General features: G+C 39.7%; 2 protein-coding genes and 1 non-coding gene across 9 annotated transcripts; all 3 read right to left on the bottom strand.

Annotated features, from left to right (window-relative positions):
• Nucleotides 1–1,897: 1,897 nt before the first annotated feature.
• On the bottom strand, nucleotides 1,898–4,916 carry LOC105936512 (leucine-rich repeat-containing protein 3). The gene is made up of 2 exons (XM_012877400.3): nucleotides 4,781–4,916; nucleotides 1,898–3,266 (listed from the first exon to the last, which is right to left on the bottom strand). The coding sequence occupies exon 2, from the start codon at nucleotides 3,043–3,045 to the stop codon at nucleotides 2,257–2,259; it is 789 nt and encodes a 262-aa protein (XP_012732854.1). The 5' UTR covers nucleotides 3,046–3,266; nucleotides 4,781–4,916; the 3' UTR covers nucleotides 1,898–2,256.
• Nucleotides 4,917–18,676: 13,760 nt separating this feature from the next.
• LOC105936524 (poly(rC)-binding protein 3) lies at nucleotides 18,677–44,107 on the bottom strand. 7 transcript variants are annotated; one of them, XM_021323982.2, is made up of 13 exons: nucleotides 43,847–44,097; nucleotides 35,774–35,924; nucleotides 35,659–35,682; nucleotides 35,541–35,573; nucleotides 35,337–35,453; nucleotides 31,549–31,680; nucleotides 31,202–31,330; nucleotides 29,781–29,924; nucleotides 27,394–27,435; nucleotides 22,760–22,835; nucleotides 22,221–22,276; nucleotides 21,282–21,451; nucleotides 18,677–21,195 (listed from the first exon to the last, which is right to left on the bottom strand). In XM_021323982.2, exons 2-13 carry the CDS (start codon nucleotides 35,846–35,848, stop codon nucleotides 21,141–21,143), a joined length of 1,053 nt encoding a protein of 350 aa, XP_021179657.1. In that variant the 5' UTR covers nucleotides 35,849–35,924; nucleotides 43,847–44,097; the 3' UTR covers nucleotides 18,677–21,140. The 7 variants fall into 7 exon arrangements, with proteins under 7 accessions (XP_021179657.1, XP_021179656.1, XP_021179654.1 ...); XM_021323981.2 differs by having other exon boundaries at nucleotides 22,760–22,838; nucleotides 43,847–44,096; XM_021323979.2 differs by having other exon boundaries at nucleotides 22,221–22,279; nucleotides 22,760–22,838; nucleotides 43,847–44,095.
• A 12,565-nt stretch (nucleotides 44,108–56,672) lies between these two features.
• trnat-ugu lies at nucleotides 56,673–56,746 on the bottom strand. The gene has a single exon. It is a non-coding gene; the product is annotated as a tRNA-Thr (tRNA).
• Nucleotides 56,747–72,089: the final 15,343 nt, after the last annotated feature.

The raw sequence follows: 72,089 nt of genomic DNA, 5'->3' as shown, positions 1-72,089 counted from the left end.
TATTATTATTTTTTTGGAATGTCGGCGAGGCGGTAGCGTGAGGGAAACCCTACAATGTTACTTACAATCGCATCAGCAGAAACGCGAGGTCCGCGTCAGCCTTGCAGCCTTCTTTTTCTTTTAGCTCTCGCCATTCAGAAAAAGCTTGCCCGATCTTCACCCGTGTACGACTCCTCTCTCTGTCCAGAGCCCTTTTCCTCTTTCTTGTCTGCTCCGACATGGGCTTTCGCTGTTTTCTCGCTGGTTCCGCCATGATAACTGCACAAATATCGCCACTGCGCTACCAACGAGCACACCTTTCACTGGGGGCGTGTAGCAGTTCTCGCCGTAAAGCAAGACCGACTCTCGCGATGCACACGAGACTACTGAGCCTGTGGGTGCGGGCCGAGGGCTCCTGCAATTGCAAGTGCGGTATTTCCCCCACAGACCACCAGGGCGGCCGAGAAAACCTTAGTTCAACCTGAAATGACTCATTTAATCATCCAAAACGGTATGGAACATATTAATTAACTGAAAAATGTTGCATAGTATGCCTTTAATATTGATCAATATGATTTCTATTTTACCTTTATGCTTTTTATCTATATACCGTCTAGCCCTAATATGGACATAATTGTATTGCAGTAGGCATAACAAAAGACATAAATCCAAACATATCCATTCAAGTGGTTTGTTGTGTAATTCCAAGCCAGGAAAAAAAGTTCAAATAAATAATTGTATGCCCAAAATTACAATGGCAGTAATGCCTGTGATGAGTGGATGTAAAGATGAGTGGAGCTATAGGTCCACTTTGCTAAAATCAACCACAGAAACATGCTTGTGTTTTCTGGTTGCTGTGGCGTCCTGACAGTTGCCATCTTTAAAACACGTTGAAGGGAATTTGAAACCAAACCAAGCCTTTTTGGGGACAGTACTGGATGTTTTTTATTCCCAAAAGTGACTCAAGTTTCTAAAGCAAAACATTCAGCATTCAAGTGTAAAATGTAATTTAAAAGTAGCACTTCCATGTTAAATGTGACGGGGTTTCTTCTCTGGTATTACATCTGTCAAAATATCTCCTTCACAGTTCATTCAAGTCTGCAAACTCTTTACAATATCTATGTACGCATTAACGGAAAAATACATTTACATGTACATTTCATTCCCAGCTTCACAAAAAGCTCCTTCTGGATATACAGTTCTTGATGACAACTCGTTCTTCCTCGCATATTCATGGCTTTCCTAAATTACACATTTTAATATCAAGTATACCTGAACAAATACAAAAAAGCAGTTTTCAAATGAGGATTACATTTATTAAGAGAAAGTTGCTGTCCAAACCAACGTGGCCCTGTGTTGAAAAATAAACTGGCCCCTGAACTTAAGATCTGGTTCTGTTATCAAAGAATTTCCTCACTCATGATTGCAGACCTGTTTTAATTCAGTCACATGGGAGAGCCTTCCACGATGAATGGCTTGCTTGAGGTCATGCAACAGCATCCCGATTGGATTTAGATCTGGACTTTGACTAGGCAGGAAGTTCTTGGGTTCTAACCCTGGCCCAAACCTGCATGGAGTTTACAGGTTCTCCCCATGCATGAGTGGGTTCTCTCTTGGTTCTCTGGCTTCCTTGCAGCATCCGACATATGCATGTTAGGTAAATTAGTCTCTCTTAATTGCCCTTAGAATGAGAGTGTGTGTGTCTCTATGTTGGGCTGGCAAATGGATAGATGGATTCCAAACCTTGATTTGTGTTTTAGCCATTCAAAGGGGTTCTTGCTGCTGTGATTCAGATCCTTATCCTCCTTCACAACCCAAGAGTGCATGAGTTAAAGGCATTCTCTTTCAGGAGTTTCTGCTGGAGAGCAGAACTTCTGGTTCCATCAATTAAGACAAGTCATCCAGATCCTGAAGCAGCTCCAGGCCTTGTCTGCATTCAATGTTCTGAGTGTTGAGTCGTTGATGTGCTCTTGCAATAATTTTAGTGGGCTTGCGACTCCTATGAATGTTAACCACTATTCCATGTTTTGCCCATTTGTGAATAAAGTCTCTCACTGTGGTTCACTGGAGAATCAGAAATAACTTTTAGTCTTCATGAACACTGCTTTTTGTTTATACTCATGTTATTTCCTACTAGAGCTATAAAATAGTTTGTTCTTAAAAAGCGAAATAGGTAAAAATCTGCAATGGAGGAAATGCTTCACAGCGATCTAAAGAACTCTTTGCAGAAATGCCATTTTCTGTGTGCTCACTACAATTTTCTCTTTCTGCCAGAAGCTAAAACACACTGCTGGCTGTGTCGTAGTCCTTGCTGATGTGGGACGTACTGGGCAGGGACTTTAGGTATTCCATGTGCCTCCTTGCATCCTCCTGGTTGTGTCTGATGTAATAAACGATGTAAGCCGTTACCATAAAGAACCAGCAGAACATTGCTACAAACATGGGCATGTCTGTCGTCTTGTGGTGGAAGTTACAAAAGTTGATCCCAGAGTCCAAGACTTGGATGACCGGCTTTCCCACGTACTCTTCCCGCACGGACGTGTGGCAGCTGACCTCGTTGACTGTCTCTGGGTCCAGTCTCAGTTCCCTTAAAACTTCCTGCAGGGAGCACTCACAGTGCCATGGATTGTTGGAGAGACGGATTCGGGCGTGCAGCTTGGTGAAGGTGTCCTTTGGGAGACCACTGAGTTGGTTGTTTGAAAGATCCAAGGTCTGCAGGCTGTCAAACACTCCCTGGAAGGAGCCGACTTCCACGCTCTCGAGCAGGTTGTGGGATAAATCCAGCTCCCTGAGACGTCGGAGGTCTGCGAAGGCCTCCTTTGGGATGTGTCTAATCCGGTTTGAGGACAGCAAGAGAACAACTGTGTCCTTTGGTAAGTTGGCCGGGATGTTCTCCAGATTGCGCGAGGTGCACAGCACCACCATGCCGTTCCTGTCTGAACAGTGGCAGATCTTCGGGCAAGCCTTCACCGCAACAAAGGAAAGTAGCAGCAACGTTCCAGCAAGGAAATAAGAACCGCAGGAGGGATGTTGTATGCAGGATCTGCACCTTTGAGAAGCCCCCATTAAGCTGGAAAGTCAAAGATCCAAAGAGTCCTTTCGACATTCCCCCAGACATTCTTTCCCATCATGTACCAAAGCTTGCCTACTCTCTAAATTCGAAGTCAAAGAGCTACCTTGGCCAAGCGCTGTCCCAGAGAAAGGAGCGGAAGATGTGTTTACAGGATGAGCCATGGTTGTAATTTCAGGGTTGAAGGGCGTAACTTCCCCACCGACCCAAAGACAACCTGTAAATTAAACAGACACAAAGGATGATGATAAACTTGTGATTTCGCTTGCCTCTGTTGTCGAGCACAATTCCCACCATACCGTCTCTGGTAAAGTTCAGCATTATCATGATAATACCATGTTACTGTAGCATGGCCCCTTGGACTCCAATTTCATGGGGGGGAGATGACATCCCATTAAATAAGGCTTGGGCTCATCAATATGCAGCCGATGAACTTTGAAAACAATGATTTGTGTTGGAATAAAAAGCTGTGAGTAATGTGTGAGATTAACGGGGCGTTTGTGAACCAGTGAAGGTCAGGGAGCCAATGAAATCACTACAGGACACGCTTCAATGGTGAGTGTAGAAAGCAGGTCTGATGGAGATGATGGAAGTCAAACTAAATGATTTCATGGCAGGAATGACAAGAATATAAATGAGGTAAATGGCTGAAATGTCTCACAAAGTATTCACATCCCCTCGACTATGATCTGGGTCATATGGGCAGTAGCCCTGGGCAGCATTGGAAAAGAGGGAGGATAATCGCTAGATAAAAATACAACTATATCTGTAAGATGCACCTTGATCAACTTTTTAATGCTGGTTTAATGCAGACAAAGGGAAGTTTTTCAGAATTTTCAGTGGCTGGGGAGCATCAGAAGGAGGCGCTCGTCAAGAGGGCTTTTCATGCAAGAACTGCCAATATATTCAGTTTTGTTTTGTAATTTGTTGCATCAAACTGTGTAATTGTGAAGGGTAAAGAAAATTATAAATTTTTAACTTTTTGTTTTGACAAATAAATCTGAAGAGGTGTATTCTTTTTCATCCTGTACCCTGTACTCTAATAACGTCTAAATATTGCTTTCAAAAGGAATCTAATTGGTTAACAGATTTAGGAGTTAATATGTAAGAAGGTGCTCTGGTCACTGTGGAAACACTATCAGCACACTAAAACAGGGTGGAGGCACCATCATCTAGAGATGCTTTTCTTCAGGAGCAACAAGGAAGCTGCTGGCAACAGCTGTTGGGAAGATGGATCGAGTTTTTTGAAGACACTTTTTAAAAAGGCTGTAAAGGCTACAAAAGGCTTGAGAGTGGCAAGCAGGACCACTACCCTCCCCATACAGGCTGAAACCTCAATAAAATACAGTAGCCACCAACAAAATACTTAAAAGGGGTGTAAGTACTTTTGCAAGCCACTGTAAATATGTTCTGATATTATGTAGATAAGTAGGTAAAATGCCCATTAAGGGTAAAAGTTGAAAAAAAAAGCAATTTTAGCTGAAAAAGACAATGTATACAATGTTTGCTTTTCAGAATACAAAAAGCTCAGCCTTTAAATTGCTTTATGTAAATATTTAAATACAATTATAAATTTAAAGTATTTTTTCTTTCAGAGAACACACAAATAATAATAGTTTAAAATACTTTTAAAGGAACAAAATAAGACTGATATAAAGAAGGCTGATTAGGTTAAGCAGAGTATAAATGTGCATAAAATGCTGCAGTTCTATAAAGTGGTCAGGAGCCTACCTGACAGCTCTGGATCTGTGTGCATTCCCCGAGGTCTTTGTTAGCGGACAGGCAGCCTCCTCTCTGAGCTCTCCGCCGGTCACCATCCTCCGCAGGAGCTGCAGCCTCTCCGGGAGGCGGCGTCCAGCTGTTTGACCTCCCGTTGGGCAGCAGCTTTGCAGCAGCAGTGCGTCTTGGGGAGGGTACATAATAGGAGCGCGCGTGTGAGTGTGTGAGTGTGTTTTCACACAGATTGGGTTTATACTCTGCCTTTCTGCAGGTTAAAACGCTGCATTTATTATCCTTTGGCTTTGACAGGAGGGCAGAGTGACAACAGAGGCAAACTTTTCTGGAAACATATGTATTCTTCTCATTTGTGGGTGGATGTTGTCATTCTAAACTCTAGGTAATAAAGTTTATTATATGGCTTGCTTTTATTGCACTTTAAGTTGACAACATTTATTTATGGGGGCTAACACCCTTGTACGACTGAAACACAGATTTTTTTTATTACTGTAAAAGGTCGTAATGACTTAATGTGTGGACACATGCACATTTAACAACAGTTCCAGAAAAAAACTGCATTGGGTTTAGTCAACTGCTGCTGTTAAGCGGTCTAGAGCTCTACACATTTGGTGGTTTTAATATGAGCAATTTGAAAATTGAAAAACTAATTTATTTGTCCGTTTCCCTTTGAACAAGTTTTCTATTGCTTTCTTGCATGTGCAGTGTGTGTGTGTGCGTGCGTGCGTGCTTGTGTGTGTGTGTGTGTGAAGGGCTCGTTAATGCTAATTTATTTATTGGGATTGCTACTAAACTCCATATATTGTATAAGCAACAATAAGACCATTCGTGTCACAGACTGAACTGGAAATGATTGTTCCTGCTTTTATTTCTTCCCATTTAGACTGTTGCAATAGTCCTTTTAACTGTTTAAATAAATCCTCCTTGGCCCGTCTTCACTGTGTGCAAAATGCTGCAGCAAGTGCTGCTGACTAAAACAAACAGGAGGGCACATATTACTCGGGTACCTCGGACCCGTTTTAAAAATCAAGACGATCATGCTTTTCACTTCACAGTCCTTGTCAAGAAACATCTAAAGACATTTCAATCTGAAAAACTCACACAGAAAGAAAAGGCAATTAGAAGAATTTTGTTGATACAATATTTTAAGAGTTTGGCGCTCAGACCTCGGCAGGAAAAATTCACGCTGAATTATACTTCAATATGCATTAGCAGGCGTATGAGAATAGGGATATTTCCCCCCCGGGCCTGAAACTGGTGGTGGAGTGGAGATAAATAAAGTTTGTTCAGTCCATATGATGATCTGTTTGAGCTAGATGTCCAACTTGATAAACACAGGTTTGCCTGAACTGTCTATGATGAGCAAGCATGAAGCGACTGTGGAGAGGAAAAACTCCCCTTTGGGAAGAAACCTCTGGCAGAACCAGGCTCAACATGGCGGTCTTCTGCCGGATCCATTGAGATGTGACAGGGAATTCCATAAGAGTCCAGGAGGAATTACACTCTGATAGGGACGAGGTTGAAGGAGGACCATAGGAAAGCCAGGCGGAGCTTGGTACGATGGTGGAGAAGGGGATGGAGGTGGGTTGAATCCGGTCATCAGAGTCCAAACCGGACACGCGCAGTCACCGCTTGCTCGCTGAGGAGAAGGCCGAGACGAGGATGTGGAGTTCTTTTTAAGATGAACCCAGGATGCTGATTGGCTTCGAGGAGGAGCAGTTCAAAGCTGATTGGCTTGCGTCGGAGGCGGATGATTCTCTGATTGATGGAGGTAGGCAATAGAGTTTCTTCAGTTTGAATTTTCGCTTAGGCTCCATTTTTATTTAGACAAGCATTTGCTTAAGCATGTTTTGTGTTTTTCAATTGTTTTTGCTCTCGTGAAGCACTTTGTGATATCAATGTCTGTGAAAGGTGCTATGGAAATACAATTCTACTTACTGAAATTATTAAATGTTTCACTATATGGTCCACAAGATGGACTGGAGGATATTTTGTTATAGTTAAAATGTATGATGTTTACATTTGGATGGTTTCTATTTTGCCAATTTCCCCAGGTTATATTTTGATTTGGTTTTTCATCACATGTGTTTCCCTGGATAATAGTTTGACACCAGGAACCACCAGAGAGAGGACATTGACATAGTGAACTCCTGTGAGTACCTCAGCATTCACCACAGAAATAAATAGGGTTGGATCCACAAATCACTCATTATCCTGTTCATAATTGAATTAAAATATCCTAAATTGTTTGTACATTTATTTTTGTTAATCATGGTGGTAAAGAACAAGTCACCCGGCATCCATCCATCCATCCATCCATCCAACCATCCATTTTCCATCACACTTATCCCTTGTGGGTTCATGAGGGGTGCCGGTGCATATCTCCAGCATTCAAAGGGCGAGAGGCGGGGTACACCCTGGACAGGTCGCTAGTCTACCCAGCATTCAATATATAAAAAAAATGTATATGATCAATAAATAATTTGTGTAATGATTAACAGTAACCCAGGAGTTTACAACGAATAAAATTTGTCAAAATGAATTGAGTCTATGAGGGAACAACTTTCCGATTCCTTTTTTCCCCTCTTAGTTAATTTACTTGTCTCTTCATGTTTCAAGAAATAAAAAGGCCACATGGTACATCATTACTCAGCAATAATCAATTATATGTAGCAGTGACTTTTTCTTTCTCGGTGTCTGAGCCAAATGAATGACAGATTGGTCATTTTAATTTAACTTCAAGCAACATTTTAGAGTCAAATCACATCTTGTTAGAAAACTAACTGCATATGGACGTATAGTGGCTGGGTTGAGTGGTTCACCGTGTCCTTAGAGTGATTCTTTGACAGGTACAATCCTGGAGTTCAATTAAAACCCAATAAGTGAAACATGAAAAGTGAGACCTTAAGCTGCTTCCATTCATGGCCCCTGTTTCATACAACCCCTGCACACCTATAAAAAGTGCACATTATTAGACCTTATTGGAATGGAATGCCAACTCCCCTGCTTATCAGCGTAAATATACTAGTCAGAACAGGAGCAGCAATTAAACATACCCACATGCTAGCTGAATTTAAAGTCTGTTAGCGCATTTAAATCCCTGGGTAGGGTAACAACTTGAAGGGTCTCCAAGGTATTCCTTGTCTGACAAAAGTTTTCTGGACTTGATGCTCCTCATTGAACAAGTCAACATAAAGATCTTTCACATTGGAGCTGGAGACTTTGTCATCCCTGTTTCCTTCTCTTGCAGAATTTGTGGCTTTGACGCCTGAGTTCAGTGTTTCAGTCGTAACAGACGTAACTTCTACAACATCCGGACACATTCTCGTTCTCTTTTTCTCTAGGTTTTTTTTTTCAAATTCAAAATAAAAGGAAAGTTATGATATATGTCGCTTTAACTTCATCTGACCTTTTTGTTTTCTTCTATAGTTCCAACTTGAGTGGTTATTGAGAAAGAGGTGATTGACAGAGTTCTTGAAATCGTGGCATGTCTTTTTGCCTAAACTATCGCCCTCATCCTCTGCAATTTTATTTGTTAGACTTAAATTCAATGCTCGCTTGTTCTGCTGAAAGACACCTGCACCTTTGTCCTTCCTTACATTTCACGGCTTCTCTGCCGTTTTTGCTGCATTTGCACATTTGATTTAATGTAGCTTTTCCTCTCTGTCTGTATTGTTATGTGATGCACTGACAGATATGTAAAGTGTTAAAAATAAGAAAACAATGAGCACTTTGTGAGATTGGAAGATAGAATGCATATCCCAGTGGCTGGTTTTCTTTATGTTCTGTTAGAGTAAATCAATAGCTGTCTTGTTCTCCGCGTGCGTCTGTCCATGACGGATTGTTCTCCCTGCCTGACACCCTCTGTCATTCTTCATAAACATTTATTACGGCTGCCTTGCTCAGACGGAGAGGCTTCAATACCGTGTTACAAAAGACCTTCGAAGGCATACCTGGTTGTGTGGTGACCATCTGAAAGCAGCCAGCGCTTTGCAAAGCATCTGTTTGATTAAATGTCCCCCTGGTGCAGAGATCAGCCCTGTCAATTTTTCTGAAAGCCAGAGTCATTGATTGTATTGACCAGTGAGGTGTTTTACAGCGGTTGTGTCTAAAATGAAACTCAGAGGCGTTTCGGTGGCTCGACACCAGCAATTTCCTTTTGCCACTGCTCAGTTTGGTTTGAGCTTCCATGAAACGGGTCAATAGATTAGTTTAACTCATCTTGTGGCAAAGTTCCAGCTTTATATTCTATCCCACATAAATTCATACTCCACCCGCCTGATTGCAGGGATATGGAGCAGAGCCAATCCAGGCCAGTCTTTTTCAGCAGAGTAATCTCGGTAATACAGGTAATTCATGAGATGTGTTTGCTACATGAGCAATGAATCATGGCAGATCGCCTTATTTCCTCTGGACGACAAGGCTATTTTCATTCTATCCTCTCTGTTGACTTTCTGCAGTCACTTTGTGAAAGCGGCTCGCCTACAGTCAATGTTGACCTCTCTAGAAGTCTCTTATAGCGCGGCTGCTGCAGAGCTTAACTGACATTGGGTTTGGCCCGAGAGGGAGGACACCAAACCTTTCATCGCTGTGACACCCCCCCCCCCACCCCCCACCCCCTTTCAAAGTCCGGATGGGCATAATGACTGAAGGAGCCACCGAGTATCCAGCACCTCACAAAAGTATTCACAGTCCTTGAACATTTTCATATTTTACCTTGTCACAGCCAGAGTTGGGCAAGTGACTTAGTTATAGTTACTTCTCCCAAAAAGTCTCTGAGTTACTGACTCAGTTATTGCTCTAAAAAAGTAACTAGTTACTTGGCAAATAACTATTCAGTTACCTCATTACGATCTAAAATGTCAATGAATTTGGCTGCCTTTATTAACTGGACTAAATATCTGAAAACATTGCTCACTCATCTATACCAAGTGAGCCAAAACACCTATCGATAGCTATATATCCATGTCAATATGATTATTATATGTTCACGGTTTCCAATAAAAGAACAATAAAAAAACTAGATGTTTTAGAACTTCATAATTCTTATACATAAACAGGCACCGACTAGCTAAAATTGGCCTTTTCAAGCAGTATGACAAAATGAAACACTTTATGCTGGAGCTGTTCAATAATACAGAATTAATCAATTAGAAAATAATGACACAACCTAAATGGCACCACTCAGAAATACACAAGACAGTAAGGAAGCTAAAAAACTTAACAGTGAACTGTATGGCAAACCGAATGGCCAAAACTAGCAGCGCAGTATGGAAAGAACTATTAAATATAACAATCAGGGGAAAAAGGAAAAATAAGAGCAGAATGAAAAACAAGAACAAAATCTTAAGGATCATGACAACTTTAAGCATTTCAATGCTTCCATGGTAACAGCATACCACGGAAGAGGTAAAGTGCAAAAGTAAGGCACCCAATAATGAACCTTAAAACATCCTGCACTGTTTAGCCTTTGTGTCCTGGCCTCGCTAAGCACTGTGACTTTGGTGAACATAAAATAGTGCCTAAACTTCCAGCTTCCAAATGCTCACCTTAGCTTCCAAATGCTCACCTTAACCACCTTAACCACCTTAAAGGTATATAGCCACATTATGTGCTTATGAAAAAGATCAAAAACCGTTTCATAAAATAAAACTAATAATAAAATAAAGTTATATACAACATCCTAATAATATTTTGATGGTCCTTTTTGTGGATAAATATGGCCCTAGTACCGGCCGCACTGACCAGCTATAAACAGACATGCTGCCATCTACCAGTAGTATTGCAGAACTATCATAATGCCGGGTTGCTTAATTAATAAAACACTATTAATTAATGCCGTACCGAGCCTGACCCTCTGTAGTGCCTCGCAGTAAAGCGGCAGCTCGTCGTGATTGAAGACCAACCACCTACAGCAACTGTAAGCGCCTCATATCAGAAAATTGACTCACGTCAATCAACTGTATGTTCACATCTGAGCAGGTTTAGCGTCCGCTTCAGTGAACACCAACGTCATACTGTATTCCCAGCAACATTCCAGTCTTCTCCCTCTTGAAATCATGTATTTTTTTGTGTTTTGTTTCACTGGATCTTGGACTTTTCTACATTGTTTCACTGGGAGATACTAATAGCTGTTAGCTGCTTTCTTGTTTTAACCCCTGCTGCACATGCGCAGTACGTACTTCCACTGCAATTAAGAATAAACATGAAAGGCTATATTTACTTACCAATTGAGCAAAATCAAAGCACAAAACGACAAAATAATAACTAACACACCAGCAGGATGTGATAATCTTTCATAAAAACTTTGTCTGAAACCAGAATGAGCTACTGATGTGTAAATAAAAAAAGATTAAATAACGTGGATATGCACATTTAAACTTCCTCGGAAAATCGGAAATCTAACGTATTCCTCTATCTTCCCACTGTCCGCAGGGTCCGCTTTCCCCAAACACTAAGAAAAGAAAAGTACCACAGCAGAGTGTTTGCTCTTGAGGAAAGTTGCTTTAATTGATCGAGTTGTAGCAATAGACTGTGTTATATTATTAACAATGTAATGGTGTTACCGTACTGAGAAAAGTAATTATTTAGATTACTCCGTTACTAGAAAAAAAAAAAAACAGCAGTTACTAGCGCTGCTATTTTCTAACACCATTACTCCCTGCACTGCTCACAACCACCAAGCTCAATGTGTTCTACCGGACGTTCCTGTGATTCTCCTTTTATTTAAAACATATAAGTCTGACAGTGTGTGGCACATTTGTATTCATTTTCAGTAAAGAAACAGGAGTGACAGAATCATGATTTGGTGATGTCAGGGGATAATGCAAAGGCGGCAGTCCAAAATGTCACTTTTTGTCCAATGTGCAAACACCATGCGTGATAGAAAGCATCTAATGCATTTATAAGGCTGAAAATGGTGGTGGCAGTATCATGCTGCGGGCATGTCCAAGGAAAAAGCAAACATGGGGGAAGACGTGACTAAAACCAATCAAGCAGATGTGTGTTGTAAGGTTTAGGTGCTTGCATATCCTGCCCAGAGGTGTCAAGTAACTGAGGACAAATACTTTGTTACCTTAAGTAGATATTTTGCTTATTTATACTTAAGTGAAGTAATTATTTTTTAGCCCACTTTTTACTTCTACTCCTTACCTTTTCATACAATTATCTGTTCTTTCTATTCCACCACACCCTCATTGAGGGTGTGGTGGCCTCATTATTTTCCCTCAATGAGGGAAAATGTAAGGAATAGAAAGAACAGATAATTGTATGAAAAGGTAAGGAGTAGAAGTAAAAAGTGGGCTAAAAAATAATTACTTCACCACCCTCATTGAGGGTGTGGTGGCCTAGTGGTTAGAGCACAGAGCTTCGGTCCCAGAGGTTCTGAGTTCAACTCCCACAAGCTGCCATGCTGGGTCCCTGAGCAAGACCCTTAACCCCCCAATTGCTCCCCAGGCGCCGCACAGTGGCAGCCCACTGCTCCTCAAGGGGATGGGTTAAAATGCAGAAGTGAATTTCTCCATTATGACATCAATAAAGTTAAATTATTATTACTTCTATTTTATTTCAGCTTGTTTTTGTTCTGTGTTGTCAATAAAAAAAAAAGAAACAAAAAATATTCAGATAAATAGCACTACCCGAAAAGAGTGATTTTGATTGCTGTTGGAGGCAGAACTGCACCAAGTTGTTTGCCAAACACCCCAACAAAACTTAAGTAGAAGAACAAAATGTAGAAAAAGAACCTTGCATTTTTAGGAATATTTGTGATTTACCCTTTTTTTAATTAGCCGCTAGGATTAATCATTCATTTTGACAACACTGTCTACTATATACAGACAACCATACAAAGGTAATTCTTATAAGAGGTAAATTTTATTGTCCAGTCTTGATATCTTACATCTGTTGCCCTCATCAATTCCTGTAGCTATGCGTGGATGTTCATTTACATTCCAATAATAACAAGTAAATGGTTATTCATATGTTTCTGAAGTTTGACTTTTTGCACCAACACTTATAGGCAACCACACATCAGATGTTCTGCTCCATGAAACCCTTGTTGATTCTCAGTATTATTGCAGCTACGGACCTTTAATATCTTTACATTCTACTAAATGGCTGGTTTTCAATGGACTTATATGTACAATTTGGCAGTATTATATTTAATACTGTATATGATATACCGCCTCTCGCCCATTGACAGCTGAAGATAAGCACCAGCACCCCTCATGACCCCACAAGGGATAAGTGTGTTAGAGAACGGATGGATGGATATATGTGGGTGAAACAGCCAATAACAATTTTTTTCAATATTAACATCATAGTGTACAACTATAGTAATGGGATGGGGGTGGGATTACTTCTACTTTAATACTACAAAGTAGTTTTATATCCGGTACTTTTATACTTTTACTTAAGTGAAAGTATTGAGTTGATACTCCTATTTCTACCAAAGTGTTTTTAAACCCTAGTCTCTATACTTCTACTTGAGTAATAGACGTGAATACGTTTGACACCTCTCATCCTGCCAGAATATAATGTGACATTGCTGTGAATCACAAGTTAAGTTGTAAAACACCAAACACCACAGACGTTGCATGGATTCCCATATAAACCGTAGATTCAACTTTCCCCTTAAGACGGTGGGACCATTGTGCCAGGTCTAACATACCTGGATGTTTGAATTTTTGGCAGCGTCATACAGTGGGGATGCTTCAGCAGGGAGAGGATAGCTGGTGGGGGTTTAGTTAATAACCATGTTCCTTCTGCTTCACAATTATGGCCAACTTTGCTTAGATTTGCCGCGTTAAACCTAAATACCACAGATTGACGTTGGAGGAGTGTGAATACTTTTACGCGGTTCAGTAAAGCTTTCACTCCATAGGCTTTATCATCTTCAACATTTAGATGTTTCTTCTCTTCATTGCTTTGACATCGATCCTTTGCCTGACAACAAAGGTTGTCAGTAAGTAGCTTCTGGCACCGATGAGAGAAAGCATGGAGCTGCTCCAAATCCTTCTCAGAGCCAACACAATAGCAACCTTCAAGGGATGACTCAAAGAAAGACGGGCTTTTCACACAAGTGGATACATGGCTGCAATGACGATGTTGTGAAAGTTGTTGTAGAGAATCGGTTGATAAAGGATGTACGGTAGCATCTGGGGTGCTGCCAAAGCCTTAATGGACCTTCAGCTGCGGAAAAAATGATACATGCCCCTCTCAGAAATTGAGAATCCTAAAGTTTGTGCCAAAAAGGAGACAACACAAAACATACCTGTATCTCCTCATTTCAGCATATAGTTTTTGTTTTTAAAAAAGCATTTTATCCTGGTGGTGGTATGTTTGTGTAAAAGTTACAACTGAAAATCATGGCTGTCAAGAACAAGTGTTTCTTTAAAAAATGGGTCCATGTGTTCACGATTTACAAATTCCATGTATTTGTCAAATATTTCAGACTTTCAGAGGCTTAATTTAATGAATCTTCTTTGAATTTGGAAAAGGGTAAAGGAAATCCATCCAAAATAGAAGACAGTGAACTGTCTTTCACTTGTGTGACATTAAGTGGAATTTCTACAGCTGCCTCTTTTTTAAAGGGAAACATGTCAGTAAAAGTGTTTGTCATTGATTGCTTTTGCTGTTAATCCTTCTTGAAGAACATTTTCTTCTCTTGAGAATGTTTTCTAGAGTGCTTCAGACTTTACCGCCTCCTCCTCTCGCGGCTGCTGCAGCATTTTCAGTCTCCTTCACAGCGTTTGCGCCCCTCTTGACATCAGTTTGCAGGGAAAATGAGAAACTTTGGCCTCAATTTGTGACACATCACTACCTGTGCACCAGCAGGTTATATTACTGAACCTCTAACCTGAATGCTTAACAAAAAAAAGGTTGTTTTTTGTCTTTCCTCCGAGGAGAATGTGTTGGCAAAATCATTAGGGAACCAAATTGCAGAAAGGATTTTCCTCATCTCATTTAAATAAAATGAAAGGAAATTATTCCTCATGGGACAAGGTCATTATGCTTTGCAGATTATTGCCCTTTTTTATTATAAAAACATAAAGAGAAATATATTGGACGGTGGATATTCAACCAAGTGTAATTGTCATTGTGCCATTGCAGTGTGTTCCATAAAACAATTTTTAATTTTTAATGTACAACACGACTGTTCGCAGGCAGCTTTAATGTGTGACATAAGAGCTTTGGAATCTGAAGCCATTTGGTTCTGACCCAAATAATTCTCTATCCACCTTTGAACACAACCCTTGAATTGCAAAAAATAAATAAATAAAAAAGGTTTATTCTTGCTTTCAGGAAACACATCATGTAATTTTAAGGAGTTTGTTAAACCAAAGCCATTACTGTCATCTGCTTTTGATTGTAGTGACATATGAATTTTTTTTGACTGATTTCCAATTTCATTTTTGGGAAAGCTTTGACCTGCCAATATTAATTTTAGTTGATTAGCCAACTTCAAGATATTGCATTCTAGTCTGCTAGCAAGACATTATGTAGTAAAAAAAGGCAACATTTGTGAAACAGACTGTTATTTGTGTGTGTCGTGCCCCAGCAGGTCAGCGCGAGTCCTGATTACCCCGTCAGATTTAGCTGAGATAAACGCTTCTAAAGGCCTCTTATGGTTTGCTCGGATGTGTGTATTTAATCTTGCATTATTAGCTTTCATTAAAAGGGCTTTGTTTGTTACATCCAACCCGTTTCCACATCAGAAGTAAGGAACCACAAGTACATCCTAGGGAGAGGGGGCAGAATCAACGGCAGCTCGTCTCCTAGTGACTCCTGGCAGACAGACTGCTTTTAGAGTCTTAGCCACAAGTGGTTCTGAGCAAGCAAACAGCAGAGTTACGTATATCTCTGGTGGTTCTGGTCTTAAAAACTGATGAATGAAAGAGGGCTCCAAGACTAAGTTGCTTCCACTATTTTTTGTCTTTCTGTTTAAGATTAACGTTAGTTATTTTTTTATAACTAATATTTTTAGTCTGTAAAGCCACGTTATAGGCTCCTGACTGATATGTTAGCTCTTGATAAACGTTAGAACACTGACTTCCCTAGCTATAAACTCCCTGTCAATTTGTTGTGCTAATAGCTTCTTTCAGTAATATTATTGTTGAAAACTTTGTGTTTCTGTTAGCTCAAATAAATAAATAATAAATAATATAAACTTTGTTTAGTTGAAAGTTAAATAATTTTAGAGTCAATTTTAATCCAGAGAAATGAAATTCCCTTGCTTCATTCTATATTAAGTTTGACAGATTGTGAGACATTGATATTGTCAATAATAGCTGATTTATTACTGCAATATACCTACATAACTCAAATTATGGTAAACAACAAACAGCTTTTGCAATATGAAGATTTATTTTAGAATAATAATAAACCAACCATGTCAGGTGAAATTTTCTTTTTCCACAAGGCCAAATTATGTTTTAATTTATTTCATCAAGCTGATTCAAATAATAATAATTCTGTTAATAATATTTGATCATATATTTCTTTATCTGTCATTGAACTGTAGTCCACATCTTTTTGTGATAAGCTTTATACACAAAAAGCTGGTTAGTAGTATTAGTGTATCTTTCGCTGACGCTAAGCATATACAGTGAAAAAAACAGAACATCAATTCACAGAAAGAAAAAAAATGAAACTTTATTTGATTTTTATACTTACCAACACTTTTAAAGTAAAGCCTATGTAATTACTCACAACTAATATAGATCTGCACATGGCAAATAAATCAATTGAAAATAGTTACAAAGTTCCTTCGCCTTCCCCTGAAACTGCAATACACATGAACAAAACTAACAAAAAAGTCTGATCATTCCTTTTTTCAGGCCGCTGCTGCCTCTTTGAACGTTGATGAAATAAAAACATTTTCAACAAGTTACACAGCTCTTCTGTATCTACCAAGCAAATAAAGAAATAACTGTTTAAATAATTGCACATTGCACCCTATTATTGCATTAGTTGCAGTTTGTTTCAACGTTGTCGCATACTCAGGCATATACACAAATGTAAATACAGTTTTTAAACACTGAGTAACACATGAATATTGATGTTATTGAGCTCACACTGCCATTACTTACAACTTAATAGTCCTGCTTTGCAAACAATTTCAAAATATACAACAAAACCAAGCTGCTGTGCTAGAAACAGCTAGTCAGTACTGATTATTAAAGCAAACATTTCGATCATACACATGCACTGAATACTGCAGTAGAAAAGCCAAATTAACCTGTAGGGCAATCTCTGCCAGTACAATTTACAGGTAATGCAGAAAGAATCCCTTGTCTTGTATTAGCAAACTGTCCTAAAAACATAATTTCTTTTCTTTTTTTCTTATTGTTCTTTTTTGTAGATTTGACAGACATTCCCACCTAAATACAAGCAATTACAAGAAAAAAATGAAAAGAAACACAAATCCATTCAAGGCTACAACGACTATTTGATTATACATCAGAAAATAAGAGTTATTGCAGAATAATCATTGACTTTGTGTCTTTCAGTATATTGAAACAGCATTTGGTCCACTTACATAATGACATTTTTGTTGTCAAAGCGCCAAAGATTGAAAAGAATAGATTTGAAAAAAAAAAATAGTTTGAGTAGAATCAGACTTTTTTTTTAGATATTGAACTATATTTTTTTGTCAAAATTTTTTTGTAAAATTTTCCTGTAAATATTTACTTGTAAAAATTCACCTTGAAATGTGTTGATCAAAGCAATTAGCCTTAGATAGAGTTGAACAGCGTTCAGCCAATCAAGTTATGCTCATTTGATCATGTGACACACCAATGTATTGGGTGTGTTTGGGGCACCAGTATCTTAACAGTTTGCCACTAAACCAGCTAACTGTTAAAGCTACAGTTGGTAATGCTGTTCAGAAACACTTTTTTTTAAAACTGGGTAAAATCATCTTTCCATCTGAAAGTAGTCAATATAGTATGTATTCACAAAAAGGAGGTTAAAAAAATTGTTTTCTATGGGAGCTGTGGGCCAGTAAAAACTAACCAATCCATGCCACTTGGTCTGAAGGCCATGGATTTGACAGTTTTGTTCCTGCTTATATTTTCCTCTGTCCCTCAAGTTCTGGGGGTATCGCCATCTCTGTTGGTTGTCCCACATGCCAATCATTGTGACGTGCTCACATAAAGCCAATGTCCATGCTCGTTCCTTCATAGTTTCTGCATGCGCACTTCTAGTGTTTATGTATCCGGTTAGCTTAGCTGCTAGGTTAGCGGTTAGCCATTCAGTGTAGCTCCACTTCTCTCACTGTATACTTTGAACATGGCTTAGAGTCGCATAAAGCGGTCTGCGTTCATGTTTATGAGAAGAAGAGGAAGGTCTCAGTAGAAAGTAATAAGACCAGAGTGGAATTGGGAGATTTTTAAGACGTGATCCCCTGAAGAGTGGAGGAGCAAATAAGCCGGTCTTGTGTTATTCAAAAAGGGACTTGGAGAAACTTCCGGAAAAAGCGCTGACCCTAGCTTTAAGAGACTCACCTCTGTCTAACACAATGGTGTAGTATGTGATCAAATAAGCATAATTTGACTGGCAAAAAGCCACTGAACTTGATGTACTGACGATTGCCTTGGCAATCAAAAGTCAAACATACTTGCATGTAAATGTCTCCAGGTGAATTTTCGCAGGCAAATTGTATAAAAACGAATGACATACATAATTTCCCATGATAAAAATTCTGTGTAATAACTTCAATGTCTGAGAACGTCTGATTCTAATGACACTATATTGGTTCCATAGAAGAGAGTTTGGATAATTTTCTTGTTTAAAACTGGATATTACCTTTAGCTGCCTGCTAACTAAGCTTAGCTACTGCCAGTGCTAACTAGTATCCCAGCTAACCAACACTGACATATATTTCTATTAAGAACACATGTTACTTTAGAGATGAATTAATATTCTGTCTGATGCTTAGTAAAATATATTCAACAAAATATGAAACTTTTAAACACATAGATTAACTTTTTTGTGTTGAAATGGAGTCTTTTCTGGGTTTAATCTAGTTTAGCCAAAGCCAGTGCTAACTTTCATGCTGGCTAGCCAATAGTTACATCTTACTATCAAGCATTTATTTTACTTTAGAAGCATTAATTTTAAATTTAATGCCAATAGAAAACGAGTAAAACACAAGGAACATTATATCATATACCACTATAATGTTATCTGTCTATTACACAGCCACAGATAATTACCATCCTGGCTATCTAATAGTGGCATATGCCTAACAAGCTTTCATTACTTTGGAAAGTTATTGATATTTTGTCTGATCCTTGCTTTGTCACAAAAACAAATTTAATAGCTTGTAAAATGCAAAGTTACATCTGGCCTCAAGTCTAGGTGTTGTTTAGCCTATCATTAGTTAGCAAAAAAAAGAGTTAACCCAAATAAAACAAAAAAAACACAACCTGTTAAATAATTAGATAGAAATTAGGTGATTTTGGTAGCTTATTGTTGTAACAGAACCAGATAAGCAAATATTTTTTTCATTACTAGTGTTACACTGATTTAGGTGAAAACTAGCAGCTATTGATGTATCCATACGATCCCAAAATGTCAATTTTTTTCTTTAGGGATAAATTTCACTTCTAGAAATAAAACAGGAGTTGTTGTATGTATGTATGAATTTACTGTAAATGCAAAAGGTTTGTGTTTGGTCATAGTTAATGTGATTCAATAATAACATTCAAGAATTGTTCAACATTGAACTGAGCTTAGCTGACACTCAAAAAGAAAATGGCCCAAGCTGTTCAATACCTGTAGAGCATCCCAAACAAGTAGCATATTCCAAAGATAGTTGAATTGCCTAAGTTTACCAAATATCATCCACACCTCCTTCTCATATTAGGTACAATACAGCATAACCAACTTAGCTTAAATATTGTAATTAGTGAACAAAAAGTATTTGCATCACAACACCATAGATAAATACATCCTGGCTTTACAAAAAAAAAACAGCAAAGCAGGAAATGTCATCCAACTTGTCCTTTACAAAAAAACAATGAAGTTGCTGACATGGCTGTGACAATGAAAAGACATTCAAAACTAAAGCGTCAAATCAACCGCGTGACGATGACAAAACATGACGAGATGAACAATCTTGAAAAAGAGACTGAGTGGTCACGTCCGCCCAGGCCCTGTGGGTTCCCCCCACTAATGAACCCCTGAACATTCCTTGGCCCCAAAAGTACCATTGGGCTTTGTCCAAACCTTTAGGCCTCTTCGGACTTAACCGAAAAGGCTGAAAAGTTTGGATGAACACCTGGCTTGAAAGTCCATCTAATCCTCCCACATCGGAGGCAGTCCAGAGTAAAGTGTTGAATAGTCTATTGCATGAGCTCCGCGTAGTCGACTAATGTGTTAAGTCACAATAGTCCTTGTACAAAACAAATACATAATAAAAATAAGTTAGTAAACAATCATTAAAATTTTTCATCAGTGTTTAGGTGACTGATTTTCACTAATTCCCATTCATGCAACTACGGTATATACTATTAATTGGTTTCCAAAGGAGGCTATGCTGGAAAGTCTTTCTGTCTGGGCAGGGAGTAGGACTGGGCGTGAACGGCCAAAAATGCTGAAAAAGTTTGCGGAAAAGAAAGAGGAGCACAAAGATATAAGAGTAACATCTGAAGAAGCGCAAACACGGAGTGTTTTTTTTACTCAAATACACAACGACACGACACTGAACACATGCAATATAAGCAATATTGTAAATAGAGGAAATTAACATGAGAAGGGAGGCTGGATGAGTGATACCATTGGCTTCAAAGGGTCATGTGATGCAGCAAAAGAGTCTTGGGCAGAGATTAGCGAAGGAAAAGTCAATTTTTTTTTTTTACTTTTGAAATTATTTCATCAAAATTGAATCATTTGACTACATCCCACCCCGCACTCTACCGATAGCATCACTGAGCAGCTGTTTTGTAATATACAAATACCTACGTTCTACAAAAATCTTCAGTCTTTTGCTAATACCTTTAAATGTTCTATGACGCAGCACTGACAGATAATTAGAAAAAGCAATAAATGAAGAGAAACTGAATAAAAATAAACACAAGTGTTTTTCTAATAAACATTCAACATGCTTTAACAGTTCTCTAAAAAAAAAACCTAATCAACAGAGAGTTTTTCATATATTTTTTAAAATCATTTAATTAATTTGGCTCTCTGAAATTAAAACAAGCACCAAACCATCCCTGATGTAGGGTCATCCAGGGTGGTGAGGTGGTCAAGGTTTTCGGAGAGCCAGAGCCAGAGTCCGAGGGGCTTCATCAGGGTTGTCTGCGGTAGTCGGTCATTGGAAAGGGCCAAACGAAGGAGCCAGTCAGGGATCTCAGGATGTGGTCATGGATGATGGGTCGTTCCACATGGCCGCCACGTCTCTGAACCTTTGATCAGAAATAAACAATGACGCTGAAACGTTTAATATTCAGTTGTTTTATTTGAAGATGTAACAGCTTCTAAACTCTCCGACCTTGCATTAATGAGGTACTGAGCCAGGCTGATGTTGGCGGGGGTCCCTGTGATGGTGATCTGGCGCTCCGATGACCCTTCCATGGCGTTAGCAATTTTGATCTGCGCCCCAGACATCTGACGGATCTCGTTGATTTTGGTTCCCTGGCGTCCGATTATGCAGCCTATTAGCTGGGAAGAAAATGGGGCAGGACTTAGGATGGATAGAGCGCATAAAAGAAATGTCTTTCTATGGAGAGGAGTCTCATAGCCCAAGTCCAAAAATTGTTCACGGTGCTTTGCAAAACCTTTCATACACCCTAACGCTTTTTCTCATGTTGTAACATTCAATGCATTTCTTTGAGATTTTATGAGGAGTTTGTTGTGGCCATTGTTGAGGTATTGTACACATGTAAGCTGAAATCATACATATTTCTTTTAAAACTGTTGACAAGTTAAACATCTTGAAATCGGGGCATGCATCAGTCCCGCTTTTTTTCCGATACCTCTAAAAAAATCCAGTATAACTAGCTGCCTTTATAAATCACCTAATTGGTAAGATTGATATATGTGCATTTTAATGTAGTACAAAAACTACACTGTGGGGGCTGTACCATCATACTTTGGAGATGCCTTTCTTCAGCAGGGAAAGGAAAGCTGAACAGATCAGAGTAGATTGGCAAATGAATGGAGCTCAATAAAAGATAATTCTGTAGGATATTTCAGCAGAGGGTAAAAACTGGGACTGGTAAAAACTGCTGAATAAGTGTGACAGGTAATACAAAAAAAAAAAACCTGTAGCTTCTGTGACAATGTTATCTTTATAAAAATCCCTGCAACACCAAATAAACAAAAGCTAGTATTATAAACTGTCAGATTTTAAATAAAACCCCATTTTTAAAATAGTCTTTAACAGTACTAAAATGGATGGATTCTTGCACACTAAGAGGAATGTACTCACATCATTGGGAATGGTGAGTTCATGAGTACTGGCCTGGTTACTGGCATCCAGACCTGCTGCTGAACACAGGAAGTAGACAAAGGAGAAGGGGGAGGCAAAAGGACAGAAAATAGTTTGGCACGTTGAGGGAACAAGTCAAGAGCATTGGCAGTAATTGCATCACACAAGTGTGGCTCAGTCCTTTGGAAAGCCTACATCAATCATTGCCTGAGGGCTTGAGTACAATTAGGTCAAAACAACAATCTATATCGGTTTGTATTGATTCAAAAGAGATACTAAGGGAAAACCAGACCACTGAAAGAAACCTCAACATCAACAAGAGCAGACCACCAGCAGGCCATGTCAATTGCAGTGCACCACAAAGACCATTAGGAAAAGAACGACAACAAGAAGAAGAAGAACAATAAAGAGCGAGGACAGATACAGCCAAAGAAGAGAGAGAGAGTGAGAAAAGGAGGAAGAGAAAGTTTTTTTCTCTACAGGTAAAAACGAGAGAAGGATCTTTGGTGAAGAGGGTCATTGTGTAGGTGGGTACGTACCGGGGAAGGCAGGGGTGGTCTGTCCGAGGGGGGTAAAGGGGGTTTGCTGCATAGCCAACTGGTGGAGCTTGCTCAACTGCTGAGGGGGGGAGGAGGAGGACAGCAGAGCTATGAGGTCATCATTAAAAACCCACTCCGGCTCACACACAGACACACACATACAGACATAGATAAATATACAGAGGTCTGCTGGAAACGCTACAAGAGTAAAGAAAGGATATGAGGAGAAGTAAAAACACAGAGAGGTGAAGGACAAAAATCAAGAGAGACAGAGAGCAAGAAAAGTCGGAGAAAAGGAGCATTGGCCTGATTGGAGTACTGTTGGTTACATAAGTCCCTCTCCTTCTAGTTAAGGCTGTCCTGTCAGCATTGTTGCCCATATTCAGATCTACATATTTTCCAGCTACTGTATCAGCTACTATATAAGCTACTATAGCTCTTTTGACTGCAGAGCAGCCAATTTAGTTCTATTCTATTTTGTAGAATAGTGCCACACAAGCTGGCACCTTGTTGCAGTAGTTCTGTTATATTCCTAGCGTTATTGTGTTATTATGGGAAATAAAGCTGATTTATTTTAAAAAAAAATCTTCCTTGTTTTCAGATGAGAAACAAAAATATTTTCACTGTGGTTTTAGATGCTGTGGAGCTTTCTAAGGACTTTTGGTCTTACTCCTTTACTTTTGGCCACTGGTATGATATGTAACATTTACAACGAGGTGGTTGTTTACAAGAGTGAGCAGCTGATCAAGATCTCAGATCTCAAATATTACCCAAATTGCAACCCTGAATCCCTGATAAGGTGAGTAGGAGATATCTTGGATGTAGAACAGGAGCATTAGAGAGAATGAGGAAGTTTAAACCATCTCTTCCATTCATTTTAATGAGGAGGCAGATCTCTCCAAATAAAAAATATGAATTCACATCATTGAACCCACCCAGATTATGATGTATCATGTGTTTCATTGAGATTGTATCTCCAATTTCAACGTCCCTCTGCCTGACTCTCAGACCAAACGAGTAGACAGAGATTTCAAGAGATGCAGCAAAATATCTGGACATTCTAGTGTAATTGACCAACTTCTTTCCTACATGAAATAAAATACTTGATTTGTTTTCTGAGAATTTGATAAATATGTACACTTCCTCTGCAAGACCTGTTTTGGGCAAAGCAAATCATAATCTGGTCTTTCTCTTTTCTTTGTGTAAACCTCTTGTTCAAAGACAACCTGTGATCCAAAGAAGATGGCTAAACTTAGCCCCATGGACATCACATAAGTGCCATGACTGAGTCTAACTTACTATTTAAGTTTCTGTATGGACAACACCATCCCTAGAACAACATTAAGAAGTTTCTCCATTAACAAACCTGGATCGCCAGGGACTTAAAGGAGGTACTGAACCTAATCGAGGGACAGTTGAAGACAGTAAGGAAGTAGACAAGAAGATGCTGGAGAGCAAACTCTAGCAGAATCATACTGGAGCTATATGGTCATGAGTGAAGAAAATCACAGGCTTTAGGAAACAGAGGATGAGGTTAATGGAAGTCTGGATAAAACCAATGAACTGAACACCCTTTTATATGTTCAGTTTGGCACCCTCCTCTCCTGTCCCTTTCCAGACAGACCTCCAACCCTTCCTTGACCCACAGTCGTTCTGTTAAAAATGTTTAAAACGAGCGGTCAGTAGCACAGGAGCGCCACAAGGGACTGTTCTCACATCTTTCCTTTTCACTGTGTACACTTACGTTTTCCAGTACAAGTCAGAGTCCTGTCATCTGCAGAAATATTCAGATGACTGTAAATTGTGTAACACTGCAGTTTGCTGTGGGCATAATCATTTAATCTCGAATGTGAACAAGACAAAGATGTAAATTTCGGGAGAGGTAGGAATGAATCAGACACTGTTTCCTTCATGGGAGAAGTATTAGTAGAGAAGTATGAATACTTCAATGTTCACCTGGACAATAGAATAGACTAGAAACACAAAACAGTGAAACCGTATTTAAGAAGGGGCAGAGCATACAGTACTTCTTGAGTAATTGTTCCAGAAAGATGTTGGATATATGTTAGTATGTTTCATTCACTGCAGTTTCTTCTATCATCATTTGTTGGAGTAGCAGCACCAGAACCAAATACTTAAAAAAAAGACCAAGAGTTTAATTTATAAAGCTTGTGTAAGCACAAAACGGGGACTAAATCTTGTGTACATCAGCTTTTGGGCATCCAAAAACATTTAGTACAGATCCTACACAACAGTTTATAAAAACCCAAGCTCTGTTTATCAGACTACCTTTGAGCCTCTGGAGATGATTGTACATAGAAGGACACTTCAAAAAAAGAATGATATAATGGAGAACTCAGATCATCCTCTTCAGAAGACTTTAATACAGCAACAGAATATCCAATGCGATGCAGATGGCTGCATGAGATCCTTCCTGGACGCAGCCATCACTACGTCAAATGACTATTGGAACAGATATACAGTGAAGGTTATGGCAATATTTAATTCCACTTTGTAATGTTCAAAGTACTGTGATGGACTGGCGACTTGTCATGGGTGCACCTTGCCTCTCACCCAATGACTGCCCTCCACCACCTTGCACAGAGGTAAGCAGGTATACTGTAGACAATGGAGGGATTTTTTTTAAATATTGTTGAATTTGACTTTGAGCCCTTCCACCCCAACAATGGTAAAATGTTAGCACATGTAAGGCCCCATCAGTTCATTTAGCACTGATGGCAGCAGTGTTGCCTATGTCTACAGCTCTGTCCTTTTAGGTTAATGTCACTTTTCGTTTGGGGCATTGTAGAACCTGATGAATTCCTTTAAGGTTTAACAAACAAGCCAAGCTTCTCTCCTGGAAAGAAACTATTGAAAAGCCAGCATGGGATTGTTTTTTCTCCTGAATGGAGAGCAAAGCGTTTGATTTTGATCAAAAAGTGGCAAATGGTATGTAGGTTCTATTAGCCCTGCACTTTCCAGTAAACGTTGCTCTGGTAGGAGTATTGTAGCACATTTTCTTCTATAAGCACCACCCTGCTTTTTGTTAGAGATTATTAGATTACAGATGCTGGAGCTGGAGTTTGGATACCTATGAACATTTGCAGTGCCAGCCAGGCTAACTAAAGCCTGTTTTCTGTGAAACTTGAACAGCCGCCTGCCATGGAAACAGTCTGCTCGTAACCTTTCTCAGCTGTTGCAGGAAAGCTAAGTCGAGACGGTGTGGAGTGCTCTAGGCTGAGCTAAGAGAAAAGCTGATCTGAAAATTGCTCCTTCAGGCTGTGAAGCCACATAGGGAAAGCCTGCAGAGCCTCCTTGCTAGCGGCTCGAACAGTTTCCAACTGGAGGTTTGAGCGGAGCTCGCCCGGTTCACTAACGAGGACATTTCCCCCCCTGAGCCACCCAGTTCCTCGCCCCTGGCCGGAGAATCAGTTCATTTATTTCTGTTAATAAAATCTTTTACTTGAAGAGATGTTGTCATTCATCTCTTCCATATGTGTGCAGAGTTTGCTGTTAAAAGAATGCCAGTGCTCAAATCGCCCTTTCAACAATTGTCATTATATCAGCTGTTTGGGCTGATATTCACGGGACAATACCTAACGGATTGAGAGTTATTTATTACATTAAATGAACATTAGATAACTTTAAAACATGTGCAATGTCACAACTATTTCAGTCTAACACTGACAAGGTCTTCTACATACAACATGTGAGGGATGGACAACTCCTGCAGGGGTGTGTCATTGCTGATCTATTTAAACTGATGTACCCGAGTATTCAGGGCTCTCACTTCCTCATTTTACCTTTTCCTGCATCGTGATCAATATCGGTGTCCAGTACTGAAGTTGTATCATTCCTCTGGCTGGTTTAGATAAATGTGTTAAAGCATAGTTACTGCCTCAAGATTGTTTTCTTACTTAAGAAGCCATCAGTGAAAGAAGACCGCTTCTCCAAGGTAAAGGACTGGGAGGGTCCCCGAAAAGGGGCGGTAATCTTACAACTGGTGTTTCCGCAGAACCTTTTATCAGCTTTAAATATTTTAACATCTTTCCTTATAGATCACAATGCTCCTGTCAAGTGAAGAAGGTGGGTGTAGACTTGAATACCTTGATTTGATTGTGGGTTTCTTTTGTATAAATAAATCATTAGCAAACAGACAATACGGTGACGCATATAGTTAATTCTTGATTATGTTGACTACCACTCCTGGGATGTCCTTTTTATAGTCTGTAATAAAAGGGTAACTGTTTTTGCTAAGTAAAGAGAATCATAGATATTTATAATAAAGATTGCTCAATGGGGAGGAACTAATTAATCCTTTAGGTAGCAGTTTGATTAAGAGACTCTTTATGACACAGATTACTTGCGTTATTGTAGTTTAACAAAGCTCATCAACTACCACATTCTTATCGCCAGTGGTAATTCATTGAAAATGCCCTTCAGGCCAAGCCCCGTTAGATTTAAAGACAAAGAGAAGGCAGGTAGCCAAGAAACTTTAAAGATAAAGGACAGGAAATGCACATCCATGAGAAAAGTATTAATATTATCAATTAATATTAATAAGGGTGGATAGAAAGCAAGAGAAAGATTGATGGAGAGTGTACTGTTGGCTGCCTGGTGGGGTTTGCACTCACATCAGGATGAGGGATGGCGTACTGTCCTTGGATAGTGTAAGCCTGTAAACACAAAGAAAACAAATGGTTGTATCATGTTTCTTTAACTGACCAAACACAGAAATACTAACGTAGAATAGCAGATAATGCAAACAAAATCAAAGCCTAAATAAGAATGAATAAAATTCATGCACTCTAGAGTCATATCACATTTTGCTTTTATTCATCAGTCAGATCCAGTTGAACTAAATCAATAAGGAACAACTCAGACAGAAGGGTAGTGACTGGGAGAGTGTGGAGAAAACCAGAGGAGAAATCCTAACAGGAGAGACACCAATGGTCCTTCCAGATGTGTTGTGGTTTTAGGGCCACAGAGGTCAGAACTGAGCAAAATGTAATTTTAAAATAGAAAAGACTCAGACTGCATGAGCTAAAACCAGAGGAAAAGAAACGTTTATATCTTGACCTAAGTGTAAATGATTTATCTAACTACGACTATGGACTGTATACCTAACACGTTCACTTCATGTTGACCAACAAAGTTTATTTAAGCGAGTTTTTGATTGAGGTTTGGCAGTAGCCAGGACACAAGGTGGCTTGTGAATATTACCTCTTCTTTCCAAGAAGTGTTTTTATTTTAGGAACAGATCAGAATAATTGAATCAGATTTATGAAACATTTTGTTTGATATTTTTTCACGTGAGAAACATTAGAAACTCTGCATTAGTGTTTCTAAAAGCCGCATTCATTTAACAATAAATTTAATTCTTCAAGCCAGATTGTACAGATTGACATATTACAAGCAAAGTTGCTTTTTGTCAGGACTCAAAGCATTTATGGGATATTTCATGATGTGTGTAAAATCCTGGCTGTGTGTGTGCTTGCAATTCTGAAAGAAGCTGCTGTGCCTAAGATGTAGCTACTGATCATGTTTCTCTACAGTGATGCAGTTCCCTCATATTTAACATGAGGTATTATGAGGGCATATATTTATATTTATGTAAAATACAGAAAGAACAAATGGCCTCCAATTCACATTCAGATTAATGGAGATTACCAGGAAAAAGTAATGTCTGCTGAATGTTTCTGATAATTTTGGAGAGGAAAAGAAACAGGGGGGAAAATGTGACTCACTGTACTGGATTTACTAACAAATGTGTCAGGGACACCATAGGAGGTTAAATTCAGCCTCCTTTCTAATGATATTTTAGCATAATTTATTGATTACCCCACCTGAACTATACCATATATTTCGTCAGAAGTTTATGTTACACATGGCTGCAATAAACAGGAAGTAGAGGTTGAAAACTAGCACGGACCACACATCTAGAAAATGTGTTGCCATGGGTCAAGTTGTGATTGATCTGTTAACATGTACTGGCGACGTTACTTGCAGTCCGGAGACGTAGAGAAAAAGATGCTGACTCAGAGCAGATTTAGTTCAATTAGCTCTGTGAGTCCTACGCATGTTATGGGAAACAGCTGATCAGCCATGTGAGGTAAATGTTTGCTACGTCAGAACTTAGTCTGCAAATGTGTTTCCATCTCCCATTTTGCACATGAACACTTTTCTAGAAAAGCCAAAAACCATCTCATGCAAGAGTAAAGACCTTTTTTGTGAAATTGAAGAAGGTATTTCCAGTTTTGTTGTTTTTCCATTGTGATACTTCAAATAGCTCATAAAAAACATTGATGGAAACACAGCTATAGTGGAAATCCCTTCTGATTTTATGTTTTACTGTTTCTTTGTTTGTCATTAAGTGAAGATGTTTTACTTGTGCCAGAAATATACCATACATAGAATAAAAATATCCATATTTTGATGACTTTTTAAGGACCTTGCAAGAAGTAAAAAAATTTTGAATATCCCCCTCTCAAAGATTTCAATTTGCACATATGGAATAAAAAAAATTACTTTTTTCTAAAGAGACTTTAATTGCAAAAGCTGAGATTTAAGGGTTTTGAATATAGAAAGGTTGTCAACATTTGAAATAGGTGCTAAGTGCTCCCACCTGCTGGAAGTTAATGACCGTGTTTATGTCTGCATACATTTAGATCTATTTGCTCTGTGAGTCCTGCGCAGAAATAAAGCAGATAAACCAAACAGTAGAGGAGACCTTTCTGTTTCACGAACCCAAGAGTCATCCCCACCAACCTAATCCAACACCATCAACCCCCCACCCACAAATGATGTCTTTCTCTCCTCTTCTTCATTCATTTATTTATCTGTGCAAATAAAAAGCGCTGTCATTGGACTCGTGTGGTAATATTCATCTCAGTTCTGGTTCGAGTGGCTCAGGCTGGTGGGTGAGAGTAAACAGCAGTGATGGTTTCATGCCAGTCAGGGGCAGGGAAAGGGGGAGTGAGGGTAGAGGGGAAAAGTGAGTAAAACCTGGTGTGACACTAACAGGCAGTGGCTGGTGCTGCAGTAAGAGGCTGAGGTTGGCTGTGGACGCCCCCAGTGGGTCTGCTCTTACCTGGCCACCTGAAAAAATGACAGGGGTGGAGGCAGGCTTTGGGCGGTAGGGGATGGTGGCACCTTTCGGTGGGGACTGAGGAGAGCAAAGGAGGAGAGAGTGGGGGTGGGAGGTAGGGGGGAGATGTGGAGAAAGTGTTAGAGCAGAAGAGAAGAGAGACAGAAGTTGCATAAAGTGAGACCAGAAGGGACGGTGCCTTGGGGAAGACAACCTGTGACACACAAAAGTGCTCTTCACTGTGCGTTCCATGCTGACATAAGATGTCCAAACTGTGGTTCAGTGCACAACTAGACTTGGATTTACCTGGAAAATCACTTTCAACTGGATAATGATGACTCAACATACTGCGCTTTAAATATATATATATATCTCAGTCTATATTCTGGAGACTTACAGTCATGTCACAAAAGTCCTAGCATCCATGGCCGGTGCCATCATGAAGGCCCAATGGAGAATTGGCTGCGCAGATAGTTAAAATTAATGGTGCAAGAAGAAGATCCAACATAGAACTCTGACATGTGAGAACAATAATCAAGAGAAATTAGGACTGGGTGAGTTATTCTACGTTAGGGATACTTCAGAATGCTTAAATGCATACTAAGGAGGGAAAAATAACGTAATCTCACTAGGTAGTTTTTGCAATTTCCCTTCCATTCAAAAATACCATTTAACTGAACTTTGCCAGTAAATGTTACACCTACATCCTACTCCAACTGCAATAACGTCAGCTAGCAGTAAAGTAAGTTACACAATTTTAGCAGTCTGGAGAAGGAACTGCAGCTGGGAGGACTATGCCGTATGTGAGTGCTTTTGTATCATTATCTATCTATCTATCTATCTATCTATCTATCTATCTATCTATCTATCTATCTATCTATCTATCTATCTATCTATCTATCTATCTATCTATCTATCTATCTATCTATCTATCTATCTATCTATCTATCTATCTATCTATCTATCTATCTATCTATCTATCTATCTATCTATCTGTCAGTTAAAGGGTGTTCTGCAAATGTTGATCTTTTTGATATCACCATCATCTAAGTAACAAAAAAGCTTAAATGTGGGTCTTACTTATTGACAAAATTGTCTGAAAGAAGTGTGGACTCATGCCAAAGAAACTAGCAGGACAGTTTTATTATTTAAAATAAAGTTTTTATGTAATTTGTATGAACATCATTCTGTGTTAAATGCATGTACTGTAAATAACCCCCAATGTTTTACTTTTGTTGGTCTAAATGTGAGATTTCTAGCCAAAAGCGGTCACTGTGTGTTTTCTTCCATGTTGTGATTTCAGGGTAAATACTGTAAGTGTCCCCCCCCCCCTCCCTTTCCCTTTGCCACTGTACCTCCAGCATCACCACACATATTTGTTTGACACACTGGATGATGGCTTCTGGCGCCCCAGAGATGGTCACTGCTCTCTCGGTGGAGTTGGGCAACATGTCGCCTGCCACCTGGACCTGAGCTCCGGTGGACTGGTGCAAACACAAAACCAGAAGATGACTTTGATCCGTCTTTAAATATATTCACAGTGAGTGAGCTCTGATATCAGAGGCTTCACCCTCACGTTTTTGGGATTATGCAGAAAGGGAACTATATTATCCAGTAATCTGGGATTTAGAGAACATACATGGAAATCTTGGAGTTATCATACGTATATGGAGATTTGATGAATCAGAGAAGTTCTGCTTACCTCTCTCATTTCTTTAATCTTGGAACCTCCTTTGCCGATGAGGGAGCCACACTGGCTGGCAGGAACAACAAGCCTCAGGGTTACTGGTGGCTTACTTGTGGCTGGACTGTTGCTCATGGAGTTGATTATATCCTGAAGAGGAGAAGAGGACATGTTAATTAAGTAGTTCTTTTTCCTGTATCCGCCTACCTCCCACCACCCCACTCCACCCTCTTCCATACATCACCAACCCGAATTAAAAAAAGTCCAACATGCTCTGTTTGGTCAGCTGACTGACCTAAAAAGGCTGCCTCCAAGCTAAAGGAGTGCTGAACTAGGTTCCACTCAACTTTTTTGCAAATTAAGCCCATGGTGGTGTCGACAGAACCAACAAGTATGCTGGGACTATTTCACATATTTTGCAAAATAAATGAATGCTCTGAGCTGTGTTAATGAACTTTGCACTGGAAAAAGGAATTAAATATAAGTAGGCTACATTTTTCTTGAGCTGAGTGTATTTTTCCTTGATTTGAGCAGCTAAAAAAGACTATTTGCCAATGGAATAAGAGCTTTGCACTTAAAATAAGAACAGCTCATCTCCATCATCTTATTTCAAGTGCATGATATATAATTATCTTATTTTAGGGGTAGAAATACTCATTCCACTGGCAAATAGTCTTATTTAGTTGCTCAAATCAAGGGAAAATATATAAATTCTAAGAAAATTTTACTTACTTTTAGGTCCCTTTTTGCAGTTATCTTAATTGAGGGCTAAGAATGCTCTTTCCATTGGCAGATCATCTTATTTATCTGCTCAAATCAAGGACAAATACACTCATTTCAAGCAAGTTTTACCTACTTTTAGTTCCCTTTTTGCAGTGTGTACCTCTGATGATTTTGGTTCACGGTGTGCTGATCTACTGTATGTATGATGCAACCATTACACAAAGTGGGCCCTTGGTGATGTCATCAAGAACAAGAAATTAACACGGACTACAAATTAGTCATTTCTTTTTTTCTTTTTTCTTTTTTTTGGGTAATGGGTAAATTTAAGATACATTTACCCATTTATCTTAATGGGTAAATCGCATGTATTACAACTAAATATTTTTGTTCAAGGTGTATGACTCTGGTAGGGAAGAGTTACAAGGAATTTCTCTCCCTCGCAATCCACTGATATTTATCAACTCAGTAATTTTAGTGATCCTAAGTGTCTAAAACAGGAAAAGTTTAGTTCCATTTAAAGTGAGAGAAAAAAAATGATTATGGTTTTTATACCGTCTTTTTAAATAACGGCCATAATACTTCAAATCTAACTAACTTACTGGTAAATTACAAGAGCAGCTGATAAATGTTCTCCTGTTTGTCTTTGTCTGCAGAACTATTTACTGCAGATATTAAGTGATGTGTTGGCAGGTGGGACCTTCTGTGACGTGGCGGACCGATCTGATGGCCAATTCAAAGCAGAGTTCTGGCCCATTGTCAGAGGGTGCTGGAAGGTGAGATCAGCACATTTCTGTCCTACATAACACAACTGAGCCTGCTTTGTATTCTGTCTGGAACTGAGCCAGGAGAGCCACTAAAGAAGGAGAAAAGGATGGTGTTTTTTTTTTTTTTCTCACAGCATTTTGCTACCTGACCGCAGGATGTTTATAGATTTGGAAATCTGAACTAATGTCTGAACAGTTTTTAGCACCTGGCTTACCTTCATAAAATGCCTTAATAAGCCTTTAGCTTATCCAAAACACAGCAGTGAGATTTCAGTTGAAAATTAAAATTAGAGATCATGTGTTCTTACTTTCTTGCAAACCGCTGATTCCTAAAAATAAGATAGGAGGCAAATAGTTTTAGTTATCAGGCTCTGTTTTAGTCAGTTTTAGTCAGAGGCAGACACCCTGTCTACTTTTAAAACCAGGCTTAAACATTTCTTTTTTGATGAAACTTCTAGTTAGAGTTGCTAAGATTGTCCTGAGCTATCTCTGTAGAGGCGCTGCTGGAGGACACAATGACCACTTTCCCTCGTTATGATATATCCTCCTACTACTCTCCAATGCTGTGTTATTTTTCTATCATTTCAACTTTTATCTTTATGTTCTCTGTTTTTCTCTTCAGAGTAGCTGGCATTCTCTTTAGCTATGACACTGTCCTGGAGGGGGACATCAGCTGAGCTACTGCTGCCAACAACTTTAGGTTCTTCTCCTATAGATGATGCTCTTGGCTCTGTTTCTTTCCCAGACAAAGCTTTTGGCTGAGCTTTTGCTGCGTCCAGCTAAATGTGCGTTCTTTCATCGTCTAGACCTGGAAAATGTCTCAGAGCTTATCTGCTAAGCGGTTTCTCTCCTAGATGAAGCCACTAAAGGAGCCAGTACTGACATTACCCATTCACTTATCTTCATAATAGAAAGTACTCCTTAATCAGTGCCTTTCTTTTTGTGTCTCTGCTCTGTCTTCTCAAACCCCTGGTCGATTGTTGAAGATGGCCGTTCACACTGAGCCTGGTTCTCCTGATCAAATGAGGAAGATATTGACTTTGAGTCTGTCTGTACGGTTGGACTAAAGTAACTTTTTCCGGAAAGTGGCTTGAGAAACCATCGTTGTTAAGTTGCATAGACTTGTTGGCAAAACCTGTCCAACCATTTAACAAAGTCAGAATCAAATGATGTACAGAAAAAAAAAGAAAAAGAAGGCCTCAACAAACAAGAAACCTGAAATTATAGAAAATAAAATTCATCAAAACAGGATACAGGAAGTGGATCATTGGTAAAATCCAACAAACAGGAAAGAAGTAGACGATCTGGAATGACTAAAGTTAAAATCTTTATTACATTATGTGCTTTATTACAAAGAAAATTGTGAAAATGATGACGTTATAGTATTTATTACTTTTATAGGTTGATGTCTTGAAAAACATGGTATTTGTATTTTGCTTGTTTCTAAAGTACAATCCCGTGTCCCTTTAAGGTGGCTTATTAGTGTTTATGCTCCTTTTTCATTTTCCAGCCATTTCTTTCTGCTAACATTAGCTTTTTACAGCATACACACTGCATTTTGTTGGGAAATGCAATGTTTTCTAGTATTATTTGATTATTGTTCATATACACAATATGTATTTATTTAACAACAATGATGTCATAGACCCACATCTAAAGCAATCACCTTGACCCTAAGAACTTCAGACATAAACAACATACGCTCCATGCCTCCTTGCTTGTGTTTGATTTAAATAAACGACTTTGTTAAATTGCCACATACATGACAGTTGTAGAAAGAACGTCCTGTTTATTGGCATATAATGGTGGTGTGTGCCTAGCTAAACTTGAGTGGCTAGGCCTCATTGTGAGTTAGCTGTTCCATCAAACTGCCAACATTTGGAGATCTTTCCATTGCGATGTCAAAGAAAGGTAAGAACAAGCTCTATAGAAGAGAACCCAGAAAGGTACCCAGAAGGAAGGACACGTTTTGGATGTCATGTGGTACACAAGTAATGAGCTGGTCCAACTAAAATAGCCATCACGAGGCATAAATTGTGACATCAAGCTGTGTTACAGTTGATGGTGGTATTAATGGGTCAACTAGCGTACTGCACAACCACAATGGCACTTCAATTATATTTCATCAGGAGTTAATGGTGCTGTCTAATAGTGCATCTGTCTGACCGTCACTCACTGTTTTAATTGACTGCCTTACAACAATTAGGCTAGAGTGGTCATGACACCAACTATGCCTCATGATATATATATAAATATATATATATAATTATGTCCCCGTTGGACCTTTCATTCCTTTGTCCCTAATTGAGGAAGCTTTACCTCTTCAAACTTGTAGGCGATCATGGCGAAGGCCTTGAAAATGGCATCTGTCGGCCCCGTGATGGTCACTATCCGCTCGGGGCAGTTCCCCTCCGAGATGTTGATGCGGGCGCCACTCTGAAAGAGGAACAGAAGCACAGAACGTGCAGTTTTGTTTCAAAACGACAACAACAGGTTGATGACTATGATGACAAAAGGTCTTACATCTTCGCGCATTTTCTTCACAGTCTCCCCTTTCTGAAAAGCAAATAAACTGTTAGACGTTGGCCTGCAGCTGACATCCCACTTGGGCAGCTCTAATGGTGGTGCTTGGGATAAATACCTTTCCTATGATGCTTCCCACCTCCTGCAGGACAGAAAGAACAAACAGGTTTAATCTGCATCACTAAAAGGCCAACCTTCAAGGCCAATGGGTTTGCGAGAATGGCCGTTTATACCTTTCCATGCATCAGCAGCCTGATGGTGAGGGTCACGTTGAGGCCGCCTTCTGATTGGACCTTGATGGGTTCCATGTTGGGGTTGGAAGTGAAAGGAAGGGGTGTAGTCACGTGAGAGAGGAGGTGGTGGTGGAGTCGGTCAACCGATCAGCTGCTGGCCAAAAAAATGAAGCAGAGATTTAAGGCGGTTAAAGTCTGGGTCAGTTACCCAAATATTGGACTAATTTTCACCAACTGGGGAACTTTCTTTGGACTCACAGCAACACTAATATAGCAACAAAAGAAGCTTTTTAATGATGATTTCCTTTATTAAGAGAATAAAGCTATTCAAGCCAACCCCATGTGACAAAGTAAGCACCCCCTAGACCTAACAACTGGTTATGCAACTCTTTGTACCAAAAACTGCAAGTGTTAGCAATATCTGTGCTTTTTTGTTGTGTTTTTTTGTCTCTATTGTTGTGTCTCTGCTCTGTCTTCTCTAACATAGAAAGTACTTCTGGGTCAATGTGAGCTTCTGTGCTTTCTGTGTCTCTGCTCTGTCTTCTCTAACATAGAAAGTACTCCTGGGTCAATGTGAGCTTCTGTGCTTTCTGTGTCTCTGTTCTGTCTTCTCTAACATAGAAAGTACTCCTGGGTCAATGTGAGCTTCTGAGCTTTCTGTGTCTCTGCTCTGTCTTCTCTAACATAGAAAGTACTCCTGGGTCAATGTGAGCTTCTGTGCTTTCTGTGTCTCTGCTCTGTCTTCTCTAACATAGAAAGTACTCCTGGGTCAATTTGAGCTTCTGTGCTTTCTGTGTCTCTGCTCTGTCTTCTCTAACATAGAAAGTACTCCTGGGTCAATGTGTGCTTCTGTGCTTTCTGTGTCTCTGCTCTGTCTTCTCTACCATAGAAAGTACTCCTGGGTCAATGTGAGCTTCTGTGCTTTCTGTGTCTCTGCTCTGTCTTCTCTAATCCCCAGTGGGTGGAGGCAGATGAGCGTTCACACTGAGCCTGGTTCTGGTTCTGCTGGAGGTTCTCCTCCCTGTTAAAGGGGAGTTTTCCTCTCCACTGTCGCTTCATGCATGCTCAGTATGAGGGATTGCTGCAAAGCCATCAACAATGCAGACGACTGTCCACTGTGGCTCTACGCTCTTTCAGGAGGAGTGAATGCTGCTTGGAGAGACTTGATGCAACCTGCTGGGTTTCCTTAGAGAGGAAACTTTCTCACCAACCTGGAGGATCTGATGGAGTCTGTATAATCTGATTGAATTTAACTTTGGAAACTGCCTTGAGATGACGTGTTTCATTTATTGGTGCTATATGGATAAATTTGAATTGAATTTAATTGAATTGAGTATCTGACGAGGGATGTTTCCCCAGTCATATTTGGAAAATTATTTCATTTCAACCTCAGTAGGAGATCAGGGTTTGTATCATGAAATTTCCATTAATGGTATATCACAGCATCTGATTGAATTCAGACTTTGAATAGGCCACTCCAAATCATTTATTCTGTTTCTGAACTATACAGATAAGTGTGGATCACTGTCCTGTTGCATAACCCAATTATGCTTGAGCTTAAAGTCAAGAACGGATGGCCGGAGATTCAGCTTCATTCTCTACTAGAGAGCAGAGGCTGTCGTTGCCTCGGTCAGGGCAAGTCATTCACGCCCTGAAATAATGAAAAATAAAATGTTTGTTTCATCACTTTTAAACCCTTTTTTTTTATTCTCACAAGGAAGTCTTTGATGAAAATGTATGAACATTCGGGCCAGATTTTGTTCTCTCCAGCAACAATAAAGAACAAAAACAGTCCGATTTATAAATTTAAGAAGATGCAACCCCGATTTTGTAATCCACAGTTGCAAACAGTATCAATAAAGCACTTGAGGATGGCAAAAAGAGCTGCAATTTCTCTATATTGCAGGGCAGCAAATGCTTCCTGAGTCGCAGGAAAACAAAGTCAATGAAAAGTGTATTTATTTTCATCGAACCTGAATTCTCTCTTGTTGGGTCTGACCTCTGATGAAATGACTCAGGACTCACAGTTATTAGAGCAAACACAAGGGGGCGCCTCAGCCTGCCGTCTAACTCAGAACGAATGGACCTGAATGTTCACATGAAGTCAGCTGCAGGGTTTTTAATCTGCAGCTGGATTCCCTGACGCACAAATCTGAAACACTGCAGCAGGGACTGAAAGCACGGCTCGGCTTTTGATTAATCAGGACGGCTTTCCTCCAAAAGTCAGAAGAGACGTGTAAAGGGTAGCTGACAGCTTCGCATCCAGAAAAAGCCAAACCTCCTCACTAAAGAAACCAAAGTGAAACAGGAAACAATGACCAGTGGATGATTTAGGTAGATAAACACACAAGGCTGTAGAAATGTGTCTCCTGCCCTATCAGATCCTTGATGTGAGAGCGAGCAGGAAAGCTCCCGCAGCGACTGACCTTGACTGAAAGTCGCTGTCCATCAAGCACAGCCTCTGCTGCCATGTGGAAACTGAAATAAATCTCCATCTCTCGCCTGCGTGGTTTACAAGTCCTACCTGACAACATGTGAAGCTGGGAGTTGATTGAAGCACTTTGACGTAGAAAAACATGACAGTTTATGGGTGAATCAGCAGGGTGAACTGATTTTACTAATTTTGTTGTTAATGGCTTAATTTCTTACTCTGATCACACTATACCAATAATCTGAAGAGCCTGCAGGTCAGCTTAGAAAATCCATTTCAACTTTAGATGTTCAAATTCCACATGCGCAAGATAACATAGTTGTTAGGGCTGAATGTTAAGAAAGACGTGGTGTATTCTGAATTTGTTAGATTTCTAAAAAATAACTTTGGAATACATGAACTGATTTAAAGCTGAAACATTGGTTTTGTAAGTTGTTAGTGTGGATTTGCTCCTTAAAAATGTCATCATCTTTATGTAGTTGTCTTTATGTGGAGTGAATGTCTTTTCAGCATTTGAAATATGACGCCTTTTCACACAGACATAGATGTTAGAGATGTCTTTGTGTAGATGTCTTTCCTCCGTCTCTTACCTCTTTTTAACCACACGAAAAAACATTTAGACCTCACTGACATTTTCATACAGACTTGTTTTCTTAGTTGTGAATAAAAGGCTTTCTTTACGTCTTTAATTAAAATTAGATATTACTGACTTAAGGTAGACCCCTTTTATGTGTTGTAAAGAAAACATCTTTTAATGCTTTAACTCCATTCCACCACTTTTAGACTTCTCATCTGTTCTACGTTATAAATCATCTTTGCACCAATTTGGGCAGATATATTTTATACGTGTTAAAGATAATTGTATTACCTTTGTCTTCACAATCATTTTTCCTTTAGATATCATTGACGTTTCCTGCAGATGTGTTTTCTATAATGTAAAAAAATGTCGTTCTTGAGTTGTTGTCATGAAGATGTCCTTCCTTCCAGCACTATGAAAATATAGTTTCACTTTGTACTTTTAGACCTCATATACAGATTTATATTGATTCCTTTTCTTTTTTTATCCTGGATTTTTCAATCATGACTACACACTAAACATCTTTGTGTCCATTTATCTCTTGACTATATTTAGATGTTGCCAGATGTCTTCATGTAGATTTTTATACTATGTAGGCAAAAAAAAGAAAAGAAACAATTTTCCCCCTTTTTGTCGTTAAACCACTTTTGAATACCATTAAACAGCCACAGGTTTACCGATTGTCCACATTTGAATGAAAGAACCTTTTGTACCTGCATAATTGATGGCATTTTCTTGTAGATTTCTTTTCTACACTGAAAAATATTGTTTTACCTTTTGCATTTTCATCCACTGTCACAGATATCTTCATAAACATGTTTTCTCCCATATTTAGGCGTGATTCCAGTTTGCACACATATTTCTACTGTGGTGTGTAAATAAAATAAAAAGCTCTATCTTTTTAATCCACATTTAGACTTAATATATTGACGTCAATATGTTATTTTGTGTTGCAAATAAAATGACTATATTTAGATGTTACTAGATGTCTTTTTATAGACAAAACGTTTTGATCTTTTACTTTTCTGCCACTTTTTTGACTTAACTGTCATCTTTTATACTTAAATTAACAAATAGATAGAAAGATAAATTATTCTTATTATCAAACTGTATAACTAGGTACCAACAACTAGATTAAAATAGAATTAAATGGCTACAACTAAAGTTTATAAATTAACATGTTTTATACATTTTCATGTTTTATAACGCATTTTCAAACACTTAGCAATAAAGAGTATTTCTTTTGCTTTTTCATTAAATAAAATCTCTTTTCTGATAATTATCTTGGCCATATTTTCTCTTTACCTTTTATTATTGGTGAAGCTAAAACAATAGCATCTGTTTTAGATTCAGCGCAGACAAAACCTTTCATTTACAAAAGTAAGAAAATAAAAAAAAAATCTGTTTTCCGACAGTTCTGTGTTTTTAATATACGCTTATATTTTTGCAGAGCAATCTCTTAGATTGTTGTATTGGCAACATAAATAGTGAGAAAACATTTTAAATGTTAAATAATGACGGATCCAGACGTGCATATTAATTTCTTTTTTGTTATTAGCCTAACTACGACCCCGCCGTCATCAGTTTAGATTCTTTCGTAACGTACAGTGCTTATAGATTCCCTGTAATCCCTGACATGTATTGAAATGAATAATTTTTTTTTTTATTTGCAAAGTTCTGGCTGTAAATGTATCCTAATCTGCGCTGGATGCTGGTTTTAGGGGCCAGAAGAGGTTCGAGGGATGAGCGGCAGGGATTCTGCCGCCAGCTGTCCTTCCAATCTCCCAGAGGAGACCAGATTACGTAAAAAGCCTTAATCCGGGTTTAAGACCCAAGCCAGCGGTGCAGGTCCTCTCCAGGGGCAGGCAGGAGGGAGGGAGGGGAAAAAAAGATTGATGTTGGGATTAAATCAATGGTTTCATCTTGGAGGCAAGAAGGTGCTTAAAGGTGCAGATTTATCTCTAAAAACCACGGAGCGTCTCCCTGACAGAAATAAACCTCAAAGAGCCTCCTTCTCTCCAATTAAGACTCGAGCTCAGCTCTTGATTTAGGTCAACAAAAATGAGTCTGCAGGACCTGAGAGATGGTCAGAGCTGCATTTCAATAGTTCCATTCTGCTCGCGCGTCTAAAAGAATGAGGTCAAGGGCCTGTGAATCATTGGCGCCAAAAACCTTCCAGCATGTTTCCTCCCGTTTTTATTGTACCGTGTCGAATCTAAAAGAAATTGAAAGTGGATTTGACCGGGGTTCGCTGGGATCTCTGCGTCGCTCCTCAGGCAGGAAGTTGTTTTAAAAGTGAAAATGCAGAGAGGGATGTGGCAGGGAATTTTTCCTGACATCTGACGGGGAAAGTGGGTCATGCTCGGTGCTGCAGCGCAGCTAGCCTCCTCCTTCTCTTCTATGGCGGCTATTGAATTAATCACGCTTTACGCTCGGCTGGGCAACGCAGTGCACAAAATGGCTCCCTCCTCCTCTTCCTCTGTTCTTCTCCTCGCCTCGGCCACAGAAAAGACTTGAGTGTCGCTCATGAAGAACCCGAATATGTGATCCTTTGACCTCCTTCCTCTATAGTTGCTGCCAACAATGAGGAGATGCTTACACTGTATGCAGAACCATCCGTGTGTGAATGATGGAAAATTGCTGCCAATGGTCGAGAGAGCAATGAAGGAGCTTGTTTGTGGATCTTAAATGGAAAAGGAACTTTTAAGGGAGAGTTTGGCTTCTAGGAAGTGTAGAAATAGAGAAAGTGGTTCATGTTTTTCAAGCGTTTTTGCTTGATAAGGCAAAGCTTATCACTGTTTCAGATGTCTAAACCAGTCTGAAATAAATGAGGAACTTCCTTATTTTTTGATCCGTCAGTGATTTAAAAAAAATAATTAAACTGAGCTTTTAGGCTTTTTTGCAGCTTCTGCATGAAAATCAAAGATGTTATCTCCAGAGTAATACCCATTGCTGTTCAAAATGTAGATTAATGCATTTAGCAGCTGCTCTTCCACATAAAGACAATCTTGCCGCACTCCTTCTCCATACACTGTGAAATATGGTCCTGCACATTTGTTCACTTGATTTGAAAAAAAAAATGCAACTTTCGTCCAGTCAATGGAGATACGGAGGTGTCAGTTAATAAAGCTGGAAGGGAAACAAATGTAAAGGCTTTGAAGGAAAATCAATAAGGGGACTAGTTCAGGCCATAGCTACTATCTTCTGCTGAATCCTGATCGACATGTTTGAATTAAATATTGAAGCGATATATATCCCCAAATCCTGAGTTCTGTACCTTTAAATGTGACTATAGAATGTGTAAGTTATTAAAATGTCTTAGATACAATCCATTTTTGGGGGTTTTGCGAGTTAATCAAATGTGAGCCGTAACCTACATGCAGAAATGTCTGTTTGCAAGCGCAGAAAAACACCTTTCGTGAATTAAAACCCAAAAAGTGCCAAAAATGCTCAAACTGAATCATGAAGGGTATTTGCATCTTTCCTGCAGCATTTTTGCATCTGTTTTCTTGGACATAAACGCTTTCAATGTTCGCTGCTTGCTGCAAAGCCTACGCATGAACTGCTTGCAGCGTTAGATGTTTGCGACGGCCCGTCCATCATCGTTTAACCAATTCTTGGACATGTTTGTGCTCCAATTAGCGACGAACAAAAGGGAAATTAGCGAGCATGTAGGGCAGCAGAGGGGGACCACAGAGGGTGACCTCTTTGAGCCATATGTTCTGTATTAAAGGAGCTTTGGGGAAAATCTGAAGAAAAACCTCTCATAGTTGAAAGTTTGGAGGAGGAAGGCGCTGAATAATTGTTCGTTGCTGTCAGAGAAAGGAACTGATCAAGTAGAAGTGAAGAGTTGAGCTATTCTCGCTTAGTGTCCTGGTATATGAGCAGCTCTCGTCTCGTCTGGCTTTTGTTTTATGCGGCGAAGCGGGGGGGTCGAAGGTGGGGGGCGTCCGCCCAGTCGGCCTTCCTATGCGCCGCTATGACAGTCCTCTCAAGAGCTGTCAGTCCACATCAGAAGCCCAGCATCCTGACGTCTCAACCTTAATCACAATCAAAGCTGCAGCTACCCCGAGTAGTCAAACAGGAGGATGCACCCGGCAACCAAGAGCAATCCAAAATCAGGAGAGGCTTCAAAGCTACCTGCCGGACCTCTACCATGCGGGCTAAAAGCCGGAGAGCCGTCAGAACGGAGGCACACCATGTTGTGCCCCGAAAATCAGCGCTAAGTCGGCCATTTTAGATTTGCCACAGTTTGTAATGTGAGATCACTGGTTGTCACAAAGTCATGGCTTCCATACGCCAAGCTTCCCCCAGGCGCTGATGCGGAATGAGACAAGAACGTCCCCAGTTCCTTTGCTCTTATGCTTTCTTTTTTTTCATTTTGCATTTCAGCGTCTCCTCCGTGCCGAGGTTATATCTGACCTTTTTAGCCGAACAAAGAAGCAGTTCAGGATAGACTCCGACAAAATGATGGATGACATTTTTTTCCCGGTGTGTAACTACCCAACAATAAGACGAGCTGCAGCGCTAACATCTGCACGAAGATAATCGGTATAACGACCTCATCTAGCGACTATCATCAAATCCGTTGTATAGCTAATGCGGCTAATTCCCAGACAATAAAATCGCTCGTGCTTGAAGCAAAGACAATCAGTCAAACAATAATGTTCACTGGACGTCTAAAAGCAAAATCGACTGACTGGAAAACTGACCTTTTTTCAGGGGATGCCCAAAACATCCTGATCTAGCATGAATTCATTATATTGGGTTTTGCCAAAGAGAATTAAATCGAGTCGATTCAGGGGAAAAAGTCGGTGGCGTTGGGTAAGTTACCAAGTTAATTAATTATTGATGGCTTACCCCAACTTCACCAAAAACCAAGACATTCAAGTTTTCCAGAGTTCTAAGCCTTTGCAACTCCAACAACAAAGAAAGGACTCAAATTATTTATCTCTAAAAACTTAAAATAAGTATTGCACTTAAATGTTGTTGTTTTTCCCAAAGTGTTGCTTTTTTCAGTGAATAAAAAAGAGAAGCAGTAACTGGAGCGACAAAAAGAGTTTACCTTTCCGCAGTGCAGGATACAGTAGCCGACGATCCCTTTCGCTGTTGAAGGATTAAAAATCGCAAAGGGAAAATTATTTCTCCCCCCCACCCACCTCTTTTCTTTTCGCTCTGATCCGAAAAAAAACTCTGCCACTCTATTGGCCCATCCAGTGGGGGGTCACGTGAGCGACCCAATCAACACGTGACGCTTCTCGAATTTATATGACGAAACCGACTCGCATCGTTGTCGAACACGGTTTGTGTCGCGACTGTTTGCAGTGATGTTTTGTAAATAGGCTGTGTGATGGGAGAGGGGTAGTTTGTTCGACCATCACCCACCACCCTCTATGCCACCCCCCTTTTTATTTCCATCAGATGCAACAAAAAAAGGGGGACATGCCCAGTGAGGCACACGGGCATTGCAGGGGCATGTCTGGGGATGATGGGCCAGTCTGAATCACAACTTTTGCCTCAGGGGGGCATTCAGAATCCACAAAGCCATCGTCCTTGTTATTGGTAACGACTAGTGACACGAAAACAGCTCAGAGAAACCGGACCAGAACTTCCTGGGACATCCAAGCGCCTCCAAACCTGCACACTAACCTCTCCTGCTTTTTAATCTGCTTCCCTCTGAGACCGTGTTTGTCCAGAATTACAGAGCTTTGGTGGCCACCCGTCCAGATTTTTTCCAATCCAGCACAAATCCAGCCCTCATGTCAGATGGACAGTTGTGCAGAGCTTAATCTCTCATCATTAGGGTTGGACAGCAGCCGCAGAAGCAACAAAAAAAGCAGAAGGGTTAGGATGTCTGGATTAGGGGCAATGCAAACAATAGATAACAGGTTTCACGTCACTGACCATTGTCTGCATTTAGTGCAGATGCTCAACATACATAATTGTATTTGCCTTTAATTTTGTGCACCTATACAACACTAAATGGTAATCATGCCTTAACCCATCCACCCGACTGTAAAATGGCCCATGGGAGAAACTACAAATAGAGCATTAAATGTGTTCCACATTGAATCTGAAGAGGCAGAAAAAGCATGAGCATATTGCCAAATCAGACAAAATCTGCTCTACAAAACTTCACAAAGAATGGTTTGAACTGTGGAAACAAGAAAGGGTTTCCATTACGTCCCTAACCACCTCCAATCTTTCATTGAGATAAATGCACTCTCTCCACAGGTCTTTGGTTTTCTGACAAATAATCTGCTAAAAGTTAAAACAGATTGACTGTTTCAGAGGGTAAGAAGTCCTGCTCAGTTAGTCATACATGGATCAGAAGCAACCTCTGGATCACCTTAATATTAGTTTCAAAGTCCACCAAAAATGAGTCAAAAACAATCAGTAAGTCAGTGAAGAAATATTTCTGCTTTCTCAATCTAAAATGATCAAGTTTTGTTTTCCAAATTTCTATGAAAGCGAACCTCACAACAAACCAGCTAAACTACAACTAGATGTTTAGGATGTCAGAATGTTTGCATCTGACTCCACTCCAACAGGGCCAGCAATGAATGCTAACTTCCTCACTGAAAAACCCCAAAAGATTAGAAGGCCAGTCTGTACATCATATCAAGTTCACAACCAAAGCTGTCTCCAGCTAGAACTGATCTTGACAAATTGTCCCAATTCAGCCAAATAAACTACAAAAACTTAAAAGAAATCTTACAACAGCTAAGTTAACCCTCCTGCAGGCGACACAGCGTTCTTTAAGAACGTTCTGCCTGTCATAACATCTGATTTGACTCAGATAATTAACACGTCCCTTCTGACAGATGGATTCCCCCAGTCTCTAAAAACAGCTGTTATCAAACCACTGTTGAATGAACAAATTGGACCAATTACTACTGCAGAACTACAGGCACATTTACCCCCCCCCCCTCCTCCCTTTATCAGTAAAATTATTGAAAAGGCTGTGTTTCAACAATTAAACACCTTCTTAACAACGACCAGACCCTTTTATGTCTTCCAGTCAGGTTTCTGTGCTCACCACAGTACAGAGACCGCCCTTGTCAACGTGTTCAATGACATCCACATAAATGCAGATTGTGGAAGAACCACAGTGCTGGTATTATTGGACCTCAGAGCGGCATTCAGTACTGTTAATCACTCTCTTCTGCTAGAGCACCTGGAAAAAATGGGTCGGCCTTTCAGGTACATCACTGGACAGGTTTAAATCCTGGGACAAGGACTTTTTTTGTCAGTAGGTAACTTTACATCAGAGACCACAAAAATCACATGTGGGATTGCCCACTATGTTTGCTTCTTTAATGTTTTCTTTTCTTATGTTATGTTCATGTACAACACTTTGAGTTGTCTTGTTACTGAAATGTGCTTTACAAATAAATACAAATTTTGGACAAAAACGAGCCTTCAGTTTCAGATTCGCTAAGCAGTTTTTAGATATTAAAACCAACCATTACAAACCATTTGCACAAAAAGTAGATATTTTGGCTGATCTGAATCTAGGGCTTTGGAACTAAACGACTGAAGTTTGGCTATTCCCATTTTGTAAGGTCAGTAGCTGGTCAGTGGTTGGAACAGTACTTTGACAAATACAACTAGTGACAACCACTTTAACTAAAAATAGACATTTTGTGTCTACATTTTTAGCAGTTGCATTGAAAAAGCCTTTCCAAGATTTTTATTACTAATGGCAGTAGTTGTTTAGTTGTTAGACCAATAGTTTGACCTTAAGACCTCAGTAGCAATAGATTGAAATAGAGCTAGGTCTTTGGGGTGTCTCAGTCTTGTCAAGAATCAGATTAATAGGACCCAGTATTCGCCCAGACAAGCAGAGGTTTAGTGCAAGGTAATTTATTAACAAAAACAGGAACAGGCAGAAACAAAAACGGGACGACTACGGACAATAACCAAAAGCAGACCAAAAGCAGTCACAGGCAAAACTAATAACCAAAACAGGGAACACGCTAACTCAAAGTCAGGTGGGCTCAGATAACCGGAGGCAATTGGGTCAGATCGAAACGCAGGACTAGACTCAAAAAATGCACTACACAAGGAAACGGAATAATCTGGCACCAAACAGAGGAGTGAGGCTGGTATAAATAGAGGAGTGCACAGGTGACCGGAGTGAAAACTAATTACAAGTGACAGGTGAAACTGATCAGAGGAAGGGTGGTCCTAATGCCAATAGTTTGGCCCAGAGTTGGGTCGCAAAACCAGCAGTCTACAAGTTTTGATATTTCAGATTTGTACAGCTAGTAGTTGGGACAGCCTCATGAAACTAACTTTGATGAATTGTACTACAAATACTCTATCTAAAATATTTTCATGTAGGTCCAGCTACTAATATGTTCTGTGAAGTTTTACATTTGGTATCACATAGGTATCCTTAATAAGCATAGACATTTTGAAAAGAAAATGTATTAATTTCAAACATGTTCACATCACAGTAACCATTTTAATATGTATGTCGATAGACTGTAATCTTTTTTGATTGATATTATGGTAACAAGCACACAACAAACATGATCATTTATAAGTGTCTCCAAACATGATTGGTGTTCAAATCTATACAAAGCAGTGAACCATCTGCATTTTACTGACTCAAAGAAACATGTTGTCTCATATGCAAGAACAGAGTTACCTTTCCTCTTTTTCTAACATATTTGGTCAAATGAACGCTAGAAAAAAATACACATCAAGTAATATAAATGAGCATTAATTGCTGAAGAAAAAGCCTTTGAAAATATTGTGTATACTGCAATAAAAAATACAATTCCTGGTTTGGAATATATTTGAATGCCCCAGATTTATTCCCACCAAAAATGGCTAAAATCATAAAACACAGACATGTCACATTTATTGCCCGATATTAAAAAACATTTTTAAACAGGTTTGCCCTGTTAACACCTCAGACATTTAATTTGGTGATACTGATGGTTGAAGTGCCTACAGATCTGTTAAATTCCTATAAAGAGAAGATTGTAGCAGCTTATGGGTCTGTTATAAGATTTAATGACATCTCAACAGAATTTAGTTCTTCTGCTTTGCAGGAAGTAGCCTACAAGTGGAGTACACCTAAAACTATTGCATCCGAAATATTCTGGTTATCGCTCCTAGGAGTCCTAGCTCCTGTTTCTTGACCTTTCATTAGGTCAACAGTGAGAACTGTATTGTGGGCAGGAAAGGAGCTTCGGACTGCTGGTCCAATTTTGGACAGTATGGACATGGATGATGCGAGTCAAATCCAGCCTACAGCCTTCTGAAAAGGAACTATCAGGTGTGCACTCTCTTCTCTTTGCTCTCTATTTCCGTGAGGTGGTCTGTGCTTGTTCATCATGTCATGCAAAAGAATTGTGGGATTCCTTATGGCTTCTTAGCGCCATAAAGGAACTAACATAGGAAGCATACAGGCTCATTACCTACCTCCTTCATTACTGACTGTATTATTTGGACAGCACTTATCATGCTGGACACTGACGCACTTTCTCTTTGCCTAAAGAGTCCTTACCTATTAAACCTTTGGTCATTCAAGCAGGTTCACCTTGAAAGTAGCATGCAAGATGCTAAAGGAAGTCTCCAACGATCTTAAAATGTGATCACAGGACCTACAGCGGCCTCTATCTGTAGCATGTATATGCAACCAGAAAGAGAATGCACAAGTTTCACTTTCATGGGTAACGTGCAATAAGGAAATGTTTTCCTTCTGAATAAAAACCCTATCAGGGCCAGACTAAAGTATGCCAGGGAGATTTTAGACAAAGACCAGGACTTCTAGAATGATTTTCTTTGGACAGATGAGTATTAAACTGAAAGGTTTGATCACCAGAAAAGAGGAGCCCAATGTTTGGTATGAAGTAAATACAGTAAAGCACAAAAAGAACCTCATACCAGTTGTAAAGCATGGAGGTGGAAGTGTCATGGTTTGCAGTGGCAGGACCTGGCCAGCTCACCATGACAGCATGCCCTATGAATTATACAAAATATCATAGGGCCCGTGACAAAATTGCGTGGCCATCTGTGAAAAAGATAAAGCTGTGACAAGAACTGGACATTGGAACATGACAATGATCCAGAATGCGCTCCTGAATCCACCAAGGACTTAAGAAGTCCTGAGGCAGGTCTTGATCTCATTGAGATGCTGTAGGGTGACTGGAAATGGGTTATAGATGCAAGAAACGCCTCAAACATCTCACAGATGAAAGTCGGGAGTGAGGCAAACCGTCTTCATGATATCAGAGACATGTGGATAGCTGCCAGAAGCTTGTCACTGAAATGATTTCAGCCGGGGGTGGGGGGATGGGGTTAAGACAGCTATTAGGTGGTGCGCTGTCCTAACATTTTACTCAGCTAGAAAACACATTTTCCATGGATTGTATTTATCCAGTAAGTGAAAGAAGGTTAATTATTTTAAAGGTAGGTAAATAATTTGTTTCCAGTCATAAATAAATATTATAGTATGTTGCAAAAGTATTGACACCCCCTTAGCTTTTTCACCTATTTTGATACATTTCAACATGCACTTTACATGTTTCCAATCTTATTTTATTTGATTGATCTTCACAAATAGTGTAAATTGGTTAAATGAAAAAAAGAAAAAATACATACAAAAAGAACAAGACAAAAAAACAGAAAATTAGCACATGCTATCCCCTTCCCTGTTAAATCCCTAAGGAGTTATGGTACAACAAATTAACTTGAAAAGTCATATAATTAGTGAAATGAAGTGTCACAATATCTGTCAGCATAAACATTCTCTTTCTGAAAGGCTGATCACTTTGATGCCACCGCATTGATGCAGTTGTTCCTGCAAAAGGAGCATCAACCAGGTGTTGAGTGAAAAGAAATGGAAATATTTTTCAAAAGCCTGACATTAGAACAGTTTAAATGCACAAAATCAAATTAAAATGTATTTGGATTAAGTAATCGTATTGTACTGTTTATATGGGCACACAATCATTTAATCCGATCATAATGTATGTGTACATGCACCTGGCTTTGTTCAGAATATAACCACTCTGATATGCGCTGTTACCAAATTCCCCTCAAATAAACCACAGAAGAAGAGGTACTTCTGTCTTTGTTAAACAACAAAACATAATAAACAAAACAGTTTTATATAAGTAAGCATTAATTTTGAGCTCTTTTATTTTTAGAATAGAAAGGTTTATCGGCAGTCCTGACGTATTTCCGTCATATTCACGTTTATATCGGGCGCACATGTGCACTCGGATCAGTTTACCACATTTGCAATGACTTGAGCCTGACAAGTGTTTATATGCAAATTGTTTGGTTTATTAATCGGCATAAACCACCCCGTACCTCATGTCAGAGACTATTTATTAAGCCTCCGAATTTGGTCAGCCATAATAATCAAAATTACAAGAAACAAAGCCAAGAAATATTTCACTCTGTGCGTAATGAACCTATATAATACACAAGTTTCACTTTGTAACAAAAATATTGAACTTTTTCATCATATGCTATATTTTTATAATTTGAGCCGTACTTGCTCATCTCAATTTGTGGACCTTTGATTGATTTACTTAGTCAAGGGGAATATTTTATTACCTCTACGAATGTTTCTTGGTCCAATTCACCAACTATAGCTCCTGTCCAAAGTCTAAACTGCTTACAGGTAAACCCAAAGCTGGGGACCTGATCGGGAATGATGAAGCGTACACGGGGACCCTAGCATAAAGATGGTAGATAATGGGAACACTGGGGGCCGGTGAAGTTTCTGCCACTCTATGAGTTGCCTGGCTTCCTCTGCCTAGATCCATGTGTGGCCTCCAGCAAGGTGATGAACCCAGGCTGGTCCAGCACACCCCCTCCCCACCTCCCCCTTCTGTGTCGCTACCTCCCGACATTTTACACAATGTCTATTGGGATACCACACTCCTAATGAAAGCAGAAGGGCGTGAAGGAGAGATGGTCAATTCCTGATTGTTTAGATAGCTTTAAAAAAAAACTGGTGACAAAAAAGGAAAAGAGTTTTATAAAAGTGTCTCCTTAGAGGGTGACTCCAGTAGGATAGGAAGGCAGTGATATCCTAATTGTCCCTTATAGTTTGAGCTCGTTTGGGCCTGAAAGGGTACAAAACAACTTTACTCCTAAAAAAAAAGAGAAATGTAAGGGATACAAAGCAGAAATTCAAATACGTTTTAAGGTTTTATTCTGATTTAAACCTTTAAACATACCTCTCAAAACTGGAGAGTAGAAAAATAAACGAGAGAAATCTCTGAAATGGAAAGTAACTCAAATGTGGCAGACATTTGTGCAGCTGAGTGTGAAGTGAACTGGGAGACTAACAGGTCATATTGGAATTATGCCATTACTACTACAGTCTGTCATCGATGTTAGATTTCCATCAGTGAATGCACACATGTAATCTCTGACTTGTTTTAGGGCAGTAAAAAAGTCCTTTAACTATGTTCTTCTTCTAAGTTTTTTTTGTGTTATCTTACAAAAATTTGTGCCATTTCAATTTGGAACATGTTCACAGACTAGAAACTTTTATCAGAAATTCTGAGAGGTAAACATACATTACCATCCTATCAATAATCTAGATCCTATTGATCATGGATTAACATAAGGAAGAAAAAGTTGCTGTTTGATAAAATGAATTAAATCTCAGAAAAAGTTGATTGTCTGTGAATTTTATTACGATTCTATAAACACTGTAACCTTAACCAACGCCATAGCACATTTTATGAATTGAGACACATCTTGTGGGTATCCTAGTGGTACCCCTGACCCGATGTTTGTGATCTTGAATAATCTAAAAACCAACATTGGTCCAGGCTCTAGAGACAAAGAATCAAGAGTATTAATCTTTTTTTTTTATTTAGCTAAATTTCACTAAATCGCTGAAGGTTGATGGTATAAGTCTAAGAGATCAATCTTACAGAGTTCCTGTTAAAATCATTTTTTTCTGTAATTTTTCCCTAAATATCATTCCCTTATAAAAATCCACTTTCTCGTATTAGTGGAAAAAGCCTTTTTTATTTGATTTTACCTCACTGAACTTGATGACACATTAAATGTCTCCTTGCAATCGAAATGCTGCTCATAACAAAGACAGAGAAACTGCAGTTAGGCACAAAACCTCGATTGATATATGACTTGGAATTTTTTTTTTCTTTTTGTTGAAAATGTCAGACATCAAAAACATATTTTCAGTATATTTTTTCCATCAGCTTTGCAACTAAAATTGTCCTCAACTGCAACTAAAATTGCATCTATTTGAGGTCTGTCTGTTTATTAAACTTTTCCCCAGCAAAGAACACCAGGCATATCTCAAAATTATTCTAGTAGTTGAAAGAAATGCAGGGGGTTCGGTTCTTTTTATTTATCAATTTAACTGGTCATCATTAGCAGAGCAATAAATTACAGGAAAAGCTGATGGCATTGTAGAGGAGAAAGATATATAAACAACAGTTTAGATATTTATTTACTACTAATAAAGAATAGTTTACGTAAATATTTTTTTAAGGATAGCAAGTTTAAAGACTGTAACCTTTTCTGTGGGTTATTAGAGATGAATGACCCTGTAAATGAAATAACTGATTAGGAGGTCTAATTATAAATAATTTAACCAGAAAAAAATAAAAGGCTCTGAGGGTATCTCCCTGAGGAGCACCACAAGTTAATTTGATTGTCTTTGATTACATCTTTATGGACAATAAATGAAAGTGCTGTGCAAGTTCACCCTTCAAAAGAAGCATCAGATTGATTAAACTAGGGCTAATCTTATTTAGTTTACTATCGTAAAAACTAGTGCTTTCAAAATATTACAAAGTTAATTTTTTTGCCAAAGAAATATAAATATAAATACCCTCTTCTGCCAATGTAAAGATAAATAATGTATGCTTCTTTCTGGCTATTATTTCATGTATAATTGTCATATAAAAATGCTACAAATAGTAGAAAAGTGTCATGTTTGTATAGTTATTGATGCTTGTTGATGGACCAGAACGCAGGCAACAGCAAGGCAGCCACATGGTGACATTAATGTGATTATCTATTGAAAAGATAATAATGAAACTTACAGGCAGGGCAGACAATGACACGGATCAGCAACACAGCAACAAGCAGACGAGGCGAAGGGTAGCACAACGGAGGACCCAAAAAAGAGTGAGAGGAAACAAAACGTGAATAAAATGAAGGAATGCACAATCCCCAGGAACCTAAACGTAATAATAGTCAAACACCTGGAGATTTTAACAGAGCCCTCCCCCGTACAGCAGACAACAGACGCCCTAAAAGTCTATGAAGACAAAAACTAAACAAGAAATCCAAAATGAAAGCAACCCAACCAGGGTGGGTGAAAAGGGTCTTGGAAGGAGGGCAAGAAACAAAGAAAACAAAACAACAAATCAACTATAGGGTGGAGTTCTGGTGGGCGACCAGGTCATCCCAACAAGACACCGATTTCTGGAGGTCATCATCTTAACCATCAGAAGTATTAGTTTTAATTACTTGGTGAAAATTTAGTAAAATAAGAAAAAAAAAACGTATAAAGCATGTAGAGTTATGTTTTACAAACAACATAGAAGCTTAAGCTTCTGCAACAAACTACCCTTTTATTTTCTCCAGTATCAAACCAGCTGCACTCATGTTGAGAGTTTGTTGCTTAAAGCTCTAACCAGGGCACTCTTGTGTTCTGAGAACAATAAAACCTCTGATAAGTGTGCTTGTGGCATGCACTAAAAGCCTTTCGCCATAACTCTAAAAACTGCTCTACACAAAACAACTCTATAACCCTAATGGAAAATATCGCCCGACTCGCTCTACTCGTGTGATCAATGCAGCCAGTAATGGGAACATGCTGCCTCCTGGCAAAAACCAATGATGAATAGGTTTCTAGTTGGTGACGAACTTAAAACCACAGCTAGCTCCTCTGGACTCAAACTCCATGCTTTGTTTGGACACAAAAGTAAGAGATACAACAAAGACAAAGGTTTATCTATTTAAAAGTTTTGCAAGTTTTACTTCAAACAGAAAACATCACACAATGAAAAACTGCATAAGGGGTTACCATTTTTGTAAATGAATTTCTGAGAGAAAGATGTGAATTTAGATAGTATTAAAAGACAACAGGCCCTTAAGTTGTGTCCTTGAGTAAGGGGTAAAGCACAAATTAGCAATGATGCTAAAAAATGTTGTTAGCATATTAATACCAAATAAAAAATATTTTTCCTCTTTTCACCCTACCAAGCACTAGCATTGGTAGTTCCCATGAGTCATTGATCAAAATATTTAAGATTAAAATGCAAACTAAAATCACATTTGCTGTGGTTATAAAAGAAAAAGATAATTACAAATAATATTCTAATACATATTTATTTACAAGGTAGAATACAGTGCTGTAGTACAAAAAAAACTAAACTTGTGAGTCATTGTTTCAAAGGTTGTTCAGATACTAACATAAATTGCCTGTGTAGTATTATGGAGGACCAAAAAAAAAAGTAGCATTAGTATTCTTACAGAGCTCTCACCATCAGGTAATAATTTATCACATTTAGAACGGTCCCAAAAAAGCCCTGTTTGTAGGGATGTTCCTTTAACATTTGAAAAAATGAGTGTATTTTCTCCTCCAAATTAAAAAACTGGGCAAAAAGGAAAGAAATTCCACCTCAGTGTAAAAAGAAGAATTAGAAGTCATCCTGTAAGTCATTCCTTGATGGCTGATTGAAAAGAATCTGTTCTTGATCTGATAAATCTCACCTACAATCCCTAATATGGTCTTTTTCTGCTTTGATAAGAGCTTCCTACGTATAGGCTCAGACTCTCTAAGGGCTGCTAATTCAAGGATTTCCTCATAATAATGTAGGAGAGAACATTGGTGTTGGGTCTCAACAAATATTGAATGATGGAAATCTCTTTTAATCACTGCATCTCATCAACACTACAACAATAGCAAAAGGATTTAGAGCCGAGACCGTCCAATGAAACCTGACATGTTAAGATGCGGGGCAAATACAGCTGTGAAATCGGATGAAGATGATGAGGTGGCAACTGTCCGCGGAACAACAGCGTGTTCGGTAACTGCAGGGCAGCTGGTTTTAGCATACACCTCTGGAAGGGGAATCATCATGGAGCAATAAATTGACAGATGGGTTTATGAGAACAAGAACATGAAGAAAGATGAGTTCATAAATGAATATATGAGTGTTTGGATGGTTAAAAGTGGGAGACTGGTGGATTACAGAGGAGGGGCGAACTGTTTTCTTAGCCCGTTCAAAGACAGCAGTGATAAGAATTGGACCTGACCATCCCAGAGGCTTTGAGTTGAGACGCGCACACACACATTTAGGGGAACATCGCTGATCCTCAGGACACTTTTTGATGCCAGCAAAGTTAGAGGGCCCCAAACGCGCAAACACTCAAGAAGAAGCTGGAGGGCTTTCAGTAGAGTCGACTGAGACAGTCAGACTCAATTTATAAAACGTCATAGGGCTGTAATTTTATCTTGTAGACATAAAACCATCCACAATAAATAAATAAATCCACAGAGTGGTATTAGGACATTCGAATATCAAGAAATATTTTTTATATTATCTCTGGTGACCATTTCAAATAAGAATTGCATTCAAAAGACTATAGATGTACAAGAAATACTCAATGTTGACCACTTTTCTTACAAGAATTGAAATTAAAATTGGTTAGTTTTCTGGCATGAACCAAATAGAATAATAAAACTATTCAACTGAATGCAAGCGATTGTCCACTGTAGCATGTGGTCATCCTGGATACATGAATAATGCAAGTCAATGATCCAGTGTGATCTGCTATATTGCCATAAACGTTCTGGTAATAAAGTTGTGACATCCTAATTGGGTACAAGCAGAAAATTAAGAAAACCCATATGACTCATTCTCACAGTCATTAAACATTGACAGAGTGGTGCTGCTAGGATTTGAACCCAGGACTGCCTGTTCACTTGACAGTCACTAACTATGAAAGCTACAGTGCTGTTTACAGGCCTTAAAATGGTGGTTTGCCCAAATGTCAGAAGACACGCGAAAAGGGAACAAATCCTAAGTGCCTTAAATAGGAAGTGTCATGATTTATGTGAACCCGAACACAACCACACGCAAGCAGAGCTTAGTTTAGAGAGTTTATTGAAGGTGGTGGATAGTGGAGGATGGATAAACCAACAGTCTGTACCGGGCTGGAGCAGGAGGATAGTGATGGCAGGAACTGGCAGTTCGGCAGGTGAATACTTGCAGTCCGAGCAACAGCAGCACGTCAGGATGAATACTTGCAGGACAGGATTAACAGCAGAACATCTGAGTGAATACTTGCAGGACTGGAGACGAAGGGAAATCAGGCAGGCAAGAAAAGGTAGGCGAGCAGTCATGAGCAGTGGTAAACAGTAACCAACAGAACAAACCGACAGGGGAGGACTGAAAGCAGGGAGCTTAAATAGGGAGGCTGACAGGTGTGCTGAGTGCTGGCTGATTAGTGGCTGACAGGTGTAGGGGATTAGTGGAGCATGGGATCTGGAGCTCTATGGGAGGCTGAGAGTGCCCTGAAATGTCCATGGTGCAACAGGCAAGGCTGCACCATGACAGGAAGATTTCCTCTAAAAGCCAAGAGGTGCTTCTCGTTGTTGAACCTAAAGGTTTTGCTTTTTAAAAACCAGGGGCTTTCACTTTCCTGGATAAAGTGGCTTGTGTGGATACTTTTTCTTTTAGATAACTGCCTTGTCATTTTTTAACAAACCTACAACAATTAAATAAGCCTTAAGGTGCAAAACAAAAAAAAAAGTTTCTTGTAATACCATTACAAAGACTGGACTCACCTAGTCTTTTTAACCATTTTTAAAAAGGGCTTAAAGCTTAACTTACCCTTAAACATGCAAAGTCAGCCAGAAGTATAGCTGGGATTTGAACCCAGGCACTCCAGTTTACAAGACAGGTGCTTTCACCAACTTAGCCACAGTACCTCGATGCTAGCTCACAAGTCAATTTCCATAATCATAGAAGATGTGAAAGAGGAATAGGTTCCTAAAAACATTAAATATCTACAACACAAATGTTAACATTTCTTCTAACAACCACAATGCACTAAAGGGGGCCAAGCATGAAAAAAGACTAAGAAGCCTTACCCCATCAGCCATTTCTATCATTAATTCTAATTAGATTAAACTAACATTCTCCATTGATGAGGTACCATTGTAAGGCCTCAGCCATGAGGAATATAAACATCAGGCTGTAATCTGATAGCAATGAGAAATATGAGATGGTGGAACCCTCTGTAGGATTACCTTCACAGCAGGGGGCCTCCTAAGATCCTACAAAACCTTCCTCCTGAAACAGCTTGCTCTCTTTTCCCTGGACCCCCGCAGAGAAGGTGGTTGACATCATATAGCCACATTGCTCTTGTCTGCATCTGTAGCAGCACTGGAGATACATCCAACATTTCCTCAGACTGGGACCAAAGCTAAGGATAGTCTTTTTTTATCTGGAATCAGACATTGAATCAGGCAACCAGCCTCCACAGAAACCAGCTTTTGTGAACTTTCTCAGCTTTTGCAGGAAAGCTGATCCGAGACGGTGTGAAGCAGTTTCCTGTGGCTAGAGGGAGCCAAACTGTACCTCTGCAAGCCGAGCAGAGATCCCCACCAATGCCCAGTGAGCACGGCTGATCTGGCTCGTTCAGCCTTCATAAGCCAATCCGAGGACAGCGCCGAGTGCAGCTCCATCAGAGACTCAGCATAGCTTACCCAGAGTGCCTGGATGCCAAAACGAGAGCCCTTCCCCAGCTCTCACCCAGAGCTGGAGCGCTAGCTAGCTGCTCATCAAACAACTGTGTTGTGATTTCAGCCAAGTGAAATAAAACCAGACTGTTTCTAATGCTAAAATAAGCAGCCGAGGCTCCCTCCCCAAGGGACTGCCTATCACAGCAGGGTGCTACTGAAACTATGAGGCCAGCTGCATTGGAAATCTCCCTCTTTTCCGTCGACCTTGTGAGAAGAAGAGCTACACAGGAGGGACGAAGCAACCGTGGGCCGAATGGAGTTCAGAGACCCATTACCACATGGGCCCAGGCTAGAATCGAAGCCAAGTACAGACTGTATTCTGTGGATTGAAAGTCAAAACCTATGCAGCCGACCGCTACAGAAATAGGCTGCTTGTAATCTTTCTAAGCCGTGCAGGAGAACGCTGCCCCGGTAGCCAAGCCATGCAGAGATTGTTATGACTGCTGCTGGAGAACCCGATTGTCTGCCAGACACAAAGATCTGTTTTTTAAAATTTTATTGTAGGATGTGAATAACAGGCAGGCAGTAATGGGGGAAGACCAGAGGATGCAGGTGGGGTGAATGGCAGAACCAATACTGAACAGGGGTTGTAAGCAGTGACAGACCTGAGCACAATGATGAAAGCACCAGAATAGGCGATATGGACTGAGGAATCAGAATGGGCAGAGCAAGCAGCCTTAACTCACTGGGAAACAGGCAGACATCAGCAGCACGCAGGCACTGACAAGATACAACAGTGGGGGCTGAAAACACGGAAAACAGAGTTCATCTGGCTGAGCACACGGGAACTGGTAGAAGCAGAGCACATCCTTCAAGATGAGATGTTCTGGCAGAGAGTGGATGAAAGAGGCAGGTGAACAGGTGAGCAGAGTTGACTATAGTTAGTGGCAGCAGGTGGAGCTCAGTGATGGGCAGTAGCGCCGCTACATGTAGCGAAGCTATTAGTTAAACTACATTTTCCAGTAGCTTGACCGTAGCGTCGCTGCTTTATGAATCAAGTAACTTTCCTGTAGTGACGTTATTTTTTTGATCAAGTAGCAACGTAGCGTCCACAAACGCTACAAAATCCAGGACATAACTAGGAAATGAAACCAGGTTTGCTATTTTGAAACAACATTCAGAGTGAACAATCAATCTGAGTTGTTGGTTGGACATGTTCATGCGCGAGCTTCTACTTTGCCTCTCCTGTCTGTATCTATCGAAACATGCACATGTATACGGCAGTGGAACTTATGGCAAGCCGATGAGGCAAATTATCGTCCGTACAATAACGTGCAGTTCCAACCCGTATTTTACGCGAGCGCGCGTTTTTTACGTCACCGCACGTTTCCAGCCAGAACGAGCGGTGACGTAAAATACGTGCGGTGGCGTTAATAACGTTTGGTGGCGTTTTTTGCATATTATATTATCAGGAGGTTGTCTTTTATGTGCTCAGCCACTAGATTTAAAGGTGTTTTACCCAATAAGAACACTGCAGCACCAGACACAACCAGGAGGTCCCTGATCGTTGGGGAAAGGCAGAAAGAAGATGCACCTTCCTTTCTGATCCTGTCTAAATCTTGCTTAGTTCAACAATAAAGTCTGATATTACACAAAACTCACTCTGCTTGTTCTCCCTACTTATGCCCTTGTTGCAGAAGATAAATTAAATCTTTAACAGAAATGTTATTATTAATTCTGAAAATATTATCATGTGAATATAAATACAAAGCATACAGAAAATGCAGCTTTATTAAGTGACCTGGTTTATTTTATTTAGCTTTTAATTTCTTTTCAACATTTAGTGAACAAGCAGAGTGAGAACACTACACAGTACCTTTACTTTGGTACTAATAACAGTAGTTTGTTTCATAGAGTACTGGGTACTGTACTAGGCAAATAACCTTTTTGTTTTATTTCTAGCAGTAATTACTTCACTTTGTATTGTATTATGCTGCTCATAAAGCAATGTCTACACTGTGTTAGGTCCTTGGCTGATCTTTAATAAATGTTTTACCCAGTGTATCAGACTCATTTTCGGTTGGTACAACGTTAAGTAGCTTCTGATGTAGTTAAGCTACTTTTAACACATTTGTGTAACTTAGCTTGCTATATTTCTATAGGTGGTAGCTTTTGTGTAGTGAAGCTTAATTTATTGTTGAGTAACTGATAGCTTAGCTCACTACACTGGACAAGTAGCTTGCCCAACACTGGTGGAGCTGATCTGAGCTGATTGAGTAAATGTAACTAGGCTTATTTAAACGTAATGCTTGTTTTCGTTTTGCTCTGCCATCAACCGATATTACTACGAGTGTCAGTACGGCATTAATAGGGAACATTAACGTTGATTTAATGGTGTTTTGTGTAACTAAAGATTAACTCATCAAGCTGATGGTAACACGGCCCCGACACATAAAATTTCCGGTCTATCGTCTGCTACAGTGCCCTCTAGCTTCTAAAGTCACTAATTTGAGTCTTAATTATTTCCTTAGGAAATAATTACATTAACAAAGTAAAGTGTCCTAAAGGTTGTTGATTTTTATTTAACAAATCATTCTTTAAAATGTTATTTCAAATTAGTTCAACTAATTTAACCTCATCCATTTTCTTAAAGATGAACTTTGGTTCTCCCACTTGGAGCTACAGTAAACCCAAGATTCAATGAAACATTCATATGGTGATGGTTTTCAACTGTTTTTATTTTTATTACTCTTGTGTGTACATAGTTCCTAAATTTCTTTAATCTTAATTTTAATTTCACTAGCCTAGTAGAGAGTATTTGTTGATAGAACTATATTAATTCAAATAAGCAACATTCTATAATGGTGTTCCCTAGATGTTCCTTTATTTCTGTTAATAATGCATGCACTTAGAGAGAAGTTGTTGCACATTTATTCTATATGTATGCAGAGTTTGCTGTTAGAAGAATGCCAGTGCTCAAATCATTCCTTCAACTATTGCCCTAATCTGTAACTCGGTAGAGAGTTATTTAATATACATTCGATAACTTAAAAACATGCTTTATAGCACAACAACTGGATGCTCCCATTACCCAGAGCGGGACACAAATGATGAGGTTTGGCAGAGTGAAGACGGAAAGTTAGTTTGGGATGAAACAATTTGGGATTGTTGACTAATGTGTTTTCAAGTTTTACTTGAAGCTAACTGGCTAAGCTACCTCATAATAATCTTCTGAAACAAAGCCATGCTAATGTGTTTTGGGTTGTGTTTTAAGGTTTTCATTTCCTTGATAATGGTACAGGGTCATTTTGGTTGAGTGAATAATGAAAGTCAATGATCTGCTAAATTGGCACAAACTTTCTGGTAATAAAGTTGTGACATCCTTAATGGGTACAAGCAGAAAATGAAGACTAAAAGGCCCTCATGCCGCGTGGATCATTCTCACAGAGCCATTAAACATTGATCGAGCAGCAGGAGCCAGAGGTGCTGTTGGGATTTGAACACAGGACCTCCTGTTTCCTAGACAGGCACTTTATCCATCCAAACTACAGCACCTGTCACACTTAAAAACGTTCATTTGCCAAAATGTTAGCAGACATGTGAAAAGGGACCAAATCCTAAGGGCCTTAAATATGAACAGCACAAGTGGTAAAATGTCTTCAAACAGCCAGTTTCTGCTTGTTGTTAAACCCAAAAGTTTGCTTTTTAAGAGCCAGATGCTTTCACTTTCTAGGATAATTAACTACCTTTTCATAATTTTTAACAAACCTACAACAATGAAATAAGCCTTAATTAGGTCAGATGAAAAACCAAAACAAAAAAAAGTTTCTGGAAATTCCAAAGGGTTACAACCAAGGAGCTAAGTCTGAAATCACCTTGTCTTTTTAGCCATTTAGCCCCTTTATCATTGAAAGCAAAAGGATTTAAAACCCCAGTCTATATGATTTCCTAAGGTAAACCAAAACCTGGGGCTTTCAAGTTTGACACATTTCCATTTGCTTGGGGGCATTTATGTAAATAAGCCCAATGATCAGCAGGTAGGTTGTGAGGAAAACTGTGGTACACCTCCGGTCCAGTGGCTGGTGGCAAGAAAACACCGTAGGCCAAACAGACAAAGGCAGATTCAGACTCCATCTAAATACCCTTAATAATGGCTCCTAGCTCCTAGCTAGTGGCTCATGTTACTCTGAGCTACCTTTATAGTTTTACTGCTATAGGCTTAGGCTACTGGAGGATATCAGGATCTAATTTTCTCACTCTATAGAGTTCTACTGTTCTTCAATTATGCATTATGTGTTGTCATTTCTGCTTTAACGTTCTGCTCTCTCTCTTTTTTCTTCATAGTAGGTACACCTGGTCTGGCGTTCTGTTAACTGTGACATCATCCAGAGAAGACGGCTCACCCGCTATTACCATCTAATATAGAACAGATTACTAGATCAATGTGTGCTTCTGTGCTTTCTGTGTCTCTGCTCTGTCTTCTCTAACCCCCAGTGGGTCGAGGCAGATGAGCGTTCATACTGAGCCTGGTTCTGCCGGAGGTTTTCCTTCCCGTTAATGGGGAGTTTTTCTTCCCACTGTTGCTTCATGCTTGCTCAGTATGAGGGATTGCTGCAAAGCCATGGACAATGCAGACGACTCTCCCTGTGGCTCTACGCTTCTCTAGGAGTGAATGCTGCTTGTCGGGACTTTGATGCAATCAACTGGTTTCCTTATATAGGACATTTTTGACCAATCTGTATAATCTGATTGAATTTGATTTTGTAAAGTGCCTTGAGATGACATGTTTCATGATTTGGCGCTATATAAATAAAATCGAATTGAATTGAATTGAATTGAATAGCTCCTGTCCCTTCACATTTCATGGGGTCAACAAAGAGAACTCTATAGTTTGAAGGAAAGGACCTTCGGACTGTTGTGCCGATTTCGGGCAGCTTTTAACTCCGACGTCATTACATGATGGAAACGTACATGGATGATGCGAGTCAAACCCGGGCCCACAGCCTTCTGAAAAAGAACAATAACGTGTGAGCTCTCTTATCTCCGAACCTTTTCATTGATTTCCGTGAGGTGGCTTGTGCTTAAAAGTGATGTCACACAAGGGGTTGTGGGAAACCCTATAGCTCCTTAGCACCAGTAAGGGACGTCACAAGGTTCCTAGGCTAAACTAGGCATGAGAGGAAGCATACAGGCTCCTTTTCCTTCCTCCCTCCTAACTGACTGCACTGTTCAGAGAGCAGTTATCATGGTGACAGCTGACGCACTTCCACTTTGGCCAAAAAGTTCTTACTGAATAAGGGTATTCTGATGGACCCTGAGAAAGTCTCCTGTTCACAAGACAGGTGCTTTCACCAACTAAGCCACAGCACTTTGATGCCAGATTGCTAGTCATTTTCAAATATCATAGGGGATGTGAAAAAAGAATTGATTCCTAAATGTATTAAAAATTAACACCTCAAGTGCTAAGAATTCTTCCAACAGCCACAATGCACTGTTGGTATTTGAATCCAGGATCTTCTATTTAGGAACTAGGAGCTCTGACTTGCTTAGCTAGCATTTTGTGTAGCAAACCACGTTGCCTATTTTTTTATGAAGGCTACAGCATTGACGTGGGGCTTAATGAGGTCGACTGCACAGCCAAACTGACACAACGTTTCTTGTAATACAGTTTTGAAATCCTAAAGCGGTACAAGCACAAAGAAAGTCTCAGAGCGCCTTACCCCGTCAGCCATTTCTATCACTTTTCCATAGAGATTGATTCTCCATTCTCCACTGAAGCGGTACCATAAACTAGAGGCACTGCTGGGACTTCAAACCAGGACCTCCTATTTACTACACAGGCTTTACCGAACTAAGCTGCAGCCCATCTCAATTGGTCATTTCCAAAACATCAGCAGACATGAGCAACAATAGCAATTAAATGAGCCTTGATAGGGTCCAATGCAAAGCCAAAATTGCACAAACATTCTAGTAATAAAGTTTTGACATCCTTAATGGATACAAGCAGAAATTCAAGGCTAAAAGGCCCCTTGCCATGTGAACCATTGTTACAGAGCCATTTAACATTGATAGAGTTGCAGTGGCTAAACTTACTGCTGGGACTTGAACCCAGGATCTCCCATTTAATAGACAGGCATACAAATCATAGATCTAAGATACATAAGTTTCTGCACATGATATAACTAAATTCTAAAAGGGGTAAGGGCTGATCCATGTCGTCTCTCTTCATGTTGTTTGGTGCTACCAAAGCTGAGAGTGATTTATCTGTGCAACTCTACTGATGATTATTTGAAGGATTTGCCATGGCTATTTCCTCACCTGCACATTCATGTGGAGTCATTTGTATTTTCCTGCAACCCAAACCCAACCAATGATGTACTGAATCTGCTCTGGCTGCCTCCTAGCTGAAGCTGCCAGTATGACAGAACCAGTTGCTTTGACAAAGGACACAAGTTCCCCTGGGTGTCAGTGAATATGAAGCCTTGATGCCCCGAATATAATCCAAGCGTCTGTGTCTGAGGGTCTCCATGCTTGTTATTTTATATTTGCACATACCAAAGGAAAGTGGAATAACCCCAATGTGGGAAGATAAATATAGCATGATGCTCACAGGGGAGTGCAAAGCTAAATGTTCAAAAACATTTAAGGATTTCCATCTAAGTGGACACAGCCCACTAGTTAAGAAAAACAACAGTATTTAGCTGTTAAATACAGACTAAAACAGGAATTGTCTGACTTTACTGCACAGTAGAGAGTAGGTTTTCACACATTTTGATCTGCCGGAGTCACAAATTAGAAAACTTTCTAAGAAACCTGATAAACAGGGAGCATAGAGATCCCAAATGTTAAAGGAGCATAGCGTAAGTTCCAGGATCTTTGCAGATGTTCCCGCCCTCTGGTGACAGTTTGAAAAGACATCAGTGCTGTGCATGTGCATGGGAGAAGAAGAAGAAGAAGAAAAGCATCTGCTGCAGTTACTGCACAGGTTTTTTGTTCAGAGGCATAATGTCTTCTGAGATAAGAAAGCTATAAATATTAAAGTTAGCCGGTGTTCTCTCACTAATGCATCGATTACGGCGGAGACTCAACAACGTAGCCAGGCAAACGAGAGCGCGTCACACCCATGTGCACGCCCAGATTGGGCCCAAATCACTCTCTCATGAAATGACTAATCCAGCCTGTAGAGGTAACTGCGGTAAATAGAGGAACACTCATTTTACATGTCGGCAATTTTAAGGGCATGTATGGGAAATAAAGTAAACATTTAATTTCAAAACTTGCACCATGCACCATTAAGATGGGAGCCTAAAGATGTAGCATTACTGACTGCAGAGCCAAATTTTGTCCTGTCCCTCTTTAGTAAGTCATTGGTTCTGTTGATATTTTTGCATCGGTTGTTGTTTCTATCCCCTGGTTTTTACTATTACTATTACTATAACTGTTACTGATGGATAGGTTGGAGAACTTTAGCAAAGAACGGATTCTTGGGGTCAGCAATTCTCAATAATAACAATTAGATGCTATCTGAATCTAGCTGTTATGGAGGCACACCAGGAAAAAATAATTTTCTGCTTGACTATAACAAGGGAAACATGGAGTTTCCTCAACTACATTGAGACTTGACCTGGAACTTTGGGTTTTGGTCAGAGGAGAACTTCAGACAGACTGCACCTTTTGGCAACAAACACTACAGGCAGGTTTGGAGTGGAAAAAGTGATGAACATGTGGAAAAGAATTTCATGCCCACTGTTAGGCATAGCACAGGATGTATGATACTGTGGGCTTGTGTCTCTTTTTTGACTGAAAATATAAAACTATGCATTCAAAAAATTAAAGAGTGATTTGAATTTTATATATATATATATATATATCTTTAACTATGATTTGCATTATAACAATGCTCTTAATGTTTGATTCAACACACCAGAAACCGGTATTTGTCAAATATTTTTTTAATTATTAGTTTGGTTTTTGAGGTACTGATAGAGAGCACACGGGTATTTCACTGAATAAGACTTCAAATAATCTGGATTTATTGTAGAATAATTCAGTCCAGATTTAATCAATTATAGATTCTGAAACAAATCACACACAAAGCCTTTAAATAGGGTGTTTCCACAGTAAGGAGCGAGAACTATACTATTCATGATTAGTGGAACATGAGGTCCACAATTTACATTAAGTGCTAAGAATAAATGAAGGGGAAAAGTAAAAGTCTGAAAAAATGCTGACATTAGACAGAAAATGTGTTGAACCTGTGACCATAGAGGCGGGTCAAAGCAAGAAGTGACCTGATGGTACTTTGTGTCGGTCTGTTACATCAAATCCTATTAAAACACATTGAAGTTTGTGGTTGTGATGCAAATAGAAAAAGATTTAGGAATAACTTGAAACAGTCCAAAAAATATTTATGGCAACTGTTATTGGAAAATCTGTCGTCTTGTACTGGGATCCCGGCTGAGGAGATGGGAACAACGTGAGACGACTGGAGACAGGAGATCAGGAACGCAAAGGAAAGTAGGTGTGGAGGACTGATGGAGAGGCAGATCACAACACAATGACATCACAAGAACAAAATTCATTACGAGCACAGAACAAGAATAAGAAACAACAATAAGACAGCAGCCTCTGTTGTTTTCCTGTTTTCCAGCATAATGTCTGACTCAGGTTGTATTTTTAGAGACTTTACATCTGCTGCTGTTTTCTCGGACGGATGAGTCCTGCAGGATGGACGTGGGCACGGAGAGCATCGCTGCTCCCTGAGACTGACATTCCTCGTGGCTGCGGCGCCATATGTGGAGCTGCCTACTTTACTCCACGCATGGCTGGCTTCCATCATTAGCAGAGAGTAATAAAAAAGCAAATTAGGACAGAAAAATCTTCGTTCCCCCTTAAGTAAAGATGCGGAGGTTTGCATGTGGCCCCTTTGCATTTGCAAGTGACCTGATTCAGATGAAGAAGCTGGAGTTGGGTTGATTTTGTATTAAAACATGTGAATTACATTGTCAAGCCCCAGCAGGGCAGTGTTTCCATCTTGCATATTTGAGCTTTTATGTGCAATAATTTGCATAAACATCTCAGAGGGGTTGTTTAAGGCAGCTATGAAGAGTTATAACCCTGTAGCTACATATTTGTGCTTCATTTACATGAATCATGGTGAAATGAAGGATTAAGTTTGCTGAATAATCATTGTTTTGGGACGTACTCTTAAACAAATGCAAAACAACTCAGATAATAATATCACCATGTTTGCATCTAAAGTGTTTTGATGAAAATCTATTCGTGCCTCTTAGAGAATACTGTAATTCTGTCTGTATAGTGGCATTTTTTGGCATATACTGGAAAATTAAACACTGCCAGGTTCTGACCAGTTTTCATCACTGCAGGATCTTTAGCCTCATTTTGCAGGGTCTTGTCTGCTTAAAGAGGACATCCGAGGTTGGTTGACTCACCTGATCGTTGTCTGGTCTGCAGGCTGATGGCGCCCCCTGCTGGACAGAGCACACCCAGAGAAATTCCGATGAATCATCCAGGAATTATGTTAATTATTAGATTATTTAAATACACCAACCAATTGGCATGTAAAGCAGCATAATGTGTAAAATCAGTTTAAAATTTTCCGGTTTATTTTTGGGCTTTGCTGGGAAGAAACAGAGGCTTAATCTGATATACTGAGGGCAAAAATCATCTTGAAATAAATGCACTGTGTGTCTTTAATCCTCATACTCAGCAGTTTTGGCCTGAGGGCTTCTCTGTTCTCTTACTTTCACGGCGTCATTCGGCACAAACACACTGGCATCTTGAAGCAAACAAGGAGGTAGGGGTTATTATTTGCCAGAAGATCTATATAGCTGGAGAAGAGCTCGATGAGCCAACAGTGTGTAAGAACAACATGATGTTTTCACGCCGCTCACTTTAAATGATCTTCTAACATAGACAGACGCTACATCAGTGGATCATCAGAACAACAGGCTAGACATTTCCTGGGTTTTTCCTCAATTTTGGAAATTCTAAATGTCATTATGAGACAGATTTGGTCATGATTATATTGATCATAAACCAGTCATCCATCAATTTATCCAACCATTTATCCAGCATCCATCCAAACCTCCGTATGCTTCAATCTATCAACTATCCATCCATGAAGTTTCCATCCATCTGTCCGTCCATCCATGTTTCCCTAATTCTCCACACTTATAGGAAACATCTGGGAAACTTGTATACACTGATGAATGCCTCAATATGGAGGTGGGCTCTGCTGACTGTCCAAATATCTCACCCTATGGATTAGGTAGAGCATCTTAGATTTCAGCACATCACATCCAGGATCTCATTCTTTTGGTCATCATCCATATCTCATGAGCCAAAGGTTGCTCAACAGACAACTGTATAAAAAGTTGGTATCTGGGTTTCTGAGGGGCTCCAGTAAAACCTAACCTCCAACTCAGGGAGGGACACGGTGATACGAATGATATCCATCACTAGGACAAACTATGAGGCAGCAAAGCTCGTCTTCAGCTTCATGTTTGCATTAGAAGTTGTCAAAATTTATATTCAACAAGAGCTGTCGGTTAAGTTTAAAAAAAAAAAAGACTTGTGACGGTTTTCTAACTGTATGTAGATCAGAAAGGTCCTTCTCTCCAGCAGATGAGTCAGTTTCTGCAGGAGCTGGAGGATAATGACGGCTGGGGGAGCGTCTCCAGGCATACCCAGAGCAGATGGGCGATTTAAACCCTCCAGCAGGATGCTCTTCATCTTCTCTGCTTTTAACTTCAGCAAGAGGAGCTGGGAACAGCTGCCACAGGGAGGCGTCCTGGAGGCGTAGTCAGCAGATGTCTGAGCCATCCCAACTGGTTTCTGTACACAAAATAAAACATCGCCTCTGTGAGAGCTGGGATTTTCTCACATAAAAAAAAAAAACTTTCTCAAATAAGAATGCTTGGAAATGCATCAAAACTCCAGAATCTCCCCCTTAAGTGTAAAAAGCACTCTATTTTAATGTGCTGCTGATAGCAATGAAAAGTTTTAGATTTGACCATAAGAAAATAACCAAATTTGCTTAAAAATATACATCATACAGTCATTAGTGGCAGTCTACGTTTTAGTTTACTTGTGTTGTTTACATAAGGCTATCAATGTCTTGATAAATAATATCAAGACATTATTATATTTCTAATAATAGTTTAATAATTAAATTGTTTAGATAATTAAGGTTGAATGTATCTCACATTCAGAGCTTTATCTCAGACTGAAACCGTTTGTTGTGATAATAATGGTCTAATAATCTGATTATATTATTATAATCAAGCTATTTTGTGTCATTATTGCTTAATTATCCCATTATCTTAAGGAAGTGAAGGTTGTTTCTCCTAGTGATAAAGTATTAATTCAATTAAACTGAAATAGCAGAGCTTATAACACGGCTTAATTTTGATCATTTTCTTGCAATAATCTTAACAACTCTCATGTGATTCTGAAGAATTTTGTGTTGTTAATTCTCAATGTCATAAGGTAATGAGGCATTTCTTGCCAAAGGAACTGTTTAGTTCTCTGAATGTGAGAAATTGAGGTGTTTGTTGCTGAGGCCGAGTTTGATTCTCATTATCTCGAGATACCAATGCAAGTCTTACCGAGGTAAGCACTTAGTTCTCATTATCTTAGGATGATAAGACACATCCCAATGTAATGATTTAGTGCTTATTATCCGAGATGATAAGGCAGTTTAGTTATTATTATTTAAAAAATAATAAGGCACATCTTGCAAAACGACACAGTATAGTTATCCTCATCTTGAGATACCGTAGAAGACAGTTTGTCTTACTGAGGAAAAGGTGGTGTTATCTTAATCTCATTATCCTAAGATACAACTTTTCAATGTAATGCTTTATCGTGTCGAGGTAGCAAGGCAATTCTTGCCAAAGGTACAGATTTGATTGTCATGATCTCAATATACTGAGACTTTGTCTTGTCAAGGACACAGTTTAGTTCTCATTTTCTCAAGATACTGAAATATGTTTTTCAGAAGTAATATTGAAGTTCTCATTACGTTGAAATAATTATACACCTTGTGCGGATGTTGTGGTTTGGTTCTTATGTCAACATAGCAATGCATTTCTTGCCAAAGTAACAGTTTAGGTCATTGTTTTTGAGATACTGAGGCGTGTTGTCTCAAGGTAGCTCAAAAGGTTAAATAAAAATCCTTATTGTTCTAAGGGTAGCTGTGTACGTTTAGATTCATGTTGTCTTTTACATCGTTCTCTTGTAAAGGATCTTTTGGCATTGTGTCTCCATCTTAGTCCAGTACTTGTCTTTGCTATTGATTCAGGGTATCTCTGCAGCAGGGTGCCTGGTCTGGTGCTAAAAAATTATCAGAAGAAATCAAAAGTGTCAACCAGAGAAGTAGGAACACTGGTTGAAAAAGTTCAGTTCTTTATCTCCTTGAAAGTACTATATCATGCTTTTTTAGGCCTTCTAAGGTCAACTACAGGTTTATATATGATGGAATATTGCCTTTGACTCTACGGAGTATTCATTTGTTGTTGTAGTTGTTTTCTGGTGCAATTTTCCCAACCTGGAAGTTGGTTGGGACCTTCACTGCGAAGCTGCCTCTCCCCGTGTGGGGTCGCTCTGAAGATGCTGCAGCGTGGTATAAAAAAGGAGCAGCTGCTGTGGCTGTGCAGATTAAGTGCTAAAATTGGAGCGGAAATGATCGTAAAATATCACTATGGGCATAATTTAGATGAAGGAATATCATCATAACAAAGCTAAAAGCTCAAAACAGTTAATTTTGCATGATATAGGCCCTTTAAGTCCAAGTAAACACTGCTGACATCTTACCCTAACTGTTTAAAGGGAATTACGTTACAATAATCTAGAAACCAAAGTTAATGCATGTGCACTACGACGCGAAGCAGAGGACAGTTGCTTCCACAAAGTCCATTAACTTCTGATAATGGACACCTCGAAGGGCATTATCCCCCTTATACCGTGGCCACTTACGAAAGAAAGAAATATTAAATGAATTATTAATCATTTAATGTTTTCTTCACAGTTAAAATCGTAGGCTTTTCACAAGAAGTGGCTGAGAGAACGATTTAATATCTCTCATTGCGACACATTGCCAAGGTAACCAGTGTCAACTGCCTTGCTGTTACCAGCTGATGTTTGAGCTAGCACAATAATTTAGAACAATCTGTGATGATTGGTGTGAAACAGAACCCGATCTTTAGCCAAAAACACTGAATTCTTTAACTGGGTTTATTGACGGGCCAAAGAACAAAAACAGTATCCAAAAACAAGGGTAAGGCAAACATCCAGACACACTTGAAGGAACAGGCGAACTGACTGGGCAAAAACAAACAGAACAGGTTATCCAAAAATAGAAACAAGGTGCTGGGAGTTCTTACCAAACAGAGACTGCAAAGATGGAGGAACAGGTGCATTAGAGTATGACGTACCGACAGATAACTGAGGAGGGAGTGAGACTTAAATAAGCAGAGAAACAGGTGAGCGGAGGGCACTAATTAACCACAGGTAGGTGGAAACAATAACGAGACTGACAGAAGGATAAAACTAAGACCGAGAATAAACTCTAAGCACAGAATAAGAACTAACACAAAGACCGGACTACTTAAAACAATACACAGACTAAACAAAACCCTAAAACAAGACAGAATCTACAAAGGAAATAAACCCAAAAGCATGAGAGAAGCAACACAATCAAACACTAAACCAAAACACAGAACATTACAGAGCCCCCCCCCCTCAAGGACGGATTCTAGACATCCTTCAACCAGAACGAGAGTCCAAACAAAATAACGCCAATCCAGAACGGGCGGGTGGAGGGAGGCCATGGATGGTGGGCCAGAGTCCAAATACAACAAAACTTACACCAAAAACAACCCAGACAGGGCGAAACTCGGGAAAAACAAAAAAAACAAAAAACAAAAGTCAGGTGGGCGTCCCGGAGGACGACCCCTGCGAATCAGGCAGTCCGGCGGGCGTCCCGAAGGACGACCTCTGCGAATCAGGCAGTCCGGCGGGCGTCCTGGAGGACGACCCCTGCGAATCAGAGTCCGATGCGGGCGACCCCTATGAGTCAGGCAGTCCGGCGGTCGTCCCGGCAGACGGCCCAGGCGAGACAGGACCTCCGGCGGACGGCCCAGGCGAGACAGGACCTCCGGCAGACGGTCCAGGCGAGACAGGACCTCCGGCGGACGGCCCAGGCGAGACAGGACCTCCGGCGGACGGCCCAGGCGAGACAGGACCTCCGGCGGATGGTCCAGGCGAGACAGGACCTCCGGCGGACGGCCCAGGCGAGACAGGACCTCCGGCGGACGGCCCAGGCGAGACAGGACCTCCGGCGGACGGCCCAGGCGAGACAGGACCTCCGGCGGACGGCCCAGGCGAGGCAGGGCGACAGGAGGCCGTCGGCGGAGCAGGGCGCCGGACTACAGGCGACTACAGAGGGAGCCTGGCTACAGGCGACTAATGAGGGAGCCTGGCTACAGGCGACTACAGGTGAAGCCTGGCTACAGGCGACTACAGGGGAAGCCTGGCTACAAGTGACTACAGGGGAAGCCTGGCT

Source organism: Fundulus heteroclitus, chromosome 24, assembly GCF_011125445.2.
Source record: "Fundulus heteroclitus isolate FHET01 chromosome 24, MU-UCD_Fhet_4.1, whole genome shotgun sequence".
Classification (NCBI taxonomy): Eukaryota; Metazoa; Chordata; class Actinopteri; order Cyprinodontiformes; family Fundulidae; genus Fundulus; species Fundulus heteroclitus.
Note: the sequence above shows the minus strand (reverse complement) of the source record. Positions and strands in the feature narration are given on the sequence as shown.

What these genes read in the sequence shown, in the direction of transcription:
- LOC105936524 (XM_021323979.2), bottom strand. Translation starts at nt 35,848, where the DNA reads ATGGAACCCATCAAGGTCCAATCAGAAGGCGGCCTCAACGTGACCCTC. An exon ending in TGAAGAAAATGCGCGAAGAT is followed by an intron (nt 35,454 to 35,540) that starts GTAAGACCTTTT and finishes TTCCTCTTTCAG; the next exon opens with AGTGGCGCCCGCATCAACAT. An exon ending in TGCAGCACCAGCCACTGCCT is followed by an intron (nt 27,436 to 29,780) that starts GTTAGTGTCACA and finishes TTGTGTTTACAG; the next exon opens with GCTTACACTATCCAAGGACA.
- LOC105936512 (XM_012877400.3), bottom strand. Translation starts at nt 3,045, where the DNA reads ATGGGGGCTTCTCAAAGGTGCAGATCCTGCATACAACATCCCTCCTGC.